Source organism: Bemisia tabaci, chromosome 5 (genome assembly GCF_918797505.1).
Source record: "Bemisia tabaci chromosome 5, PGI_BMITA_v3".
In the NCBI taxonomy this organism is placed as follows: domain Eukaryota; kingdom Metazoa; phylum Arthropoda; class Insecta; order Hemiptera; family Aleyrodidae; genus Bemisia; species Bemisia tabaci.
The window spans coordinates 25144769-25216736 of NC_092797.1; the positions used below are offsets into that span (position 1 = coordinate 25144769).

At 40.6% G+C, this 71968-nt stretch overlaps 3 protein-coding genes and 1 long non-coding RNA gene across 10 annotated transcripts; 2 read left to right on the forward strand and 2 right to left on the reverse strand.

Annotated features, from left to right (window-relative positions):
- Window positions 1-415: 415 nt before the first annotated feature.
- LOC109031985 (uncharacterized) lies at window positions 416-5954 on the reverse strand. Its single transcript, XM_072300459.1, has 2 exons — window positions 5364-5954; window positions 416-727 (listed from the first exon to the last, which is right to left on the reverse strand). Exons 1-2 carry the CDS (start codon window positions 5952-5954, stop codon window positions 416-418), a joined length of 903 nt encoding a protein of 300 aa, XP_072156560.1.
- On the forward strand, window positions 727-18231 carry LOC109031984 (uncharacterized). Its single transcript, XR_011899888.1, has 3 exons — window positions 727-2235; window positions 2278-7099; window positions 9956-18231. It is a non-coding gene; the product is annotated as an uncharacterized lncRNA (long non-coding RNA).
- Window positions 18232-18499: 268 nt separating this feature from the next.
- Window positions 18500-23797, reverse strand: LOC140224605 (uncharacterized). Of its 4 annotated transcripts, XM_072300462.1 has the most exons (4): window positions 23044-23797; window positions 21241-21384; window positions 20529-20656; window positions 18500-20163 (listed from the first exon to the last, which is right to left on the reverse strand). In XM_072300462.1, exons 1-4 carry the CDS (start codon window positions 23066-23068, stop codon window positions 20134-20136), a joined length of 327 nt encoding a protein of 108 aa, XP_072156563.1. In that variant the 5' UTR covers window positions 23069-23797; the 3' UTR covers window positions 18500-20133. The 4 variants fall into 4 exon arrangements, 3 of the variants coding, with proteins under 3 accessions (XP_072156563.1, XP_072156562.1, XP_072156561.1); XM_072300461.1 differs by having other exon boundaries at window positions 18500-20656; window positions 23258-23797; XM_072300460.1 differs by having other exon boundaries at window positions 18500-20656.
- A 138-nt stretch (window positions 23798-23935) lies between these two features.
- Window positions 23936-29569, forward strand: LOC140224606 (uncharacterized). 4 transcript variants are annotated; one of them, XR_011899890.1, is made up of 4 exons: window positions 23936-24213; window positions 24913-25070; window positions 25641-27159; window positions 28455-29568. XR_011899890.1 is itself a non-coding variant. In XM_072300464.1 (4 exons), exons 1-3 carry the CDS (start codon window positions 24203-24205, stop codon window positions 25856-25858), a joined length of 369 nt encoding a protein of 122 aa, XP_072156565.1. In that variant the 5' UTR covers window positions 23937-24202; the 3' UTR covers window positions 25859-27159; window positions 28455-29569. The 4 variants fall into 4 exon arrangements, 2 of the variants coding, with proteins under 2 accessions (XP_072156565.1, XP_072156566.1); XM_072300464.1 differs by having other exon boundaries at window positions 23937-24209; window positions 24913-25056; window positions 28455-29569; XR_011899889.1 differs by lacking the exon at window positions 23936-24213 and adding an exon at window positions 24229-24385.
- The last annotated feature ends 42399 nt before the right edge of the window (window positions 29570-71968 follow it).

Genomic DNA, 71968 nt, shown 5'->3' on the forward strand with positions numbered 1-71968 from the left:
ATTATATTATTCGACAATCCAAGTGTAATTTTTCCAAAACCATTAATCCGAGATCATAAACTTATCTTCTGCTCTCCAACGAACTCCGCTATTTCTAGAGCGCGTATTAAGGATCTTTTAGATGTTTCAGAGCCGGCGCACGCGACAGAATGATACCTCACATGACACTATGGGAACATTTTAAAATACGGAAATCCCATAGGGCTTATTATAGCCGCCAATTTGAATTTTATGAATTTTGTGGGGTAAATCGGGGTCGGACCGTGGTAATCTTTTTGTATGTTGTTCAGGAAGACCTACTGATGACATTTAAATAGGAAAAAATTGTTATGCAATTTTTCAGAGCACACCGTGTTTCTGCCTGACTACATGCTTTTTGACCTCTCTCGTGATGTTTTCACACATTGTCTGTGAACTAACAAGAGTGAAGAGGACGATGACGGTAAATAAATTTTAAAGAAGGGAAAAAGTGAACACTAATTTTATTCCTGAACATAAAGACATTAATACTTGTAGAAAAAATAGATTGCTTCCGCTGATTGATCAGGTGAAGGCCACCCTTGTTAAAGTCGTCTCTCTTAAGTCCAGATGTTTGGATCACCGCAATTCTCTTTTCATCTTCCTTCGATCTCGTTAACTTTTTGTGAATTCGTTTATTAACGGCCCGAACGTGTGCGTTAAATTTTGCATCCTTGTCATGGCGATGGAACAGCTCTAACCACACCACCTGGCCGCGCCAAGTCGAGAAATACGCTTGCAAATGGCGGTCCGCCTCAGCCGCCATGCGAACAAATGGACTGATAACAGGTAAACGGGGAATCAACGGGGAACAGGTAGGTAGAATGGATAGTACACGGAAGAGATCGAAATACGTCACGCAAGCGTAAACAAAACATGGCGCAGACACCGAATGCCTATCGCCAGGTCTTACATCAGCAGAACAGGAAGAGCGGGAAATTTGAAATGTATAGTGATAGAATGGGGAAGTGACGACACGAGGGACCACTGGCCCTTTAAATGGGGGACAGAAACCATAAAAAATGAGAGCGGAGAGGAGAGAAGGCTTCATATCAACGAGAGAGCGAGCTGAAGAGCGAAAACTGGAACATGAAACAGATGAACATGAAAAATCCTGAATTTGGCTAGGATACCTGTGCATGGCATGGTGAGCATTGAAAATAGAAGGCACGTCGGACAATCTTTTTGCCACAGGAGGAGACAAGAAGGTCCCAGGCACAATCCGCTACAGCACATAAATCCAAATGAATACCAGTTCTCTCCGCAATTTGCATGTTGAATTCGTGAAAAGCTCTCCGAATGAAAAAAAAGAAAGGGAAGGGGGACCTTTGACTGCGAGAAACTATGCAATCAAATTACTTGTAGCTAACTCCGTAGAGGAGGGCTACGTTGGATGACTTTCTTATCAAGGGGAAAATGAGGAAGGGACCGAAGGGGGAAAAAAATCGGGGGGAGACCGAAGGGGGGAGGGGGCCCTGCTCCCAAACGCGACGCGAACCGGACAGAAGCTTACACGGGAGACAAAAAAAAAAAAAAAAACACAACAAAAGTTGAACTTCTACTACACTCCGGATAATACAAGACAATAAAAAGAAGCAACCCTCCGAAGAGGAAATCCAAACAAAAAAGAACATGGGTGCGATGAGTAGTCGGCGATACCCCGTCTAGAGGCCCATGACCGAGGAAGGTTTGACCCAAATTTACTTGACACTGGTGACCCAGTCAGCTGGGTTTGCGATGCCGTTGTTGCATCTCTGAAAACCTTCGTATTGCACGTTAGGGCAATCTCGCAAGGAAAAGAAAAATAGGTCACAATCATAGGCAGGGCCGCCGACGACTCATCGGAAACAATTATGAGCATAACTCCATCAGTCATAACGATAAAGAAAAAGAAGTTGAGGTTGATGCGATTCTCAGAAAAACATGACTGACTTCCGGATAAAATGTCGCAAAAGGCGACTCGACAGTACTGCGGAACAAACTAAGCTCGCATCAACTCCGGGTATTTGCTTGGCGGCAATATTGCCACAGACAGAAGCAAGACAAGCTACTGCGAGTACTACGAGCAGCAATACGAGATCGTAGGAAAATCGGCTATACACCACCCGACGGATAAATACGGGTCAAAATTCAGCGGACAATTTTTAGCGTTAAATGATTAATAATCAACACTCGACATCCTCCTGCAATTCGGTAATACGGATGGTGGTACGACAAGCTAACCGGTGCTCTAACTGCCTCGGACGCCATAAGAGACAGGCTAACCGGTGCTCGAACTGCCTTGGACACCATGAGAGACAAGGCTAGAAACACCAGGATTCCATGTAAACTCGGGACACATTAAATTAAAAAGACAAACAATTCAGAGATGAAGGCAACACGCTCTTGCACTAAGAGCTCTCGGGAGAAGGAACGTGCACATCGGCGCCTTCAAAGGCACGGGTAGGCAACAGGTTATACATCACACAGGTCAAATTCAAGCGGAGTGACACAACGAACACATTATCAAAGGTGTGTAGAGAGCACTGAAACGGGAAACTCAAAAATTGCGCACGACAGCGCACGATGCCAGGGCTCATGCAAAGGTTGGCGGAGGCGAAGAATGCACAGACCGGGAGGGCGGATAATCTAGACACCATGGCGCACATCATTGAGACAACGATTAACTTAAACAATTGATTCTGAATTGGGCTAAGAAAATCACATAAACGCTTGGCGAAACTATAACACTCACGGGTCACAACATATCGAGAGAGAGTTTCGGGATAGGTCGTTCGCCCGGGGAAACGCCTTCAAAAGCCTGGGTAGGCCACAATTCGGGCGACCCAAGCGTACACATCAACCGTAATTTCTCTGAAAACTACTCTTCTAAGGGGATTTAAAAGAAAGGATACGTTGAAACAGATGACGAGTGCTCAGAGACCCTTTCCAACTAACTAGACTTTGTATTTCAAGTCAACTCCGGGAAAATATCGGGGGGCCATTCTTATAACGACTTACCTCCAATCGGATAAAAGACACAAGCACGGCTTAAGAGTAGATGCACTTATTCATTACAAGATAGGTCACACATCGAGATAACATGATTCACAGAAGCCGTACAGGCTTAAACTACCGCTCGACTTGGAGTGGCTCTGACAGGCCAATCTTAAGCGTTAAAACAAGAAAATTGGTGTGAATGTGAATTCGGGGGTAACAGCGTAAGGCAACTCTTGAATCGATATCTGGCAACACGGAAAAATAAGTAGAGAAAAACATGACACGGCTCGTACTGACTGAAGGTAAATGAAGTTCTCTGCTTCATAGTTGAAACTTTAGATTCAAATTGATCGACCGACACTTCACATTCAGGGAATACACTTTATATGATGCACTATTGATGATTCACTAAGACGGTGCGCTTTTCTCGAACCTGGAAACTGGATTCTGTATCGCTGACAAGAGAAAAAAATGCAGAAAACGAACAAAGACAAACATAGGCAATGGCAATATGAATCGGTTAGAGGATAGTAATTCGTACATTTCCGCTGGTAGTACATCTTTGGGGTTCAAATTTCGAATTTCATTCTCTTGTGGATAGGCACTCACTCGAGTGGCTCATGCAGCGTGCCGCAGTTGAAAATTACCTGAAAATCCTATAATCAAAAATCTCATTTCTTTCTGCATGCAACCAGATGATCCAACGACGACCAATAGAGACTTTGTCATTGATCATCTCAACACTGTTCGGATTAAAGCTCTTAGGAATTACTCAAGCTCAATGCTCATCGATAGCCGTTACTCAAAATAGCACTTTTGGTTTCATCGGCTGGGTACCGGGCCCACCGACTCTTATTCGGTGGCTTAGAAATTTAGCGTTGATCATCCTGTTGAATTACTTGGCCTCAAAAGGCCATTAAGGTGAGAGTACCATGAGAGAACAGGAAAATAAGGGGGAAATGATAGCGAACGGGGGGTGCCGTGACGCCTTCATGTGAAACGAGACTCGTCTGACGGGCTCGCTTTTGACCAGGGTGACTTAAGGAGGGATTGAGGACCTTAGGGGCACCTCACTAAGAACAAGAGCACCTTATTGAAATTGGAAAGGTAAATCACAAGGTGATTTAGGCTGAAGGCCAATTAGGTGGTTTTAGGCCACCATGTGCTCTCTCAGGGAAAATCTAGTAAATCGACACTTTTCCAGCATTCTCTCAGGGTACTCGAGCCACCGACATCATTAATGGACATCAAAGGAACATGGTTAACACCTGCAAAGAACTTGGTCTTCGGAACGGTCTCCGCACCTGACACGAGGAGGCACATAGGGGGGGGGGGGGGGGGGGAGCGCTCAGCCTAACATTTCCTAACACATTATGGGGAGGAAGTTTGGAACGAACTCACCAAATTGGTTGAGTGAAAACCCTCTCTGGTTGATTCGGAAGCGATTGCGACGGGACATCTCTGGAAACTCCTGCGACGACGGCGGCCCGAAGAGGAACAGCTCAGCTCATGGTGGTGGATTCCGGCATCTCAGAGAAGAAGTCCATCTCGACGGGTTGAATCAAATTGTCTTTCGAAATACGGTTTTCCGAAATGATATTCGACGATCGCATAAAAGGGATCGCGAAAAAGTTCGACGCGAATCACCGAAATTAGTTCGGATGACGATGGATAAATTCCTTCACCGTGAAGGATGCTGGCACGTTGTCGCGAATCTAAGTTCGACCGAAAATCGCGGATTTCGAACGGAAAACCGGGTAATTTTCGATGCCGGTCTTCAAACGGAGGTTCGCGGAGAAAACAGAATGAAAATCGGAACGGATCACTCAGAAAAACCGAGGAAAGTTGAGGAAATTCGGAGGTCTTACCGGAGAACGCGTAAAGCTAACACGGAGTTCACACAGAAGAATGCAAAGAGGAATAAGTTAGAGAACCAGAAAAGGAAGACCGAGGGAGCTAGAGAGGGACAACAAGAGAGAAGAGGGGGTTCCTAGAATCCGCGCCAAAAAGCTCCAGTGACGTGACTATTACGTCAGGTGACCTGATCAATTACGTGGGCGGATAGGGTTAAATTTTGAATAATGCCTCGTTGGCGCGCCGCTTGGGGCGCTGACTCATGGGCCGGCTTGGTTGAATCACTGGCGGCGACGTCTGACTTACTCTAGGTGAATCTAATCTACGTCACCGGGGTTTAATGTCGGAGATTCTCTCCGTTTTGCGTCATCGCGGGTGACGAACAAAGAGTCGATTGATCGAACGGAGTACTGAACGGTTAGTAGAGAGTGACGTCACTGTTTTCAACGCTGCTCAACAAAAGTGTCAAACAAGAAAAGATAAGGAACGCCAGTTATTGGCGTGAACACCACCAGACCGCCGTTCTGTCTCTCAGATAGTCGCCTCACTCGCTCCAAGTTCATTTCTCCAATAATTTCCGTTGGCTCTTTTGTCACGGTGACATCGTTGCCTCCGGCGATGATTACAGTCACGGCTTCCTTTCGAGGTCGAATATTCTCTGTGACCTCATTGAATTTCCCTGAAGGGTAGCATTCAACTTTTAAGTCTGTCCCAGCGCCTCTTTCTCTCAGGAGCCTTCCGAGATCTCGCCCATGGGAGCTTGCATATATCTCCATCTGTATCTGCAACAAATGAGAGAGTCGCCTTACTCGCTCCAAGTCCATTTCTCTGACAATTTCCGTCGGCTCTTTTGTCATGGCGACATCTACTTTTAAGTCTGTCCCAGCGCCTCTTTCTTTCAGGAGCCTTCCGAGATCTCGCCCATGGGAGCGTGCATATATCTCCATCTGTATCTGCAACAAATCATATAGCATTCTTACTTTTTTTACTGTCTCCTTTCCTAGTATATCTTTGGTGTGCCATTCCCAACACCATCCACTTACCATAGCTTCCTCTGTTCTCTTTTGGGCTCTTCTTTGGCGTGCCGAGCCCCACATCTCCATTATAGTCACTCTTCCCTCTTCTGCATGTACCTTCCCTACACAACAACCTCTCGACTTCCTGCAGAGTTGTTCGCCCACGTCTCTTAGTCATCCTATATCCGTACTATCTTTCAGGATGTCAATCCCAACACCTCTGGTACTGTATAATTACCTATTATAGTACTGTGGCACTATTAATATAGTGTGGTCTAGGAGGAGGGTCTCCTCCACCGCTGGACACTGGCCTCGAAAGTCAATGAAAAGGCCTGCAAAGGCTTCCTTCCCTAGATTGACCACTATGTCGTGACTAATATTCATAATGGTGTACTTGAATGCAGATACTTATTTCGATAATTAACAATTCTGATGATTGAATTTTTACATCGTAAATTTTTAAAAGGAAACAGATAACTCAAATTAATAGTTGGTGCTTGTAATCTCCTTGAATTTAAAATCAAGTGTTGAAAATACTCCAATGTTCAGGGAGAATAATAATGAAGTGGACTGTAGATTTCTCCCCCAGCCGTCCGACACCAATATGGGAAGGAATGGGAAGAGCTGATAAGGACTGATAAGCTGGCCTACCATTGACGCATGGGGAAGCCCTCAGATCACATGCTGAGAAAGAACCTCACTCCGGGCTCAAATATTGGACATACTGCATGGCTAAGCTCCGGCGGTCGGCGGAGTAGTCACTCATCGGCGTGGAATAAGAAAGAATAGAAAATATAAAACTAACTCAGGGAGAGCTACTTCGATAAGTGTGATGACACAACGCAAACTCTCATGGCACCGGTATAACTAGCAAAAAGATGGAAAAGGGATCTCACCAAAGCTGAGCTGTCGAGAAGCGGCATTACGGCGAACGGCTGATGCAAATCTTACCAGATTGCTGAAGAAAAGCAGGAAAAGAAAACTCGAGGTGAAAGCGTGGACGAAGGCAACGAAGCACGGTAGCTAGGGATAACCTCCTGGTACTAGCACAGAAGTAATGAAGCGGTAGAAGGGTCGGCTGTCGGCTGTACGTAGCTCGGGCGGCGGTACCGCGGGGGAATTTTGGAAGCGGACCGGCTCGGGTCCGGGGCTGGAGCGTGCTACCATCTATCGGTACGGTGGCATTAGATAGACGGCGCGGCGGGAGATCCGACACCTCTGTCCAGCCACGGGTACGTAGTACTCAACAAGTGTGGATTACTTATATTATTGCCGAATAGAGTGTAACTCCAAAAACTGTGTTGCTGCGATATGATTTTTAGTTGAATTAATAATTTTAATTGAGATGAATTGATGCCCCTGGTAAAAATAAGCCATAAAGGCGATAGAGAAATCTTATGGCCGGCTGTAGGATTTTCTATAGCTTTTATAGCTAGCGATAGGATTTTCTTATCGTACTTATGGCCGGCGATAAAAAGCTCTATCGTCCTGAGTGGCCGGCGATAGAACGCTCAATCGCCGGCTATAGCCACGAATGACCGGAGATAGAACGTTCAATCGCCGGCTTTAGCCACGAATGGCCGGCGATAGAACGTTCAATCGCCGGCTATAACCACGAATGGCCGGCAATAGAACGTTCTACAGCCGGCGATAGCCATGAATAGCCAGCGATAGGACGCTCAATAGCTGGCCATTAGTGGCTATCACTAGATAGTGGTGATAGGATAACGGCAATAACCATCCGCTGCCAAGACAGCCATCTGTAGTCGGCAACAGAATGTTCAGTATCCGGCGATTGGAAACACGCGTGTGCACGAGGGGCAATTAAAAAAGTAATTTTTTTTCGAAAATCATCATAAGCGCCAGTGAATCTATCCTGGAAATTTGTTTTCTAAACATATTTTTCTTCAATTTTCTCTCAATAATTCTTACTTTTCCATAATTTGATTTGTTTTTTGATTTTTTGATTTGAATCGGCCGTATACACTGTTAAAGCTGCCGGGCGAGCCTATATGGTATGGCGCGGGCGAAGTGCAACCACCAAGGCGTTGCCACGTTGCGAGCCGCATTCCGGTTCAAGCCGGTGTTGAAACCTCCATGAATTCCATTGGGGGAAGGTCACGATTATGTCCCCCGGGGTCTGAAGAACCGGGGTTACCCGTATGCCCGCATCCCGCAGGGCGTGAGGGGCGGGAAAGCAGCGCTTGTGCATGAGGTATCCGCTGCGGCAATTCCCCCATTCCTCCGCATAATTCACCGCTACGAAGTTCATAAAGTTTGGTACATCCTCGTGGTGCACCGCGTACCATACTTTGGGCGCACCCCCATGTGGATATTAATGGAGAGGAGGTTGGAGTCCTCCAAATGATACGCGAAGACCGTGCCTTCCTTCCCGTAGTACAGGTACTGGGACCCGACCCCGGCTATCGTGCCGGCTTTGGTGCCGTCCAATAGAGACGGGATCCTGTCAAGCTCCAGGACCGCGGCAGGAGGGCCTCCAAAGCGGGCTTCGGAGGGGGTCAGGTCGGCAGCATAAGTCCGTTTGGAGAAGGGAGGCAGGGCCATTCCTCTCCAGAACTCCTCCTCGTATTGGAGTAGGGTTCGTCCGCTCTCTGGTGAACCCTCCTGTAGGTACTCTTTAAGGGTCGTGCTATCTGGAACCTTTCGGCCAGTGACGGTGAAACACCGTCCGTCCCCGGTGATCTCCTGCTCGATCACCGGGAGCGGAGGCTGCTGACTCTCATCGGCTCGTATACATCGGATGGTTGTATCATATTGGTCCTTAATTTTGGCCTTCACGGCATTCGGGGCTCTGATCACTATTAGGGCTTTATCCGGGAGCATGCCTGTGGGAGGAATCCCGATTCCGTCCGACAGAAAATCCGGAGGGAGAGTGTATAGGGGAGTGAGATTCAGCGCATAGGTGCTGAGATGTGTCGCATGAGTGCGCAAAGCACTCCGCACCGGAGCTTCAGTTGGGCCCTAAGTCACGCGCACCTCTCTCTCTCGCACTAGCGCTATAAACTGTCTCTTCTTCCCTTTAGACCTATCACTCCCATAATGAAAATGAAAAATTTAAAGAGTAAAAAATAAATAAAATAATAGAATAGTGGAAATAATAGAATAGTAGAAATAATCGAATTACAGAGACAACAGAAGAGAAATAGAATTCAGTAAATTAAATATATGATAAAATGAAGTCACTAAATTGAAGTAAAAAATTAGAGGGAGCAAGGAGATGAGGTAAAAAAATGAGGTGACGAAAAAAATAAAGTATAAGGGAAAAAACTAAATGAGGTTAAAGAATAGAATGAATCTAAAAAGTAAACATGATGAAGTATTAAAATAAATTACAGTAAAAAATAAAACAAAGTAAAGGAATAAGAAGTAAATAATTAAAGAAAAAAATGAAGTACTTGAAAAAATAAAATAGAGTGAAGAAGAAAATAGAGTCAGCAAGGAAATAAAACAAGTAAAACGATAAAAAATCAAAATAAATTCACGGACAAATCCAGGCAGATTGAAAATATCCTAGTTGCCCGTTCAAATCGACATTAAATACCGGCATTGCGTCAGAAAAATGCATTTCTCTGTGATAGCTCAGTCGGTAGGGTCTTCGGTTAGTATTAGGTAGGTCCCGGGTTCAACCCCCAAGGTGGGTAGGACAATTCTAATCTCAAAACCGACTAAGGTACGTCCCAGTAGTTTTATTATTTTTATTTTTCATGGTTTCAAAATTTATTTCCACAATTAACCCTTTTCCACCATCCCCTAACTGTGAACCCCTAAATTTTCTATAGCCGGCGATTGAGAATTCCTACAGCCAGCCATAGGAATTCTCAATTGCCGGCTATGGAAAATTCCTATCGCCAAAAGGCCATGTTTCAATTTACCATAGGATTTTTCCTATGGCCGGGCTATAGGTAATTTGTATGGCTTATTTTTACCAGTATGACCTTAATTTTTCTGCAACATCTTCCTTGCAGTTTTCTTTCCTGCAAAATAATTCAGAACATGAATAAACTTAGCTTTACGTTAGAAAAATAAAGTCAACTGTTGCTAATCTTTCTTTAATTTTTAAATTGTAGATTTCATAATGGACACATCTCTTCAAATTGACGAATAGCCTACTTGGAAACCCTCTCGTTAAAAAAGAATTTTTCTGGAGTTCGCACGAGAAGCATCGGAAGATGACGGCGCTTCAGAATGTACATAGCTGCTTGAGGAGGGGAGATCTCATCTTCCGGGTCTCTCATATTAACTACGTAAAAATTAGCCTCTCTAAATACTCAAACTTGCTCCTCGATCAACGAGACGAGAGGAGAAATTAAAATAGCGCAAGAATTTTTGCACAGGGGAGCTGCCAGGAGAGTTAGTGTTTTTCCTCCACGCTGTAGGAGCGAGGAAAAGAACATTCTTTACGGGATTGTCCAATAAAAAATTCACAACCTCTCCTTCTGATCCTCGCGTAATTGCTTCTGTACGAGGTATTGCAAGTCTTCTAACGTCCTACTGTTACCGTAGAAAAAACAGACAAATTATGGAAAAATTGGAAATCAAAAAATACTAAGAATCACTGTTTCGCACAAGAGGGTTGAGATTCTCCATCACGGATGTTTGTTCAGTGATAATCTATCGAATGAGCGCAAAAGGGAATAAGCAAATATATATTAATCGATCGATACTTACTTCTTCTTCTCGACGTTCTCGTCACCGCAGCTGTAACGAAGATGCCGTCACTGTCGGAAGTGGAGTTGCTCCGCGAGCTTCTCGGGGAGGCAACTTCAGAGTAGGACTTCGGACGGATCTCTTCCCCTTCAGAGGCAGGCTTAGAAGGACCCTGTTTGGGCGGAGAAGGTTTCCAAGGTTTCCCAGCAGGGAACCCCCCGAACTGTCTTGAAAACGGATCCATTCACAACAAACTTCTCATCTTTTCTTCTCTTTACATTCTGGAATGTCTTGAATTTACAGTTAATATTCAGTGCCAAAAATAATTATCAAAGAATAAAATTAATGCATAATTTTTTTTTTAAAAAAAAAGAGAAAAAACAATTTAACTGTTGGAAAAATGAAATACATTATGCGTAGCTACTCCATCACCGCATCACTTGGCCAGAAACACACGAAAAAACTTTACTTTATTGACTGAAAAATGATGAATTTTAAAGCATTTGTAAATATCATGGAGGTGCCACAGTTTAATCTCTTCTCGATATAAAGAAAACCCCACATACATCATTCCAAAAAATTCTAAAGAACTGCTCCTCAGTCCATAATAATAAATAAAAAATACACTAAAACAAGTCAAAGTTTTGAAGAGTGAGGCGTTAGTTTCCCTTCTTAATCTATTTAATCTGATACTGTCACATGTACAAAATATACCACACATCATTGTGAAAATTATTATTAATCATTAAAATAAGAATTTTTTGACCGCCCTCTAATGCTTCACTGCTTGGCAAACTAAACATAGTTACGAAGCCACAGGCAAGTAATTTTCAGTGAAGTACGAACCTATTCAGACACTAAGTAATTGCCTAATGGAAGTTGCCAATAGCCTCATTCCCCAGCCATTTAGATGTACAACATCCTTGCTCACATGCTGAGGATCCTGCACCACTTTCATCCCGTTATTTCTGGCGATGAAGGCAATCCATTTGTGGCCTTGACTGGTTTCCTCACCCAGAAAAGGTTGTTTTGGGGATAGGAGGCAGGGTAACACGAATTATATTCTTGAAGCGTGATGCCACAGCATTTCTTGCCAGATCGTGATAGTGAGAGTGATCGAATTAGCCATTCTTCAGGAAATCGTTTGTTTGCAGAAGGAGACCAGGTTCGTTGATTCTAATAATGTTGTCTTGTTACAGAAATTACTGAACCTCTCAAGTCATTTTCCCCTAGTGCTCCCTGAGACTGCTAAATCAACTACCGGTAGATGAACATTTTTTTTTTGAAGAACTGAGTTCTCTGCATTCTCCTTAAAATGCTATCTCCCAGCAAGAGAACTTTCTTCTGAAAGAAGACAAACAGTATAAGCTAGACATAAAATGGTGATTCTTTCATTTTTTCATGACGATCAATATTTGTATTTGCATAATTGACCTTAAGTTTTTTCAAGGTCGTTCTTCTCCGGAAATCATCTCTACCTCACTGTGTTAAGGTGGAGTATTTTTTTAAAACATGCCCCAGACGAAGACAAAAATGTAAATTAAATTTATAAAAAATAAGAATTAGAGGTGTCTTCACTTAAAATGGCAGTTGATTAATCCTGGACCAAAACAGCCCCTTCCAAACAGAAAGTAGACAATAGCGAATTCATTACCATTTCTTCTTTGTGTGAAGTGAAATTTTCTTCTTCTTCTTCTTTCTTTCTCGAAGCAACCCTTAAATTTTAAAATTTGACGCAAAAAACATGAAAATTTGCAGTTTTAGTTAGACATTTAATGTCTGGCCTCTCTCATTGACTCGATCCACTGTGCGCCGCAGCGTGCTGCAGCTGCCAGCACGAAAAGCGCACTAACGCCATCAAACCTAAGGGGCTACTTCACGCATTGCGCAATGCTTGAAGTATCCCTTTAGGTTTGTAGGCGTCAGTGTGCATTTCGAGCTGGCAGCGGCAGCACGCCGCGGCGCCCCCCAAAATTGCAAGAACATCATTTCGAGCGGCATATTTTTAATGATTATTCTTGAACGCTTGAACGCACGAATGGATGAAACCACCATGTAGCCAAAGAGAAAGAGCATAACACACACCATGATCGCCGGGCTATATAGGATTGAGAGGAGAGAGTGATTATTTTACAGCGCTCTTCGGTGAACACTAGAGCATGCCAGCACTTGCTCTGAGTTAGTCTCTCGATAGCACCAAAATAATCCTGAAGAATTCGATACTTTCTTGGGTGCACCGTTCTTGCTTCCTGAACACGGTCAGAATTAAACCCCACTCGAACTAATTACTTGATTGGTACAAGACGGAAACGTCTGGTGTCCGTGGCTACGGGCTTGCCGAATCTATAGAAGGCAAGCAAGACTTTTCGTCGGAATACGGCGTGTTTCCGAGGGAGCATGCAACGCCGTGGGTGAACGGGCGAGATACAGTGTGACCGCAAAATAAACAAAAAACTTCCGTGGTGAATGACTAGGGTTTCATTCTTCATCGCTCGAAGACCGAAAAAAGTGGGGCACAGTGTGGTCTCGATTTAATTCTATCGAATCAGAGCCGTGTTCATAGTCGCCCCTTCCGTGGCGTGGCGTGAATTGCGATGTATCGATTGTTATGCCACTCAAACCCATGGTAAAGAATCGATTATTAAGGTGTTCCTGGCGAACACCCTGTTCATCGATCTTTTTCCATAGGTTCGAATGACAGATCAATCGGTGTATCGCAAAGCACACCACGCCACTGGTATGCATAGTATTGCATAGTCGCCCATTGAACAACACTTATCCTCGAGTAAGCTCTAATAGAAAGGAGTTGGAGGTTTCTAACGCAGAAAATGGATAATTTTATTTTAAGCGTCGAGTGAATTCCAAAAATATTGCTCAGATGAGTTCTTTTGGTGATAAATTGCGATGTTGAAGGATACCCCTCGGTACTTTTTAAATTGTCAAATTACTAGAATCTTCGCATTGTTATTTTATAAATGCTGAGGCAGCGATTCATTTCAATCTAATTTAATGTATCCTACATTAATTTTTCACGAAGTTCGTCGAAATTTTCCTTTTCTTGTTGAGGGCAGGCGTCTTTGAATTTACTCTTTGACCCCTAAATACAATAAGTCTTCCTACGAGGAAACCCCGCCCAAAATACAACTTGAGGCCGGTCTACATGTTTGGTTTTGAGCTACTATGATACAGAAGTTTCTTGTTTTTCCTTCATCAAAACCAAAAATTGCTCTAAGGCTGACGAAGATCTTGGGAGCCGCGCAGGATCTCATGATAAATGAGTACGGAAAGTATATCTTGGTTTGCGGCGTTGCAGACCTCCTATACCATACTCCATTGAATTTTAATGGAAAACTATGCTAAATGGTCACTTGGAAACTTACGTGGCCCGATGCCCGAAAAAGGAGCAAGCCGATTCAACTTGAAAGGAGACTTGTAAACTTTTACAGCATCTGAACAATAGTCAGTTGTTGCCTATCGTAGTTATTAGTATATTAGTATGATTAAAATGTCCGATGAACGAATAATCTTTAAATTAGAAAAAAAGGGGAAGAATTGGAAGAAAAATACATTGGACCCTATACTAGGTTTGTTAATAGAAAAATAGCTTCGTTAATATACTGAAAAAAAAATTATCGCAATCCCTACTATATTCCTGGTTGATTTTGGCGCCAGATACAGGTAGTTTCACTGGACAGAGGTATGGTTGATCCAATCACACTATTCGCCGACTCACCTGTACCTCTGACCCGTGCAACTGCTCTTACGTCTGGTGCCAGAATCAGTCAGGTTTATAGTTGGAATTGTGTTACTTTTTTTCAGTGTATACAAAAATAAAAGATTTAGTTTCTCGACGAAATAACTTTGCACGGGACACTGTTTACAGTAACACTGTGCACCAGAAAATGGACTTACCGGCATTTATTTGATTCTTTAGTACAAAGGCGTCACTTGCAGCGGCATACCTCCGTCTTTATTTCAAATAATCCCCCTGGAGGCAGGAATCTCCAAGAAGGAATTCACTTTATACAGTGTTTTAGCATTATTTCCAGGTATCCTAACCTTTTGACATATTGAATGTAAATGACAGCCATAACTTTAGGATTCGCTCAAAGAAACGAGCTTACCAACTTAAATCCTAATCGAACTGAACGTGAAACCTCGTTTACCACTGAAGACGACGTCAACCGAGACAAATTTGCAGGAAACCTATATGCAGCTCACTGCGACTGGAGGGATATGAAATGGTCGGGGACATCAGTGACAGAGCCCTCCATTACCCTGATGCTATCGGTTATGTCACGACAGTTGCCTCGGTTATGCTCCGTCCGTCATGTATGATGTAAAAAGTATTTAAAGTATTGAAACACATCGGTGCCGGATAAAAAGCTATGGGACCGGTTTCATAAATGTTTACATTTGACTGGAGTGGTACCCCGGCTGGGGTTTAGTTGAACACTTGCAGGAGCAGATGTCAATCATAAGTATTTCCTCCAGCAAGTGATGAAATGAAGCCAACACATAGCCAGCTTGGTTCTTTAAATAAACTTCCAAATATCTAATCCTTTTTCTATTCGCCTAGGATAATGAAAACTCTCTAACCGAAATTGTATAATCTAACACACCACGGAAAATAAGCTTAAAGACAAGCCGATGAGGCATGTATACAAATATTTTAAGCAGTTAAACTAACAAAGCAAATGAACTTACAGAGCAAAGAACAAACAAAGATACCCAATAAATTTTTACAGTGGTCGAAGGTAAAACAAATTTGATCGGGTGCCGAAATGATTAATGACAGTAAGATACCAACGATTATTATTTTGTTTTGGGCTTTTCATCAATTCTGCCGTGCCAAGCGAGATCGTTGTATGTAACATTCGAGAATTGCCAAATTTCACCGGATAAAACATTTATTCTTGTGGAAAGTTTTGTATATTTTTCCTTGAAATTGTCAGATATTTTAGATTGAATTGTGAATAAATTTTCTAAATATTTTGGGGGAAAAATATTCACAATTTGCCGTGCAAACTTGTTTTCTATTGAAATAGATATGGCAATGTCTGAAGGGTTTTACGGCGTTCTTCCTCAGTATGTCAGAATTGTCTTAGTTAATTTTTAAACCCTTAAAATTTTATTGGCTGCATGTACGAATTGCATCTACGCACAAGCGAGACTTCTATGATCCCTAAAGGTACTGAAGTATTATTCACTCTCCTGTTAATAGATATTGGAAAAAAAATCACATTGGATCTAGAGTCCAGACTTTTAAAAACGTCGACAAGAAAAAGTACTCTTGATTCAATCGGAATCTAGCTTAAATCAAGAATCAAGCCTCTTAATAAAAGCGGATTTCGTTTTGATTCAAGCAAAAATCCGATTGAATCAAGAGTAGTTTTTCTTGTCAATGTTTTGAAGAGTCTGGACTCTAGATCCAATGTGTTTTTTTCCCAGTGTACAGTATTTTAAGCTAAAAATTGTTCCTATTTTTCAACAATTTAGACAAACATACCAGTAGGTGGTACGTCGTATGTGTGACTCCGTGGTTGGTTGTTCCCACCGTGAGCTGTGTTATGGCTGAGCTTGATGACTCTGATTCGGTGGATCATAACTGGTGGTATGAATTTGGGCGGGATTTCGACTTTTTTAAAACATTCCAAGGGGTCCCTAACCAGCACATACCCCTCGAAAGAGGTGTTCCCTTTCGTAGCCCGATGTCGTTCCAAGATCTTCGCATATGACGACATGTCGGTGTTATTTATGTCTATCTTCCTAAGGAACCAGCCCTCTGTATCCTGTTGTACAGAACTCTGGCTGTTTGGAGATAGGACCAGGTTCTTTAGGTTGAAGTTTTGTTTTTCCTGCGTCATTCATTATCGACTCATCCTCCAATTTATCTTCCCATTCCTTATCATCCGATTTTGGGGACATTTTTTCGGTCTCTTCCATCTGAATATCTGGTTCTTCGTCATATATTGGCATGAAGGGCGTCATCATATCCAGGATATTCTCCTCGAATACGATGGACGCTGACTGAAATTTCGTCTTAAACTTTTGTGAGGGCTGCCAAACCGAGGGTTCATATAACTGAATTTGAGCCAAATCCAGTGAGAAAATAAATGCGATCAAAAAGGTAATAGTTGATAATCCGTACTACTTTACAACGCCCATTTAGATTGAGCGTCACGCCAGTGAACCTTTAAAAGCACAATTTGACAGGCGGGCCCGCGTTTACTTTTGACGAAGCGAGTTGTCCAATAAAATGTGCGTACATTAGGGCAGTTGAAGACGGCCGATGAAACTTATCGGCGTTTATACGCGCGGTGCAGCGTGGCGCTAATTCCCAAGTTGCGTCACAGTGAAGATGCTGTAACGCTGACGCCACAGTCACCGTTAGACCTCCGATGATAACGTTCCATGTCCACAGGCAACGCCGCGCCGGGACTATTCAACCATTCTATAACAGGATTGGTACAGGTATTGCTTCGCAGTTTCGTCCTGTCTTTTACAAGTTTGTAGCATAGACAGTTGTCTAACTATGATCTATGTCTAATAATGATCGAAGTATTCACTATCAGAAAACTGGAATAAATTAACTGTTGGAAAATCATGGTTAGTTTCGTTCTTTGGATGGGTTTTTCTTCACAGGGCGAGGAATAGAGAATCTGTTTACCTTAACAGGATTTGGACCATTTCGCACCATTCCATAATAGGATTGGTACAGGCATTGCTTCGTAGTTTCGTCCTGTCTATTTTAAATTTGTAGAATAGACAGTTGTCTAACTATGATCTATGTCTAATAATGATCTAAGTATTCATTATCAGACAACTGAATATTAACTCTGTTCGAAAATATTGGTTAGTTTCGCTCTCTTGAAGGTTTTTCTTCACAGGGCGAGGAATAGAAGATCTGTTTATCTTAATTGGATTTAGGCTATTTTCAACCTTTGATTAGGCCACGAAGGAATCACAAGACACACGTAAGTGACTCTGGAATTCGCCTGCTTCTGCAGCCGTCTCGCCAAAATTGTTTGTCTTGTTGGACGATTCCAATTTATTTTCATATTAATTTTGATAGCAGGTTTGGTTCCTCCTCCCTTAAATGATGCGTCAAACGGTCAACAGAGCTTGCGAGTCTTTGGCATATCTATTGTTCCAAGATACCTTGACGAAATTATTAAAGTCTAATTGATGAAGAACCCTCGGTAATATATTTGCAGAAAGTAACGGAATAAGAAAATCCTGCGTAATATGGCTTACACCGTTGACGTAAGACTTTCAAATTGTATTTACCGACAGCGTGTTGGAATACAAATCAATATTTGCCGCTCACTCAAACACTCTAGCTGATGTGCTGATTCGAAGAATCCAGTCTCACCCGAAGTAAATTTAAGGACGGTTGTCGACTTCTCCTCGTCGGTTTATCGAAGCTTCTAAACTCTTGAAGCTTGAGTGCAAATATCTGCCTCATATTTTTTAATACGATGTCAGCTGACATACGAATTACTCATTCACGTTCACGAAATCGAGACGTAATCCGCCTATTGCGCGTCATGCAAGTCGCGTCATTGCGCGATTTATATAAACTATTAATTTATTAATTAACTTACAATAATTATAATCATAAAAACAACAGAAAAAAGCTAGTACTAATGAAATAGAAACTATTTTAGACGTAATAAAAATTGTAACGAACAATTTTATCTCTTACTATCGCCAGGACAATTCTCCGCGTTTGATTATCATTTGCAATATTTTTAAGCGGAATTTTAAATAATTTATAAGCGGAGTTAATAGCACCTCATTTTCGGTGTAAAATTCGTTTTCCAGAAGAATCTCAAAAGAGTCTACCACAGCTTCTTCCGGAACCAAAGCAAGTCTTCCAAGCATTTGAAGGTTGAGGGCAAAATCGGGGTCTTCGCTGTATTGAGATTGTACACTGAAAAAAAAGGAGCTTGGATCAAGCATCATAATTCTTGAGTTTGCCGCCAAGAATTTTCTTTATCTTTCTTTAAGCTGACTTTTTCTTGAATCAAGAAAAATAATGCTTGGGTTAAGCAAAAAAGTAGCTTATATTAACCAGCAAAATTCTTGATTTAAGAAGAAATACTTCCTGGCGGCAAATTTAGGATTCTTTTTTTTCCAGTGTAGTCCGGATGATTGTATATGACGCCAATTACACTGGGAGAAGTGAAAGTAGCAACCTCTGATTTCACATTCTGGAAAAACTCTTGAGAATGCGTTCGCAACAGCTTTTTCGAAGTCGATCATCATGGTATCGGGTTTCAGGGACGGTAATTTTCACCGTACCTATGAATCCGAGTGTTGTTGAACAGCAGTGTGAGGGTATAAATTGACATCATTACCTATGAAACAGCAGTTTGTCCGCAATGTATCCTCAAAAATGGAGCTCAATTGATAACATTGTAAAACGCACTTTGATCTCCATTCAACTGCCCTGCTAAAAATTTTTCATGGAATTCCATGGTATTCCGTGCTGTTTCTCATGGAATCCCATGGTGAAGACACGGAACTCCATGGAGACTCCATGAAGACTCCATGGAGGAGGCACGGAACTCCATGGTGACTCTTTGGGTTTCCGTGGAGACTGCATGGGATTCCATGGTGGCAGCAGGAGATTCCGTGGTGGCTACATGGAATTTCAAGGGAGCGTAACGGAATAGCAGAGAACATGCATTGGAACACCGCGAAACACTAGAGACCACCACAAGAATAAACATGGTAATCTGTAAGCCTTTGATCATTGACAATCAGCAACTATTTGCTGTTTCGTTATGGATCATAGAATTAAGTTGAATTACTCACCGAAGTTCACAAGTGAGGGCCACTAAAATGTTTCATGTCATCAGTTATCACAGAATAAGTCTTCATTAGTGCACTGAAATTTCTACAACCATGGCATTCCCAAGACAATGCCCACTATTTAACGATAATTTAATAATTGTACCAGTAGGTAGCAACTACTTTCTGTACGGAGAATGTTTTCATTTAAAATATGATGAACTCAGAGATTTGCTATGGTTGACAGAGATGTAATAATAATTTGCTGCTTATACTCTGTTTAAGACAACTGAAATAACCGCAATAGTTTGTCAAAAAACAGAAAACACGCAGCTTCTTCGAACCTGTAGGTACAGCTTTAAAGTCTGTCAATTAGAGACCAAACGTCTGTGTTTTGAAAGATTAGTTTAGACACTAACTATTCAATAGGATCGCCTTTACTGAGGCTCAACCGTCATACTTCCAAATCTCCTGTGTGAAACCAACATTGAATTGTAGAAAGAACCGAATAGCGGTATCCCTAGAGAAAATATTACCTCGCAGCGAGCTCGCAGACAGCTCGCAGCATATTTTGGACCTCGCGGTTAGGAAACTCCTCGCAGTTAGGTGATGACCTTGCCAAGACCTCGCAGTGAGGAAGTCGGTTAGGCATGGACCTCGCCGCGAGGTGCTGACAGCTCACGGCGAGGACCTCGCCTCGCCGATAGGTTAGGAGACCTCGCCGATAGGTGAGAGGACCTCGCAGATAGGTGAGAGGACCTCGCAGTTAGGTTGGCTCCTATCCACTGGGTGAGAGTCCTCACAGTAGGTATATTAGCCAGCAGGTAACCTGACCACAGAGGTAAACACAGGTTCAGAGCCTCATTAAAAATTAAGGATCAATTGCAGCATCTAATATATACTGATAAAAATGTTAAAAAAGTTTTTGAATTTGAAAGAAAAATTGTATTTAATTCAAAAGCACATTCCTTGGCTCAAAACAATGTGGGTCAGTGAACTGAAATTGTTCTGTATACCAAAAAAGTGCCTTAAAATTAAACACAATTTTTTATTTATTTATTTTTTTTTTTTTTTTTAGAAAAAAAAACAAAAAAAACCTACCAATCAAAACTTTTTTAACCTTTTTTTTCCGTGAATCCTCTCACAAATGTTCTTATCTATTTTAGCATGCCAAAAAATAAGAATAATCTGTACCTTCTTTGCACATGGTCTTCCAAAATATTCCACACTATGAGGCATTCTTCGCTCCTTGCAAGAATAGACAAATTCCAAGAATTCAAGGATCAGGTAGTGATTTTTAGAAAAATTGCATCGTCGCTGGCCTATAAAATTAAAAAAATAATCATCATTCACCAAGGTCACACTCAAAATGAATTGTAAAAATTTCTGAATTTTGATAGTTATAAGTGAATATTTCAAGTTAAACTGACCGATTCTTTTCATTAATTTTAAGCGAGAGCTTTTCCTTCAGCATATCAATCACACATAATGTGCTGTTCCTTCTCCTTCAAGCAGGAAAATACTCATTGGAGGGAGGAATTTCCTTCAAATTTACAATGTCTAATCACTCTAGAACTGTACTCTTTGCATCAACTTTATAGTGAAGGTAAGTGGGCATTTTAAAAGCCCAAATTTAGCATGTCAGCCCTTGCAGTTAAGTCAGTAAGTATACGCATTTTCCTTACTGCTTCTTGATTATGGTCTGATGTTGCAGAACTTTTCAAAGTACTATCCATGAAAATTCAGAGGACAACCAGTTGGTGACCACATACTTTTTCATTTGTTTACATTTTTTCATTTATATTCTTATTTAAATTCAGTGGATAAAATTAAAACATAAATTACAACTGGAAACCAAGAGGTATGTAAAAAAAATTAAAAATGTTAATCACCTTACAAGACTTACTCTGTCCCTTTCTTTTCATGTTGACTCCTATTCTTTTCATGCAACTTTGGCAGGGAACAGTAGGACAGGGTCGCATATTTGGCCTGATCATTGCTAGAGCTTCGGATGGTCCTAACAAATCCTTCAACTTCTGCAGTTCAGTGTCTGGAATCAACATATCAGAGTGAACAAGTGATCCTTTAGATAAATGAAAAGTTTCCTATTTTTTCCATATTTTAACACACATATCAATTGCATATTCATTCAAGTGAATGTGAGGAAAAACAGCTGAAAATTTTCATACCCCAGACTGAAAAGACGCAGCCACTTACTTTCTACGAGCAGGTCTATGCTGAGAGAAATTTCACGAAATTGCCACATTGGTATGCAGTTAAATCTAGTTTTGCCATGAAATTTATCCTCACATGCAGAGACTATTTACAGTAGGTAATTATTCTCACACATACAGAGACAACCATCAGCTCGACATGGCCATCATTGCCCTGATAACTCAAGAGACCGTAGATGCATACTCAATTAAAATTCATAAGTGCACACAATCCCTCCATGAGAAAGGAGATAGTAGGTACCTAGAAACAGCAGTGTGAGCTATCCTTACTTCTCCTGGAGCAAAATCCTCCCTACTTATTTTGAAATTGTCATGCCTCAAGGAGAAAAATTCTATTACTTACAGTGCACACTTGTTGTTAGTCCGAAAATGATTCCTCCTCCGTCTCTTCACACATTCCAAAAGGACACATATTAAAGTCTAATTCCAAAGTAGATTTCCACAGGTTTTCATCCAATAATCACTGATAAACGAAGTCAGAGGAAAATAAAAAATGCTGCTGCATAACAACTTCCAACGTAGATTTTCACATGTTTTCACTGTTATCACTGTTTTCACTCACATATCATTAACATCATCTCAATTACTCAATTTTTCGAAGTGCAAAGCTTCATTGTTGATTGTAAACAAACTGCAGACCACCACACTGCATAGGTTATGTTATGGTACACGAGTGGAATTTTGATTGCCAGATGGTGAGTAAAATATATCAAAAAAATATCTGGTTGCCCGCTATTACGCAGTCTGCTTTCTATTATTCTTAAGGAATTTGTCGGTGAGGCAACGCCGCTGCGTGGGACTTTTGCGCCTCTCTCAGCTGATTAAATGCACTGATGCCGATTTCACTCGCTTAATATGGATTTGAGTCTATAATGCAGTTTGCAGTTATTCTAGGTGGCGGTAGCCACCCCGGCCCAATCCTAAAAAATTCCCCTAAAAATTTGACGACCTAAAGAAAGAAAAAAAAAAAAAAAAAAAAAAAAGACGGGTGGCTGCTGCCTAACTAGTTTTACACGAAACAACGCGACCGGGCTTTTCTGCACGGTTTGCGGTCCATTAAGCTCTCCTACTAATTAAGTCGTAGAGTAAACCCCAAAAACCCTATAATATTTGGGTAGTACTAGGTAACGGCAATGGCTGATCATTAAAAACACCTATCTGCCCAGGGAAACCAATAGCTCAGTTGTTCTTTCTGTTAGATCAACCAGTAATAGTGGTTCCCGTATTGCTCTAATTTATTCAAGTAAATTGATGCGAAAGTTTATATTTGAATATAGTGCCAGAATTTCAATGCAATTCAAAAACGAAGTGCAAGGGTGTTTTTTTTTTTTTTTTTTTTTTTTTTTTTTTTTTTTTTTTAAATTTGTTTTTAAATTTATTGGAATCACTGCTCAATTACATTATGAGAGAAACGCGATAAATTTTGGAGTCTTTATGACATCAATCAGAAAATCGATGCATCACATAATACCTACCCGAAGGAATGCGTTCGCTCGTCATGAGGGTTTTTCCTGGGCAGCCCCAGCCCGCAACGGGGCTAAACGAATCTCCCAGGCTCCAAGTCCGTCTGGCGCTAATGTGCCTCTTTCTATGTAACTGCTGTATTTGGACATCCCTCCATCACATAACTCCTCATGAAAGGATGAAAGGTGTGAATAATTTTTCCCGGGTTTTCAGAATATCACTCACCTAACTTTCCGGTGCTCATAACAAAGCGCTACAAAAAAAGAAAAGTGAAGAAACTATTTTCTCTGCGGCAACTTCATTGACCCACTGACCGACCGGTCACTATAGAAGTAGAGTGACCGACTGACCGCCTTACCGATATCAGTTAGAAGTTATCAGCGTAATAGATCATTGGCAGATAGTGCCCTCCGAAAATTATTGTTTTGTTTTTTTCCCTTTCTATGGAGTAGTGGCCCGGCCCAGGGTGGCATGAAACGGAAGAAGGAAATGGAAAATTGGAAATTTCAGGGATACATTTCATGAAATTTCACGAGGCTGTGAAATATTTCATAATTTTCAGGGGCTGGAGTATGCAACCCGCACTCAAACAAACAAAAATAGAAGAAATTTACAATTTCTACATTTTACTAAACATGGAAAGGAACCGGCATTTTTCAATATCTTTCATAAATTTCTGGATTTTCATGAAATATTTCACGTGAAATTTCTAGCTTTTATTTTCCATGAAATTTTTCATGTGAAGGGATGAGCGGCTAAAATGAGACCAGCTGTCGGAACCTCTCACCCCCCCCCCCCCTTATCGGCAGAGCTTGCACAATTATTCAGCTAACTTGACAATGACGCAAAACGTTGAGCGGAGAAAGAACATCTGACTCTCAATCAGCGCAGCGTTGCCTATGTTGAACACGTTAACCGCATAGGTGCAGACGTGCAGATATCAATAATTTAATCGAATTTCTTGGGCAAAATGTGGCAACTTACCCGACCAAATGTAAACTTCACTTCACCTAACCTAGTTTGTGTGCCGCGCCGGTTTGTTTACATCGAGGTTCTTTCGTCCAAGTTATTGGGATTTCTTACGGATAAAAAGGATAAAATTGATGGATTTGTGATCCTTGAAATTGGAATATAATCTGGGTTCATTTCAAATGTGTGATACGGCGAAGCATGTATTGTAAGTAAGTAGTTACGCAGCAGCATTTTTTATTTTCCTCTGACTTCGTTTATCAGTGATTATTGGATGAAAACTTGTGGAAATCTACTTTGGAATTAGACTTTAATATGTGTCCTTTTGGAATGTGTGAAGAGACGGAGGAGGAATCATTTTCGGACTAACAACAAGTGTGCACTGTAAGTAATAGAATTTTTCTCCTTGAGGCATGACAATTTCAAAATAAGTAGGGAGGATTTTGCTCCAGGAGAAGTAAGGATAGCTCACACTGCTGTTTCTAGGTACCTACTATCTCCTTTCTCATGGAGGGATTGTGTGCACTTATGAATTTTAATTGAGTATGCATCTACGGTCTCTTGAGTTATCAGGGCAATGATGGCCATGTCGAGCTGATGGTTGTCTCTGTATGTGTGAGAATAATTACCTACTGCAAATAGTCTCTGCATGTGAGGATAAATTTCATGGCAAAACTAGATTTAACTGCATACCAATGTGGCAATTTCGTGAAATTTCTCTCAGCATAGACCTGCTCGTAGAAAGTAAGTGGCTGCGTCTTTTCAGTCTGGGGTATGAAAATTTTCAGCTGTTTTTCCTCACATTCACTTGAATGAATATGCAATTGATATGTGTGTTAAAATATGGAAAAAATAGGAAACTTTTCATTTATCTAAAGGATCACTTGTTCACTCTGATATGTTGATTCCAGACACTGAACTGCAGAAGTTGAAGGATTTGTTAGGACCATCCGAAGCTCTAGCAATGATCAGGCCAAATATGCGACCCTGTCCTACTGTTCCCTGCCAAAGTTGCATGAAAAGAATAGGAGTCAACATGAAAAGAAAGGGACAGAGTAAGTCTTGTAAGGTGATTAACATTTTTAATTTTTTTTACATACCTCTTGGTTTCCAGTTGTAATTTATGTTTTAATTTTATCCACTGAATTTAAATAAGAATATAAATGAAAAAATGTAAACAAATGAAAAAGTATGTGGTCACCAACTGGTTGTCCTCTGAATTTTCATGGATAGTACTTTGAAAAGTTCTGCAACATCAGACCATAATCAAGAAGCAGTAAGGAAAATGCGTATACTTACTGACTTAACTGCAAGGGCTGACATGCTAAATTTGGGCTTTTAAAATGCCCACTTACCTTCACTATAAAGTTGATGCAAAGAGTACAGTTCTAGAGTGATTAGACATTGTAAATTTGAAGGAAATTCCTCCCTCCAATGAGTATTTTCCTGCTTGAAGGAGAAGGAACAGCACATTATGTGTGATTGATATGCTGAAGGAAAAGCTCTCGCTTAAAATTAATGAAAAGAATCGGTCAGTTTAACTTGAAATATTCACTTATAACTATCAAAATTCAGAAATTTTTACAATTCATTTTGAGTGTGACCTTGGTGAATGATGATTATTTTTTTAATTTTATAGGCCAGCGACGATGCAATTTTTCTAAAAATCACTACCTGATCCTTGAATTCTTGGAATTTGTCTATTCTTGCAAGGAGCGAAGAATGCCTCATAGTGTGGAATATTTTGGAAGACCATGTGCAAAGAAGGTACAGATTATTCTTATTTTTTGGCATGCTAAAATAGATAAGAACATTTGTGAGAGGATTCACGGAAAAAAAAGGTTAAAAAAGTTTTGATTGGTAGGTTTTTTTTGTTTTTTTTTTCTAAAAAAAAAAAAAAAATAAATAAATAAAAAATTGTGTTTAATTTTAAGGCACTTTTTTGGTATACAGAACAATTTCAGTTCACTGACCCACATTGTTTTGAGCCAAGGAATGTGCTTTTGAATTAAATACAATTTTTCTTTCAAATTCAAAAACTTTTTTAACATTTTTATCAGTATATATTAGATGCTGCAATTGATCCTTAATTTTTAATGAGGCTCTGAACCTGTGTTTACCTCTGTGGTCAGGTTACCTGCTGGCTAATATACCTACTGTGAGGACTCTCACCCAGTGGATAGGAGCCAACCTAACTGCGAGGTCCTCTCACCTATCTGCGAGGTCCTCTCACCTATCGGCGAGGTCTCCTAACCTATCGGCGAGGCGAGGTCCTCGCCGTGAGCTGTCAGCACCTCGCGGCGAGGTCCATGCCTAACCGACTTCCTCACTGCGAGGTCTTGGCAAGGTCATCACCTAACTGCGAGGAGTTTCCTAACCGCGAGGTCCAAAATATGCTGCGAGCTGTCTGCGAGCTCGCTGCGAGGTAATATTTTCTCTAGGGTAATAGCAAAACCAATGAGAATTGAGTTGTATCTATCAGAATTTTTTCATTCTATTTCTACGCATGGTCAAAATAAAAATTTGAAGATCGATTACCAAGAGTCCATCGCGATACACTGCTGGCTTACTTTCAGGTTAATCAAAATTCACCAACTTCGAGGTAACATTACTTTCGTAACGAAGAAGACTCGAATTCGAGCTGATACTAATTAAATCACATAAAAAAATTAAAATTTGCATTACTGGCAGTGATAACCAACAACTCATCTTGTGTTTACAAAGTTATTAGTTCCGACTCCAAAACAAAACCTGCGTTGCAATCCTGCCGGCCTGCCCTGTTTCATGAGTTTCATGTTGAAATTGTATAAAAATAAAAATAAAAGCAAGAATAGAACGCAAATGTTAAAGCGTGTGAAGTATGAAACATTATCGGCGTTACGCATTTCAGTAATAAATGAGCGAATGAGTTTTTCTAGATCATGCAGATTTAAATAAAAAATCCTCAATTCAATTCGGCAAGTCAGGAGATGTGCCGCCCCGCCCTGCCCTGTCGGTATTTTGAGGTTAGGTTATCAACGAGGCGTGAATCGTCAGGCTCAATGAAGCTCTCGCAAACCATACAGTAATTCTCAGAAATTTATATATTTCTTGACTTCCTGCTTTCGCTACATCACGCCAAATCCGAGTTGAATGCAAGGGCCTTGAACTGAATCTAGGTAAGTCATGAATAACAATGATTAGCAATTCCTATTACTGAATGTAGGGATAGGCACCAATAGTGAACTATCAGCCACTGATCTGTAACCTCTCCATAGAATCATAGCATTACAGTTATTTCTGTATTTTGATAAACTATTCTAACATTCTTTGTTGAATAGTAGATTCGTATGTGCTCATCATTTTCTCTATCTTCTCCTTGGTCACTCCTCCGAGTCTGCACCCCAAACATGAACCGTGATCGATTATTGGTTACAGTCTCCCTTATCGTGTTTTCAGCACACGGTCAACATTCTAACTGCATTCCATTCCTAGCTGCTCATCAGCTCATGTCATTGTCCTCCTCAGGGATAATATCAGATATCTGTCAGATCATATGAGATCGCCATTTCCTATCGTTTGCCGAAACCCATATAGACTGTGAATAAAATTCACAGGTGAGAACTACTTAGGACTGAAAAAGAAACCTTAAATACAGGCCCTTCTAGATTTTTTTGCTGTGTGATGGAAACTAAAGCCCACCTCAGACAGTCTAGCTTTCCTCCACTTATACCGAGTGAAAAGTTGGATCGTTTGATACAGACATGAGAACATAGAGCTCGCTCATCGCATGTTGAAACAAATGTTTCTCTCCGATTAGCTCTGAATTCGCACCACTCAACAGGTAAATTCATGTAGTCAGGTGGCACCACTGGTGAATGGTGACTTAAACAATACTTTTGACGATTGTCTCAACGTATGATGCGTGAGCTCTGACATTTGTTTGAGAAGTTGAACGGAAACCTTGGTGTGACCTGACTTTCAAATTTTTGTTCAACCTCTCAAATGATCGTTGTGTTCTCGTGTTGTATTACACGATCCAACTTTTCATTTGACATGAGTGAAGGAAAAGTGACGTCTGAATTGAGCCTTAGCTATTACTTGGTATTTTTATTCAGAAATGTAAGTAGTGTGAGAGATATATCTGAAGTTACAGATGAGGCCTTAAACTTTTAACTCTAGAGGGCTAAAACATCACATCCTTATCAACGATGTTTCAGTGAATTATCAGATGTCCAATAATTTACTTCCTATTTTTATGGCTACCAATGCAATAATTGCTTTTACACACAATTTTACCAATGCTTTTTCACAAGTATTTTGTCCTATTACTAAAAATTATTTGGCTATCCTCAGAACTTATTTTAACTTCTCAAGAAATGTTGGTTGGCTTCACCTTGAGATTGTTTTAATTTAGTGCTGATCATTGGTTGTACTCATGGTTTTGATGCGCTGTACATTATTCATTTTTCAGAGCTTTCATAAAAACACACCGAGACATTTACCTGCCTTGTTCAGCTGCAGCAATCGCCATTTGTTTCCTATCATCTGGCAGTTCCTTTGATCTTATCGAACAGCCATTCGCAGGGAATTAGTGGCAACCTTTAAACCATCAAGATGCAATTAAGCTTCCCAGACAGAAACCAAAATCTACAGTTCATATTTCACTCTCTTGGCCTCTAATTTGGATAGTGTTGTGATAATTTTTGGTGCTGTTTTCCGTGCTTATTGTGAAATAATTTGAATATGTTTTCACATTGTCAACTGAATGAAATCTTATTTGAAACGTTGAGCGTGCAGTATGTGACGCGAAGGTACAGTGCGGTAGTTTCTCAATTGTTAAAAGAATTATTACATCTCTGTCAAGTATAGTTGGTACTATGTGTCTTCAAGTTGGTGAGTGTATCATTTTCATTTATTTTGATTACAAGGAAAACTTGTAAATCATCTAATTAAATACTAAAAAAACCAGCAACATTGAGTAGAACAGTTCTATGATGACTTAAAGAAACAACACCATGGTAACTTGATGGTGGAAACCTGCATGAGACACAGTGAGTGCTGTGGCAGGTTTCCACGGTGAGAATTTGCCGTGGAGAAATTTTCCATGGAGAAATTTTCCATGGTGACATTTTCCGTGGTGCTTTCCGTGGAGAAATTTTCCATGGAAAAATTTTCCGTGCCCAATTTTACGTGGAGAAATTTTCCATGGAAAACCAGCATGGAATTCCATGAAAAATTTTTAGCAGGGTGGTGAAACCGCACGGCAAAAAATCGGTATACAGTAATGATAGCTTATTTCGTGAAAATTTTTTTAAAAAAAAAGATAAGTGGGAAAAATTGCGTACTCTCTTGACAGTGATAATGACTGTTCAACTTAACAAAACTTCGAGATCTGACAGCGGAGAGCAGCGGAAAAAGTCCGCTTTTAAAGTGTCGTCCAACGAAATCCGAGTATTTTCTGACTCTCCTCTTGGCTGCAGCCTTTTTTGCAGGCGTCAGACGCCGCGGTAAAATTCTCCCAAAATATTGTATCCTAGAAATACCACGATATACCACACAAGAGATCGCCAAGACGGGAAATGCCGGAACAACTTCAACGACTTTAACGCTCCGCAGAAAAGTAGGCGAACTGACACATGCGAGTTTCTTGACTCATGGAAACTTTATTGACTGGAAAAACGCATCTCGCGTGCTGTTATGATAAATATGAAAAAGTATACCGAAACACGCACATGCGTGTTTCGGTATACTTTTTCATCTTTTTCATCTTAAACTTTATTATCTAAAAATTTGCTCATACCAAACCGCACCAGAATTTTAAATATTTAGTAGCACACATATCGATGGTGACACTGCAAAAGTTCGCATCTAGGTTGCGGTGTTTTGACATCTCCGTTTTTAATGTTATTTTCCAGAAGGAGACCTCACCAACAACATGGCTCAAAGTTCTCGCAGAACATTCTTTATAAAGACAAGAAAAATCATTGAAATTTTTAAAAAATAACGTTGACCCGTTTCCTGTGTAGAAAATAAAGTACACCAGGAAATCTGCAACGCCGCAAACCGAGATACGCGTCTTCGCAGTTCCACCATCGATATGTGCTTTTGATCAGGATCACGGCATCTTAGACGAGGATTTTTGTTTATCTTTTACGCTGTACCCACTCTCATCGCAAAAGCGAAATGATTCCAAAATATGTGGACGAAGTGTCGGTCATGCGCATGATTGGGCGGTCATCATAAGTATACCGCGAACACGATTCCACACTTAATAATTAAAGTGTAAATTCTTGTTCTTCTTGATACGAGTGGCGATCTACGGAGGGAGGGGGGGGGGAGAACGCCAAGGGAGAAAGTACGTGCGCGCGTTGCCCGTGAATGCAGTCAGCTTACGCAAGGTGCGCGCCGATGTGACGCAGGCTGGCATCTCAGCCGGGGTCGGCGTCGCGACGCGTCCAAAGGCGTCGGGAACACACACTCTCACCGTCACCATCAGCGTCGTGCTCCATTCAAATCCGGATCCGTGTCCGATGAGAGCATCATGTCAGTCGTGCAGAAATGCATTCCGGGCTAAATGCATACGGCCGCGGCTTGCAAACAAGTTCAGATTACAGGATAACGCAGGGTCAATTTGAGGAACTGCCGCCTCTAAGCAAGCACATACAGTATGCAACCGTGCTGAGAGAGAACGCCGTATGCGCCTTCAGACCTTGTCGTGTTTCCTACAATAGAGATGTCGCATGTGTGAGGGATTTGCACGATGGTGCCACTGGTTTTCTCTGAAATCATCTCCCAAACTCACAAACAGCGCTCAAAGTGAGGCCAAAATGGAGGGGATATCCCACCTTACCCTGAGAGTGTACCTCTACATCAAAACAAACTCTCCATGCAAAGATGACATTGACAGGTCTGCCACTTTATTTGGGGACTTTAAAACTGATAACTTTGCATCCCTGCTAATGTATTTGCTCCCTATCTTTGCATGGAGAGTTTGTTTTGATGTAGAGGTGGACTCTCAGGGTAGGGTGGGATATCCCCTCCATTTTAGCCTCACTGCGAGAGCTTTTTTTGAGCTTAAGAGATGATTTCAGAAAAAATCAGTGGCACCATCGTGTTTCTCGCGAACTTTCACATAAGAATCAATGGTCAAATCGCAAATCCCTCACACAAGCAACATCTCCATTTGACGAACTGCCTCTTCAAAGCGAGCGTATACAGTATACACCCGTGTTGCTGTGTTGAGGGAGAACGCCGTATGCGCCTTCAGATGCGCCGCTGCGCATTCAACAACGCAGTCCATCTTACCGCCAACTCCGGTACCGCTAGCTTTCGTGTTTTGTTTGCTTCGCTTAAACCAGTGTTCTCGTTTCAACCTCATTAACAGCTAGGGTCGACAAGAATCAATCTCGTTCATCATATCTACTTGCACAAGTCAGTACAGAGAGAAAATGAAACCGGGGTCAAGTGAGAATTGCTGCTCTCTTCTCATTTTGCCTTGACGTCGATGTAAAATTGTAAACTCACCGTTGAGTTCGAATTGACCTTGAAATTTAGAGCATCCACCGTTGGAGGATTTACAACAGGTGTTCGGCTGGCGAACGATTTCTAAGCTGCCGTTTCAATTCGAGCCGTGTCCACGATACTGCCGTGTTATTAAGGAGGAGAGCCGTATGAGCCTTCAGACGTTGCCAAGTTTCCTTCGATGAAAACCGATTTTACTAGAAAAATTGTGAATATTTTCCCACCAAATTTTTCAGACAATTTTGCACGCAATTTGATCTAAAATATCTGAAAATTTCATAGATAAATTTGCATGAATGCAGTCAAAATACATGTTTTATTAAGGGAAATTTGGCAACTCTCGAATGTTCATACAGACTTCTTCCTTAGCACGGCAGGATATGTCTTCTCCGATCACTTTGCTTGCGTCCATACTGGCTCTTACTAGTACGCCAGTACGGAGATGCCACCTCTGCCGTATTTGAGTTTTTTCTTCGAAATAGCAAAGACTTTTAGCTGTTCATACACTGATAAAAATATTTGTGTTTTTGTGTTACTTTTCGTTATAATATAGGAACTGAAACACAAACCAACACCAATTTTTGTCAACATTGAGACAGTTTGCGGTGAATTTAGCGCAGAAAAGGAAAACAATGCAAAGACCGGGAAAACGGGTTCCTTTGATTGCGATGTTGTATCAACCACTCGTTTTCTATTAAATGCCTTCAAGAAAACAAATCATTTGCATTTGCAATTGCATCTTGAAAGTTTTTGCTCTTGAAAGTTTCAACCGAAAACTAGGGTTATTTTGTGTTTTACTTCATGTATTAACCCAACTTGTGTGTTGAAATTTCTCTCGGCGTAGAGGAGATAAGAAGCGAGCAGCGAGCGTGTTTGAGTATGTTTGCGCTCAAACGTCAACATCTCTAGTCCAGCCTCCTTGTCCAACGTCCATAATTGCTCCTCTTTTATGACCTAGAACTCAAGTACCCAACTAGTAGAGTTTGGCAACCCTTCCTTTCTCTGTCGAAAAAGGTTAAACTTACTCATGAGTTGAGCCGCGTATTACGTGGTTTTCATAACATTGGGATCAAATTTTAGGGATACAACCAGACCACGTTAGTCATAGCATGCATTTTGACACGTTTCTACGAAATTTGTCGCTTGTTGTACATCATACGTGTGCTGAAGATGGATTATGTATCCGAAATGCATCCACGCATCTTGTAAATAAACATCAACTGAAGAACTCCGAGGTATGCTATATCCATTAAAATTTATTCCTAAACTTACTTGACAATCACGCCTGCTGCCCGCTCTGAAAATTCTACATATCGTCTTTTTGAATTTCACAATTTTCTTTGATTAATTTCAGTCTACGTTCGACAGGATAGAAATCTAGTACCATGGTTGATATGTTTAATTACTTGACCTTTTGGAGTGGAGCAACAAGATTATAACTTAAAAAGTAAGGTCAAATGGTGTATGTCGCGTGTTACGGAATACATATATTCTTCTAAATACTCCCTGAGACAGTTTTTCGTCTATCTTTCACTCCCCCATTTCTCCTGTCTCCTTCTAAGTTTCTTTTTGTCAAGCATTTGAGGCCTTCAGCCGATGTTTTTACTTTATCAGACGCATCTCATTTATTTAATGTTTGTTCTATCTGATCACCGGATGAGTGATGCAACAAGTTGCTTTTCTGGGCTTACGTGTCCTGTGCTGTTCGTCAAGAAACGGGACTATATGCGTTGACCATCGCAACTATGACCATGTGTCGTTTCCTCAGCTCTTGCAAGTCATTCAAAGTTATATTTCACCAAGTGCAATATTTCCATCGTTCTGTAATCCGGTATTGTGAATGAGTATGTTGTGTTCTCTCAACAGAATTCAAGTGTCATCCTTTTAAATCCGCTCCTCCAAAAATTAAAAATAATAATTTATTTGCAAAATGTCCATTTCACGTACAACGAACATGCCAGAGTTAAGAGAAGATATTATGTTACATCTACTCTCACACTGCAGTGATGTGTATTCAGCAAGCCGAAGTGGTAAAGCTACAAAAGAAAAGTTGAGGAGACTGACAAAGTAGTCCCACGACAGACAAACTTATGGGGGAAAAATATATACTAAAAAATCCTGGGGAAGAGAATAAAATTTCAACTAATCATGATTAAACGACGGATCAGCTAATCGGTTACTTACTAGTCCAATAGGTCAGTATGGCAGTTTAGTTTTGAAGACTTAATGAGCGATCAAAACCTGAGCTCGATGAGTTTGGGAGGGAGGGAAAGAGATACTTAATGGAGGAGGCAGGAACAAGGAGATGCAAAGTTTGGCTGCGGAAGCAAGGCGAGGGATTTCGAAGATGCAGATTGCAGAGTGACCTCCTGAGATCTCTTAGACCAGTCCTCAATGCCACTCAATGCATCCATAAGGTGGTCAATCTTTGACGCCTGTTTCTTACAAGTTCCTGTTAGTTCGGAAACAGTTCTTCGAAGATTTTCTATGGTTACTCAATTTCTTTTTTTCCATTCAGAAGTTTCAATTTTAGTGACATAAGGAATGGGTGTAGCCTGCGGAGTCGGAAGTAGGTTATCTTGATTATATGAGATTAGATTGTGTCGATGTGCACGAGGCGCCCAATTGCACCGCGCCAGTGACGCAAGCGACAGATCTTATCAGTTAATTGGGTAGTTGAATTTTTCTTAACATTTAGCGAAGGGAATTTTTTACTAAAAATCTCTCACTGGACTTTACAGTCCTTATGACCGGGTGCAACCCCTCGCAAAGAGCGTAGATTAGAGGGGATGGCGGCCAGTAAGCACCGGTTCTGCCTCTGTAGGAGATTTAACTAGGCAATCAGATTTTTTTTCACGTTATTCTCTAGGAATTGCAAAAGAGGAGGACGAAGTATAGTAAGCCTGTCAGTGCAAGCCTTATTGGCTAACCAACGTGTTTCACACCAGGCGATCAGTTTTAGTTGTGGCTCTTCCATTTCTTCCTGGAGGAATCTGAATTCCTCAGATTTTTGTGGACTTTTTCTAAGACAACTGTAAAGTTTTTTCATAAACCTTTTCAACTTTGATAGTCCAGTACCACATGTGCAGTTTCGTGGGTAAACCCTCGATCCATCTCAGGCCGGGGAGGGGGGGGGAGGGCTTCAAATACAAAATGGCGGCCATAATTGTATACAGAAAAGGAAAGAGCCAATAATGGAGCCTTGTGGTACCCCGGACGTGATCGGAAAGGAGTAAGCATCATAGGTGATCGTGTGATCAGAGAGATAACTTTTTATTAAGTTGACTACGTAAACAGGGGCGTTCTTTTTTTCCAGGGATGATACGATGTCTCACCATGATAGCGAGTTGAACGCACTTTTAACGTTTAGTGTTAAAATGGCAAGAGCTTTTTTACCCTTGATGTCATATTTTCCAGCAACAATATCGCGTAGTTGGTTAATCGCATCCAGAGTTGAGCGACCGGCCCTAAAGCCAAATTGTCTCTCTGAGAGGGGGTCAGTTAGTGAGGAAAGTCTACAGAGAATTAGATGTTCGAAAATCTTTCCAAGGCCGTTGAGAAGGCAGATGGGCCTATATTTTTTGGAGCCAGCCTTTTTTTGGTTTAGGTATGAGAAAAAGAATTGTCTGTTTCCATTCAATGGGAAAAATTCCAGAAAGTAAGTAGTTGTTGAACATATGAGTACAAGGGGAAATATTAGAATTAACGAAGGATTTAATAATTTCAGGAGGGATTCTATCCGGACCAGGAGCTTTCTTGGGTCTAAGGCGTGAGCACGCGCGTTTGACTTCTTCTTGCGAGAAGAGGATTATTTCTTCTTTAACAAAGGCCCTCTGCCAGGAGATGATGGGGTGTAAAGGAAAAAGTTCAGAAACAACCCTTTTGAGTTCGAATTCCGTTAATGACTCATTATCATGGGATTCAGGCGCCTTAAGCTTATTGCGCATGATTTTATAGGCCTTTCCCCAGCAATCAAGTTCCAGTTCCCCGATTAAATTGTCCCAACATTGATTTTTAGATTTGAAAATCGCGTCATTTAAGAGTTAACGAGAATTAGAAAACTCTAGATAAGCTTGATCATTTTCGGGAGATGGTTTTTTTTTATTATTTATTTTATTTTATATGAACAACGGAACTACAATGTATTAACCGTCTTAATTCTATTACTATATTAGGAGAGATGAGAATATGAACTGGTGAGTTTGACTAAGACTCTAACTAATTGTAGGCTTATAAATAGGATCTGTTTACAAACATTATTCTAATTATTGAGGAGATGGTTTGCCTTTCATTTTGTAGAGGTGTCTGCGTGATTGGAGGCATGATTTACGGAGGGACGCTATTTCGGGTGTCCACCAATAGGAAGATTTTTTCTTCGCCGACGGAAATTCATGGTAGGAATTAAACGGAACAATTTATTATATATATATTTTTTTTTTTAAATAATCAATCATTTATTAAATTTATCTACAGGGTGGAAGTGATACTTTACAGGGTATCACCCGAAGGCCTAATATACATACTAGGATAGAAAGTTCCTATAAAATACATGTTGTTTGTTATGGATTCCCCCCTGTCCCGTGATAGCTTAATTTCTAATTTAACAAAAGTTGCTTCTTGAGATCCTCAGTCTCTTAATTATTGATGTATTTGATTGACCTCGGCATCACCGTATGGTTTTTCTTCGAGGGAGGATTTATGTGGTTGGCTTGAGTTTAATAGAAGTTGCTTCCTCTTGAGGGTTTCGCGGATGAAGTGGTGGACTTTTCTCCAATTTTCTTTTGTTGAAGTCATTATTTCCATAATGTTTTGGATAGAGATGATTTGTTCTGTTTCCTTTTCCAATTTGATTCTAAGATCCTTGTTATATTCGCATGCAAAAAACGTGTGATATGGTGTGTCTTCTTCTTTTTTGTTACAATTATTACATATATTGACGCTATGTGGTAAGAACACTTTATCAAGGAACCAAAGGGTTTTGTTTCTTATGGATAAGAACACTTTCCACCATTTTAATTTACCCGTGTTCGCCAAAGAGCCAGTGATGTCAGCCCCCGACAAAGCGTGGAAGTCCGGCAGAGCGGAGGCCTTTAAAGGGCCAAGACCTTTATAAATCGGGATCAGGTCGATAAATTTCTTCATCCCTTGCCCTAGAAAAATTCCCAACTGCGGCGAAAGGACAGGCACACGTCTTAAAGCTAGCATCATAACATCCGTATCTGGTGAAAAGATATGTGTTATGTCGGTTCCATTTTGGCGCGTATACGTAGTATACCGCCTTTGCGATCGTTTCGAACCCTGCTCGATACAATAACCGAGTCCCTTAGTTCCTTACCGAAAAGTGACTACCGCGAACTTCTGAGATTTTCCAAAGCGTGTAAAAAGTTTATTTATCCATCAATAATTATGATTTAAAGTTGTTTCTCATTCTGGGGCTCATTAGTTTATGTGCAGTGAATACCAAGAGTCTACGTTACTTGGTTTTTTCAAAAAAAGCCTAAGAATGCGACGCGCTGATTTAAATTATGCATATATAAGCAGAATCAAGCGAATTGATTCGAGGATGGCTGAGCAGGTCGGCACTCTCGAAATGAGAATTTAACTCCTCCGTTTTGTTCAAAACGTTGCTTTGACAGATCTGTAACCTCGGTTATAATTTCCAAAAGTTGGTACCCGTGCTCTGATAGTGCAATCTGTGTAAGTGCAATCTGTGATGAGCCTCGAGACTCAATAGACCATTAGCTAAACGTGGCTCATACAGGAATCCACTTACCCCTCTCTTTCCCACGCTCCTGCTCACTGCGTCGGCGTCTCGACGAACAATAGCTAATGACGGTTGCCAAGCGATGCCGGGATCCTCAGCCCCTCGCAAAATTACTTACGCTTCATTAACCATTTCACCGTCACGCTAGGATTCGTCCAATTTTCAAAAAAAATTGTTTCGCGAGTTTTTAGCAATTTTTTCCTTACTCTCCGTTAAAACACGAATTAAAAGAGGTCTCATTCATAAAAATCGGCCAAATAGAAGAGAAGTTACAGTATTCGAAATCCGAAGAAATCAACAAAACTTCTCCAAACAAAAAATAAAATGAAGGGGGGAGGGGAAATGTATAAATTACAATTTAATATGATTGACCTCAGAATGTGACAAGCAATTCAATTATAAAAAGGAGAAAAAATTGAGTGAAATTACAAAAAATTAGCCTCTTGCAAGGGGCTTCCTTGTATGAGTTTTGACCTGAAGACAAGTAAATCCCGTTATATTATTAAAACGAAATTGACTCCATAGTTTAATGCCTTAGTTTCTTGAATACGATTATTTTAAGCACTCGATTTATATCAGCAATTTTACCCATGAGGTGATTTCCTGAGAGCTGATAATATCACGAATTTCTCATAGAGCCCTTCAAAAATGGCTTGCTTTTTGGGCAGCCGATTCGGCCATCAAACCGGGGTTTAAATGGAAGCTGATAATAACACAAAGCTCTGAGAACAATTTTAAGATGAGTATAGGAACGGTTTGTACATTACGAGGAGAGGCGGGCATTCTGTTCAGCATATCGATACATAAGTATTTTCACACGTAGAATTCAATTTTCACGTCAGGGAGTCGACATATTTTGATTTTTTCGATTTTATACGGAAAATTTATGGTTTTTCGGGATTGAAATTACTTACAATTGTTTCATGAAAAATGAATGCACCCAAAATGACTATAGCATTTTGACTTTCACATACCTACGTGCACTCACTAAATTGATTGGTAAATTCAAAGAGTGGGTACATCGACCTGGTATATCAAGTTTCTGCGATTTTTTACGGCAAATCGGTAGATTTTCGGGATGTGGATTGCTTACTTTCAATTCATGAATGAATAAAGCATGGACATGGTTGAGCTTCTTTGCATGAAAAGACGTTTAAAATAACAAAATCAAGACATATTTAATACAATTGCATTTATATCGAGTCAATTTCTTTTCAATAATATAACGGGATTTATAATACCGGTGATTTGGGTATTTTAACCCCAAAATACCTTTAAATCGACTTTATCTTCTAGGAATTCGACAGAATTTTTCCTTTCTTCGCTTAAATTTTTCCGTAGCACTTTTCCTCAAGAATCTGATAAGATTTTGCTTGAGGCGGATCAAAAAACTTAAATTTGTTCGAATAGCTTTCTAGATTCACAATACACGGTCTCGTTTTTTTTAGGTATGCACCATGAAGAATTATTTTAGTGTCTGCCTCCTCCTAGGTTGTACATAGATCGGGCACTTCCATCATGGTGTTGGAACTTTTAGCTTTGTCTCGCCAGCTTACGATGAATTTTATGTTCCCTTTCGACGCTGTTTCTAGAATTTACAGATACATTTTTTCACTTACAATGGAAGTGACGATTGACATTAAAGACAAGAATTATCGGGACTGTAAAAAACAAAGATTAGCAAAGGTTGAGATGAAGAAAAAGTACAGAAGGTTATTTAATTCAACTCTGATTGAAAATGTGCCATATCGGAATCCGCCTTTTGGCATTCATCGGCAAAAAATACTCAAGTAAATAAGAAAAGGGTAAAAAGTGGTGAGAGGTGATGTAAGTTTTCAGTCTAGAACAAATGTGTTTAATGTTTCTTCACATTTAATTATCACGTTATTTCGTCATGGACCGCCAAAGAAAAATTGCAGCAGCTGGGTTTATTTTTACGGGGGCTGCTTATGTGCAGCGAAAGTAGCCAAGAAAGAGGAGATGGTGGATGCTCACGTTAAACCAGACCAGAGCAAGGTATGTGCTGTTCACAACATATTAGAACTGGATGTTTAGAAATTTGTCTCATGAACTCTGTTTTAGTATTCTAATAAGTCATTCCGGACAAAATATTATAGTCAAATAGGTATCCCAGGCAAAAATTCCGAAGAAACCTGATAGGGGCGCATCCAAGCCTTCATTATAATGTATTAAAAACCTTTCCAATTTTTATGAGGGACACTCGAATCAATCGTGCATATTCTTCTTGTACTTTATCGATGAGGATGATTATTAGTGCTGGGGACAAAACAGAACACCGGTTCTCTTTAAAAGAAAAACAGTTGTGTTCGGATTCAAATTTTCCACCCAGAAAAGCTGACATCCTTGGAAAGGCAAACCAAGTAGGCTGGTATACATCGGCACGACCCGTCCCGGTCCTCTTGCTACTTTTCACTTTTAAAGCTAAACTTCTATAAGTAGCCATGAGTGAATATTTTTTCTTCTTCAATTTAGGAATAGAGACTCCAGTCTCGGTCTCTTTACTTTTCCTTGCACCGTGGATATTGTTTCTTATTTTATGACCGAAGTCTGATGTATCCCAGATACAACTTTCGGCCTCACATGCGTCGAGAAATTTGAATACCATTTCATTGGTCTTTTTTATACTACAAAGTTATTAGGTGTTGAAAATAATATTGGAGCGGGAGCAGAGCACAATGGCCCTCCCGCCGTCAATCCCAGACATCAACTGCGTAGTGGATACCTAAAGCGAACATTTGGCGAGTGAGGACGAGTAGTCTGGATGGCGCTGGACTCTTTCCCTTGTTATGAAAGGGTTAATTGTAAAAGCTACGGAACCTTAGGCGCGTCTGGACGCGGCGTACTGGACGCCGGCGTAAAATGCTGCTACCGAGTCGAGGGCGAGAAGACGCTCACATTTTGGAGCACGGCACCTTAGGAGCGGAATCCGTGGATTTTTTCCGCTCTGTCCGCCGTCAATTTCTCGAAGTTTCGTTGATCGGACAGTATGCTTGGAGCCGCGAAAATGGCTGGACGCGCGTTTTTTATCTTTGCAATGTTTGACGAGATTGAACAAGAAGAATTTCTACAATGCCCACTGATGAGCAGTATTTTTGGGAATCGCCCAGCTAATCGGGGTTTTTCTCTTGCGGCAGAGAGAGGGCGCATTCACAAATCTAATCACACGTCATCTTATGGATGATGACACACTTTTTAAGGAGTACTTTAGGGTAACGCCCGCGGAGTTCCAGTTCATTCATAGTGCAGTGGAACAAATATTGGAAGTGCAGGCATATAATCGGCACGTGACACCAATATCCAGCAAGGAGAGGTTGTGTATAACACTCAGGTAAGTGAAAAAGAAATGATTTATTAGTTATGTGGAAACAATACATTGGTACATAAATGGAAAATAACAATGTAGTTTACAAATTAGTAAAGAATGTGTTATCATTAGCAGTTTCATCGCTTGAGGAAGGGAATACACAGCTGACACCGCAGAGTTGGAGGCGGCGAGTATATTGCTGAGTTTAAATTATACTGTGAAGTCCCCAAAGAATTTGAGGTGGACATAGCGTGCACGGGCGCGGCAATTTGCTCTTGTAATGCTCTATACTCTAAATTAACGACAATGTTTGATATTTCGCGTTTTGCTTCAAGTTGAAGGAGAGGAGGTAAATTTATTACAGCTGAAGCAATGCCCTTGAAGTAGTCCCGAATTGGGTGAGATGGAGTTTATGTCGGCATCGGCGGTACCTGCCGATTTCTTTCTGTTTCAAGGAAGCTTTTCATTAAGTCTAATCTTTCCTTAGATTGCTTTTGGAACTCCGAGAACGCCCTATCCCGAACTTAAGCTCTTTTCTTAAAAGGACTTTTTTTCAGTGAAGCTTGACGTTTTGGTGTAGCTGAGTTCGTAGGTGTGGATTGCAATGCGCCCGGTGCTACTGTTTGGGATTCAGAAGTTGAGGCCTCCAAAACTGGGGAAATGACCGTTTCAGATGCCTACTTTTCAACCATTTAGACGAACATACCAGTAGGTGGTACGTCGTATGTGACTCCGTTGTTGGTTATTGGACTCTAGATCCAATGTGTTTTTTTTTCCAGTGTCCCATGTTGAAAAATATCATTAGAATCAATGACATTCAATCTTTAGCTCCTTTTTTTCAAGCTTGCGGATATATTTTTTCTAGATGGCAACAAAGCAATGTTAAATCATTGCCAAATCGTATCAGTCGTTGACATTAATTGGAGCGAACCTCATAATTTATTACCAGTGTTTGACATCTTAAGCGCTCACGAAAGTCGCCACGATATTTGTGCTTCTGTGAGAGAAACACCTCAAGAACAAAAATACCTACCTAAATGCCACTGAATGACATTTTTTAACGTCTACAAGTAACCCGCTGGATCCAGCGGAAGACGCCGCGCCGGGCCAGAATGCGATGTCTGTTGCGCAAGTGGGACTTCAGTCAGCTTGGCAATCGCACGAATAAATTGGAGGAGCGGGATATGTAAATGATAAGGGAAACCGGGATTGCGGGTTGTTGAAGGGAGCACGGAGGGGATCGAACGGGATCAATGTTTACATTTCGCGGATCTTTACCGTGGCACGTCCACGACAGCGATGCCAGAGTTTTGAATTCGTCGTTCTTTTCGGGCAAAGAATCTTTGTCAGTCGTTTGCTCATGTACACTGGAAAAAAAACACATTGGATCTAGAGTCCAGACTCTTGAAAACATCGGAAAGAAAAAATACTCTTGGTTCAATCAGATTTAAGCTTAAATCAAGAGCCAAGCCTCTTAATTTGAGCGGATTTCCTTTTGATTTAAGCTTAAATCTGATTGAATTAAGAGCCTTTTTCTTGTCAAGTTTTTCAAGAGTCTGGACTCTAGATCCAATGTGTTTTTTTCCCAGTGTATCCATTGGCGGATCCAGCAAATTGGCAACATTATTTTTCTTCATCTGAACCTATGAAAATATATCGATTCTTGAAGGGGCCAGGTGCTCCGACAAGAATCGATTATCTAACATAGGGTTAAATATTGGGAATCCAGTTTTGCCGAATTGCTAGATCCGTCTCTGCTTGTATCGTCCGTATTAAGAATGGGTCGGTTGTTTTTTAATGGAAGATGCAACCTTATATTAGTTAGATTTATAGAAATCGGCTCAAACACCCATTTTTCGTTGCAAATAGATGAAGAGAGCACAGATTATGGAAAACACCGTTTATGACGGTCATTCATCTGTTTCTGTATTATTGAGGCTCCTGACAATTTTGTACAGCTTGATCTCATACAAAATGCGCACGGGGTGTAGTTTGAGTAGTGCAAATATTACGCAAATTTTCGCGAGTGAATTTGGTTGACTTTTTCGACCAGATCGGCAGGGTTGTAAGCCAAAGGGGAAAGACGTTCTGATGCAGTTAAGAACTGAACTCAGCTGCTTGATGAATTTTGGCCAACTTTTATATCCATCCACTTTTCAACTTACCTCCGGAGGTGGGTAGGGTGTCCCTTATTTTTGATATTTTAGAAAAGTTAAGCTCCCCAGGTCTCAAAACGTGCTATGAGGTGTTGTACAAATACGGAATGTTTTTTGGAAAAAATTTTAAAAACATTTTTAGGACTCTCTCAAGCGCCCTAAAGGGCGTCAGTCGAAAATGTTCATTTCTGGTAGAGTGGATAGTCAATTCTAGGTGAAATTGACGAATTAATGTTTGTAAGGCAAAAATTTGGTCCGTTTGGTCGTATCTTTGATCGTTCAGCCGGAAAACCGACTTAAATGGGCGGGAAGTCGAGCCGCGGCCGCGCGCCGTGCGCGGCTGACCGAGACAAGCTTTGCATCGCGCGGCGACGGCGACGCGTGTGGGTTGTGAGTGAGGAACATGTACTCATACACAGCTAAACGTAGTGCAGGAAGCAACGATGGGGAGGCTGCAAAAAAAGACGGAAAAAAAGAAACGGGGCGTTTCGTAATATTAACTTCGCATGCTCAACTGGAAACAAAGAAAAATAAAATGTAAATAAATGAATTAATAAATAAATAAATGAAAATAAAAGGCTAAACACGAGTTGTTGATTCGCTGTTATTGCAAGACGGAGACTCAATGTTGTTCTTCAGAGGGAGGACAATTAAAATTCTGATAAGGCTCTTTAAAATTAATATAAATTGTTCAATGTTTAAAAACGTCTTCGGCATGAAATTAGTTAAGCGTATCATCGTCCAACTTGCGTAGTAACATATTTTTGGCAACAATAGCAATATTAGGTAGTTTAACAAAAGTCAAAGCTTATCAAAATTTTTCGATGTCATTAGCTAGAATTGTTTTGGATATTTTATGAACATTGTTTGTGAAGTGAGACGATACGTGTAGTAAAGCTTGAAATCTTGCTCACTTTCAACTTTCTTATTAAATTTTTGCATCAATTGGACGGCCCTTTCAGTATGGTCCTTCACAACTTCATTTAATAAGGCTCGTTGATGTTCCACGTCAAAACTAATGGGTCAGGAGGTTTAAAGGTACATATCGTTACGAAAAGTGTGTGTTAAGGATCCACGTTTTGCAGAGTTGAAAGCTATCCGTAACCAGAACAGTGATTGGTCCCAGCACGCTTAGTTGCTGTGGTGAAAAGCTATCAGAGCAGACTTAAGATTCTTATTGATTCGTTCTGCTAAGAAAAGTTCCGGTTGGAAAGCTATATGGCAAGTACTGCATCAATATACCTGAGCTGCTAAGGTTTCATAATAAATTACTAATTTAAATTTGGAATGAAGGGGAAAACACTGTTTAAATACTGATGTAAATATTAATTGTTGAGAGAAAAAACTTAAATTACGTCAAAAGACCATATTGAAAACAGAAATAATTACACTGCTTATGTGGGTTTGTTTCTGACAACATGTTGGACCAAAGCCTGGAAATCATTGACCATCATGGTTGAAGTTTCAACCATTTTGCTGCTCCCCTCTTTGTAAACAGTAATCAATTCTTTAAAGTTTTTGTTACTTTCTTCTTGCCCTTTTTCTACTCTGTTTATCAATCTGTTTTGGGACACAAATTTTCCATTGTGATACTTTGGACTTGGTATTCTTTGCGAGAGCTTTTGCCCAATGCGCTATAAATTGATGGTAACAATTTTTTAGTCTATTAGATGCTGGGTTATAAAATTAAATGGCCATATCTTTAGGATGAACAACAAGTAAAACTTAATGATCACTTGTTGCTCCTTAATTACACCCCCTAATAAATAGACTGCAAAGTTACGAAAAATTTAAATAAAAGTAGAAGAAAATCTGTAGATATCAAATGCTGCCTCATGAGGACCCTGAGTAAAGTATACTAATAAGTAGAAAGCTTAACATAAAGACTACGCAAATAATTATGGTAAATTATTAAACAGTTGCACTTGAATGTACCAACAAAAATTTAGTGGAGATCACATGGGACGGTGGAAGGTTCTCTCAATGAGGTAATACAAATAATTATAGAAAACGTTCGCTATTGTTATTCATTTCACTAAGCACTCGATTCTTACGGCCTGAGGCATTGCCTGCCTTCATAGAATAAGCTAGTTCTAAAATTGCAGAGGGTAAATTCACGCCCAGCGTGATTTTCTCGTTCAACACGATCTCGATTTTTGAACTATAAAAATTCACATGCACAGGCGTGTAGCCCGTGCATAGGAAAATTTCCCTACTCATCGATGAATCACGGGGGCAAGCGGGCCCCGAGCATTGATGACTTTTTTACAAAATTAAAAAAATACTACAACGGGAACAGAAATTCTAGCAAATTGCAAAACTTACAAGCTGAAATTCATCTATAGATGATCGGTAGAGACTGATACACAATCAAATACAAAATCAGTTGAAGTTGAATCGGTTAAAATTCATAGAGAACTGGAATTTCGAGCCGCAGGTGGCTTCGCGGTAGATTGGTCATCTTCGAAAACTTGGTCGCTTTGAGGGGAAGCGGAACGAGATGATTTCGGTGAAGTCGCTTCTGAGTACGACTTCCTACCTTCCCGTTGATCTGCTGTTGGCACTGTAGGTGCAGGCTCTTCTGCTGGTGCGGTGAGGGGCTATGAGGGTAAGTCAGGACGGAAGAACAGCCATCGCTATCATGATTGGTGGAACTACAAAGGATGTTTTCGTTGGAGATGAGGCCATTACATTTGTAAATTAACAGTTTCAGTGTTTGGTTAACATGAGGTAATAGAGGCTCAATTTTATTGCTAATGATGAAAGTCTGCAACGTAATACTTTGCTTTTGGCAAGGGGCAATTGAATTTCCTATCTTTTTATCCTTCAGAATAGGCTCCTCTTCAATTGGAGGGGTCAAACAATTCAAGATCAGAAAGAAAACTGTCATTGAGATTATCAGCGGCACTTTCAGCATGAGAACCGTTACTTTGTGAATATGCTTACCTACATAGCGCATGTACATCATCACAAAGATTGTGACATGGAGATATGTTACACTTTACTAAACAAGCACAATATAACACATTGTTAACACAGTTTTCAGCTAATGTTTGTGCCGTGTAGATAACACCTTCAGATGATTGGGATTTTACTGTAAAACGTCCTTCAAAGTCTTCTTCTTCAAAGACATCCTCATCGAGAATTCTCAAGCCTTTTATATGGTGGCTATTCTTCACATCTTTTTCGTCCTCCGGCATCTCGCTGGTGAGTCGTTTGTAGGTTAAAGCTCGGTGTAAATCATTATTGATTCTTAATAAAACATATATTAAGTCACCTACTCTTTTGTTGAATTTTGTATTGAGGTACCACGTTCTCAATTTATTATGAAAAGACTAACAGTAGGTACATGTTTGTGTCTGTTGCGGCATGCGGAAAATTGCGGTAGCACATAACCCACAACTTTGGTCTTTCGGTGTATTATGTTTTGAAGTACTCATACAAGCCAGGACAGGAATCTTTGTACTTGGTCAAGAAAGTTTCAAGCATCGTATTAAAATTATACACATCTCTTTCTTCCATAATTAAATCTAAACATTTGGACTTTTCCTTAACCAATTGATTAGCTTTTAATTTTTGATTTGCTTTTTCAGTTTTAGTGTCATCGCAAGGCTGTTTAGCTGGCACTTCAGTGTTATGGTCATTAGACTGCTGGACAATTTCTGCAGTTGAATGGATGTCAGCTGGTTCAGCGGATTGTTTTTCTTGTTTTTTTCAGTGACTCGTCATTTTCAGGCTTGTCAGTGAGTACATCTGATTGCGATTTGCCATCTGATTGCGATTTGCTGTTAAGGTTGGTGGCCCAGGCTCGTTTGATGTGCCTTTTACAGAATAAAGGTGCGTTTACAGTTGAGGCTAGAAAAACAAAAATGAATCTTCCTACAATCATCATAGGAGTATTAGGTCGGCTACCATGCCGACCCTCGAAAATACTCCAACGCTCAGGGAGAATAATAATGACTGTGAATGGTTGGATAGTGGACTGTAGATTTCCCCCCAGCCGTCCGACACCAGTATGGGAAGGAAAAGGAAAGAACTGATAAGCTGGCCTACCTTTGACGCATGGGGAGGACCGCAGATCACATGCTGAGAAAGAACCTCACTCCGGGCTCAAATATTGAACTTACTCCATGACTAAGCTCCGGTGGTCCGCGGACTGGAGTGCTTAATTGCGCCTTTCCGCACAGAAACAGTTCTGGGCGACCCCTACTAGCAGGTTCTGGTAATGCAAGGAAGGGCGCTTCTTATGCGACTATCGGGCGGCGGGTGACGTGCACAACTCGGAAGTCTTCTAAGACTTCGCGGCGGGGCATGTCCTCTGGCAGGACTGGAGGCTGGGGCGATGGCGATGGCTGCCTGTATAGCTGGGAGGGCAGTAGTCTTGGCTATGTTCTCTCGCGTCCTCGAATTGGGCTGGGCCGGCATTCTTCCCTGCCCCTGGTGAGCTCTGAAGGGCGGCTGCAGACTGTGCTCAGCAGGCGAAACCGGGTGCTCGTTGCTGCATTCGTTGAATCAATTTTTTTCATTCAACATCCTACAGAAAAAATGAAGAAACTTCATTTTCGTTTAGAAACTCGCTTAAGTCCTAGAAGTCCAGCTTCCAAGTCATAATATATGACCATTGGTCCGTTTCCAAAAAAGGGCACTTATTCAGCGGAAAATTTCAAAAATTCCTCCCACAACAGGAAAAGAAGTGTTAGTTTTAATGACAATTACCAATGATCGTTATTCATTTTAGGGGTGTACTTTGATTTTAGGTGTCCAAGTTCCGATGTAATTCACCGCAGTGGCCATACAAAGTAATATATGAAAACTTCAAATGCATTTTTCTCACAACGCGATTTTTTCAAATCAGTATATGCCCTTTTTCCGAAAAGCTCCTCAATTAATATACCTCCTGAAAAAAAGTACAGTAATTATCGAAAATTCCTTACGATCTTTTAAATCACGAGATATTTTGCAAATAGCTAGCCAGTAGCTCCGTAATTTTTCCGCCTTCGGAATTCTGAAATAACGAAGATTTTCATAAATATTTCTTCTTGAATCATTATTGCAGCCTTGGACGGCGCACTTCACCATTTTAATAATAGTTTATAAAATAAAAATTCACATGTCACATGTCACATGTCTCTTCTTAACTCTCAAGTACTGGGTACAGGGCGGAAACGGAAATGCAAGGAACAAAGGAAAACAATACGTTGTTCAAAACTGCCGCGCCGGCGAAATCGTTGGCACACGAGGTGGGGGAAGTTACAGGTACCTAAACCTAAAACATTACCGGTGTAGAAATGCAACTAGAAATGATTTTTTATTACTCATATTAAATTATACAAAAGCATTGATCGTATATGCAAAACCTCAATTTAACAGGTTGTAAAGAAAATAAAGAATAAAGTACTTACTTTCTGAGAAAACAAATCAGCAAAATCGTTCACGTAAGTTGAGTGTACCAGGAAATTCGAATTTCGCGGCAACTCTCGTACCGACCTCCGTCATCACGAAATCCAAGATGCCCGAAATGCAAAACCTCCTTTTTTTCTCTATGTTATCAGGGCGGCTCTGCTTCGGGCTTTAAAGGCCGATCGCGATCGTCTTAGAACGTCTTTAGATTAAAGTAACCCATAGAATAGAGTATTGCGAGCCGTCGTATGCTTACGGTCAAATTTTAATTTCTTACTCTTAGCTTTATTGTTCAAATAAGGATGGAATAGACCGAAAATATTCTGACCGTGCTTCTTTTCTAAGGCTTAAACCCAACTTTTTTGTGTGTATTTCTCTTGTATTGCATCGTTGAACCGGTTACTTATTGCGTCGTGTGTCTCTTAACACTAAGCACTACAAATGTATGTGCACACTGCACATGCCGCCTCTTAGCACTCCCTGGTGTTTTACGAAATATAGCCAACCCCCACACTGTTCTCTATCGAACCTCAAGTTATTCCTGAATTGAGCCACAAACTGTAGTTCCTAATTACAAAATATAGTTCAAATTGACTACATTTTTAAATTAGGAACTATAAATTCCGGCCCGGTTTAAAAACAACGTATGTGCCATTGAGTTTCCCTATGCTCATAAGTGTTTTTCTCCAATGAGCCAGTATTTATAGGTCCAAATTGCAAAATGCAGTCCAAATATGTTGTCTCGTCACTATACTCCGGTGCTAAGGAAAAACGCCGTATGGTTATTCGAGAGTTGCCAGATTCCTCCTGACACATAATTTATTTTTGCGGAAAGTTATGCTTATTTTTCCTCACAAGTCTTAGATATTAAAGATCAAATTGATCTTTTGCCATCAGAGAACTAAGAAAACATGCCAATAAGTAGGGAGTGCAGTTACTAGCTCTGAATATTCTAAAAAAAAATTAGAAATTGAATTTTTCATTTTCAGCAAAATTATCATCATCAACTCCTCAAAATTTTAGTCGTGTTTATCTCCTTACTGGATCTCTTTCATAATAAAATCTATCAAAGTTGATGACATCATGTAGATGATTCATCATCTTACCTTGAGAGTTCACCTCTAAAACCAGTCAAGCTCCCCATCCGCAAATAGATACATCAGCAGTGTTACCCCATTGTTCAACCTACATTTAAAGAACCTTTAAGTTACCGAACTACTTTGTTAGGTCCAACTGAGTCAGTCATCGATAATTTCCACCTAACCCTTACTTCTGAACATAAAATCAATTGCCCGCTTGATTTGAAATTTGGAGGACATTTTTTTTGTGAAACGAAGCCAATTTCCAGCAATGACGTCTATAAAATTTCATCGTAAAATTTTGGTTTTACAGGATCACGTATGACTTTGTTCCCTTCTGCTTAATACTGCCAAATTCTCTCCATAATTCAGACCTGCCCAGAGTGGTTTCTTCTTTTTTCAAATTTTCTTCCTGAAATTTTAAAGTTGACTGTTCAAAAAAAACTTACAGAATCCACTTTGTTTTTTTCTTTTTGACAATTCACTGGTGATTTTTCTTTTCGACAAGTCACTGGCGAGCGTTTTGAGTTTCTGATTTTTTGAACACCATCAGTTTCTAATTTTTTATGCTGATTCTGAAAAGAAGGAAAAAAATGCAGAGGTTAAATTTTTTCATCTTCGATCTAAAAGACGGCAGCACCTGCAGCTTACAAGCTTTAGACGGAAAGAGAGCGAACCTTCTTGACTCTGTCTTTTGACTGCTAGAACAGCGATTCAATCATAGTGATGGACCAGAAGACAGAGTCCCAATATATTTCACCATTGTATGGATTTCATTTCGCAAAAAGGAACCATGAGAATTGCAATGTTGCTAAGATTGTGCAACTTAATCTTTTGCAATAAAAGTACTGAAATCATGCAAAAATATGAAGTTTACATGCTAATTTTTGTTACAGTTTTTACGGTGTAAAACAACAATTGTTTATAGATAAGCAGATTTTTCTCTTGTCTTGTCTTGACTATTAGAAAAGCGATTTAGTCATAGTAATGGACCAGAAGCAAAGGTCCCAATTTATTTCACTGTTATTTGGATTACATTTTATAATGAAAAGGAACCAGGATCACTGCAATGTTTCTAAGATTGTGCAACTCTATCCTTTTCAGAAAATACAAAATCACAATTTATTTCACAATAATTTTTTATGAAGGGTTTGGAGAACTGAAGCACTTGTGCAGTTTTTGAAAAAAGTCACATACTTATGAATGATTTCAACTTAAACTAGCTTAAAATAAGTTCTGTTAAAATGCATTACCAAATTCCAATTTTTTACCGTCCAAAAGTGAGTTCGAACTCTAATTCAACCATGAGGCTCGGTGAATTTTTAAAAAAACTTTGATACAATATTTCTTGAAAAAGCAAATACTGCACATAGCAGCCTTGTCTGCCTACCCCTTTATATGTTTACTTTCTCCAAACAAACAAAACAAAACTACTTGACTTGACTCTCACACTCCTTAGGCATTACTGTAATATTCTCTGCCCTATGAAAACAAGGGAACATTTTGCAAGGAAATTTGGCGGACCTTGCACTTGCTTTCATTTCTTGATTCTTAGTGTCCCCTGATAATCTCCAGACTTCAAAGCTGCAGAGAGCTTGTCCCTTACTTTCTTCTCTTTTCAAATTTGCTTCTCATAAAACAGCAAATTGGAAAGAAAATAAGGAAAGTAAAAATGAAAAATCTTCAGGTTTGTTACCTGTTTAACGAGCACGAAGTCAATGATAGATCTTAAGCCGCGGGTAGGTTGGACCCAAGTATATTTGTGAATATCCTTGTGTTGGTAGAACCCGTTCAATACTTTTAATTCCCTCTGCTCGCAAACGTCGATAATGCGGCTTCCGTTGTCGTTCACCGTAACTTCACCAAACGGGCCGACGATTTTACTGTTAACCCGGGTTCCCGTTCTTCCATTTAGATCTCCCAACACAAGGACTTCTCTCCCAGGTCCTACCTTCACTACCTCCTCGTCCAGTTCTTCAAAAAACTGATCCTTAAGTGCGATGGTAGCATCATCATTGACCCCGTATACCCCCAAAACAGTGACTCTGTGACCGTGCATAGTTAGTTTCATCTTAATCATGCGAGCGTTGATGGCTTCCCAGTTCTTAATATTTTTTCGAAATTTTTTGCGGATCAGAATTGCGACACCCTGCTGTGCACGCTGATGTTTCGGCACTCCACTGTAGAATAAATCATAGTCCCCAAGGCTCTCTGATCCGTGGCCTTTTTTCTTCGTTTCCGTTATTACCGCCACGTCGATCCCGTTGTTCTTTATCTCCGATACCACTTCCGTCAGTTTCTTGGAAATGCCTTGGAAATGACGGACGAAGGGTGGGAGGAGGGTTCGCGGGGGGCTGAAAACTACGGGAGTGGGAGGAGCAAGGAGGACGATAACGAGGGGGCGCGGCGGGGGTGGAAGACTGAGATACGACGGGGGGGGGCGACGGAGAACTGAGAGACGGAGGGGGGGCACACGGAGAACTGAGAGATGGAGGGGGGACACACGGAGGACTGAGAGCTGGAGGGGGGGCACACGGAGGACTGAGAGCTGGAGGGGGGGCACACGGAGGACTGAGAGACGGGGGGGGGGCACACGGTGCAGTAAGGCTATGTGGCATCATAGCCTTACTCAATAGGGTGTGTGCCCGACCTGGCAACGGGGCACCCACAGACAGACAGGCCACTAGCCAGAGCCAGGCCCTTCCTGATTGAGAACGTGCCCCATGTAATTAATAGATGTCTTTTTAAATTGAAATTTAGATTTATTAAACTTAATATTCAGTTCTTCTGCTCTTCGCATTTTCTGCAAAAGCTCTGTCATGCTCTTCTTCAGTTTCACCACATACCAACCCACATCACACGGAGGACTGAGAGACGGAGGGGGGGCACACGGAGGACTGAGCAACTGACGTGGGGATCACAGAGGGTTGGGCGGCGTTTGAAGCAAAAGGGGCCAAGGAAGGGACGGCAACCGAAGGCATCACTATCCGACTCGCCGACGGGACCGCCGGGGAGGCGAGCGGGGGGCCCCGGTGTACCCGCCAGTCCCCCTCGCCGTCCGGAACGAGGAAAATTGGAATGAACCGCACGGACGACGGGGGGGGGGGCTGGAGGGACTCCTGAGACGAGGGGGCTGAGGGGCGAAAACCGGGGGCGGAGGCGAAAGGGGCAAATCCGGGCGGGGGGCGAGAGAAATCCGGGGTTAAACCTAAGTCAGGGGGAGATACGGGGGAGCGGGGCGGAGCGGGACAGACGGAAGACCTGGGGGAGGAGATAACGGGCGAGAGCCAGAGGCGCGTGAAGAATGAGAATCCATTTATTTTGGAACAAACCTGAAATAAACAATCAAACGGAATCAGAACTTTGCCTGGAACTACTTCTTCGGAAAAATCATCATTCCCCTCGGAGAAATGATGAGCGATCAAGATACAGAACAGACTTAGACAAATAAAGACACGCGAGGGGAACAAAAAGGGGGGGGGAAAGTAGAAAGCAAATAAAAAAGCACTTGAGAACGCGGACGTGAGCCAAGCACGATCTTGAAGTTTACATTTACACAGATGCGAAGATTACAGAAAAAAAAAATAGGAAAGAATCCAAGGAGCTCAGAATCCGCGTTACGGCTTACGGACGTGACGGCAAAATTCACGAACTTCAAACATAATGGACACGGAATCAAAAATACAGTACGGACAGAGATACGTTAAACATGAGAAAAGAAAACCTGGAAAGCGGTAAACACAGACATCCGAACAACTACCTAACGGAAAATACGCAACTAAACATCGGAAAAGTACACGAAGGAAGAAAGAAAAAAAAGGGGGGTCGTTTTGAAACGAGGGGGGGGGGGGGACACGACGGAAAACTCAAAGTTGATGCGCTTATTCCTGCTCGGGGAGCGGGAATAATTTGTGGACGGGTCGTTTCAGAACAGAGCCGTCGGCAGTTCTTACTTCAGCGCAACGCACCACCCCGTCCTGACCCGGGAAAACTGCAACGGCTCGGCCCATTTTCCAGACTTGGGGGGGGGGGGGGGCATCCGGATCGTTGATGATTACGATCTTTCCGACGACAAGGTTAGGATGGTCTTTGAACCATTTTTTCCTGGAGTGAAGTGAAATCAGATATTCTTCCCTCCAACGTTTCCAAAATTCTTGAGTCATAAGTTCCACCAACGACCAATGTTGGACACGGTTGAACTCTCTGGGGTCTATGGCCGGCTGAGCGATGCAACGCAAGGGTCGCCCAGTCAAAAAATGCCCTGGGGTTAACGGATTCAAATCATTCGGATCGGATGAGCGGGGTGACAGGGGGCGCGAATTGAGAATCGCTTCAACTCGGCAACAGAGGGTCTCCTGCGGTAGTGACCACTATTTCCTCAGAGCGGATGTAGCCTTTCCCGCTCGGGTGTCGCAGAACGATCGAGGCGACAATCAACAACCGGAGCGACAACGCGTACATCAAGTTCAGTACAACATCGATAGCCTAAAGCACCCGAGTGTCAAGGCTCTGTACGCAAAGCGCCTGGATGAAAAGTTAGGAGATGCGTGCGATGGCAGTACGGAAGAGCGGTATGAGTTTATCAAGAATTGCGTTCACTCGGCGGCAGCGGAGGCCCTGGGGGTTTCTGATCAAAAAAATGATAACAGAAAACCGTACTGGTGGGATGCGGAGGTAGAGGAGGAAATAAATGTGAAAAGAAATAGGTATCATCAGTTTCTCTCTTCCCAAAAGTTGGATGATAAAATTATGTACAGACAGGCTCAAGCAAGAGTCCGTCGGGTAATCACTCGGAAGAAGAATGAGGCTTGGGAAGAGAGCTGTATGAAGATAAATACCTACCTTGGAGGTCGGAAAAGTACGGAAGGCTGGAAAGTGATCAAAGGGTTGCGGCGGAATAAAATGCGCGACATCATATCTCCGATACCAATTGACAAGATGGAAGACTATTTTAAAGATTTATTAACGGAGAGGCGACCCGAGTTTCAAGGCGGAGTCATAGGCACTAAAGAAGATTCCAACGTGAAGATCCAGCTCCAAGATGTAGTGAAGGCTGTGAGGGAGTTGAAAACTCGCAGAGCTCCTGGACCTGGGGGTATACCGGCAGAGTTGATAAAATGTGGCACCGGTAAACTATTTGAACATCTTCGGAAACTTATGCAAGACTGTTTGCATGGTTCCGAAATACCAAAGGATTGGAAGGAATCTTGGATTACTCCCAGTCATAAGAAAGGTAGTAAACAAGATTGCGATAATTACAGAGGTATATCGGTCACAGGAACCTTGAGCAAGGTCTATGGTAAAATTCTCAAGGCAAAGGTCGAAGAGGTTTGGAGCGGCCAGGAAGCCGAAGAACAGGCTGGTTTTAGAGCCGGTAGGTCTCCCGTCGATCATTTGTTCACCATTACCCAGGTCATCGAGAAGAAAAGGGCGGTCAGCCAGGAGCTGCACTTGGTGTTTGTGGATCTTCAGAAAGCTTATGACAGCGTGCCGTTAGTGAAACTTTGGGAAGCCTTGGAAAAAAGGGGTTTTAGCAAAGGACTTGTGGGGGCAATTAAATCATTTTATAACGGGACTATAGCAAGAATTAAATGTCGTGGAGAGTTGTCCGGAGGTTTCTTCGTCACAAAAGGGCTAAAACAAGGCTGTTGTTTGTCACCAACACTATTTAAGGTATACCTAGAGCACGTGTTAGAGGAATGGAAAAAGAAGGTTGCAGGAATGGGCGTTCCACTCCTTGATGGGCAGACCCTTTATACTCTATGCTTTGCCGATGACCAGATCGTTGTAGCTCAAGATGAGGAAGATGCAGATTACATGACGCGGAAGTTGGTCGAAGAATATCGGAAATGGGGCATCGACGTTAGTGTGTCCATAGACAGAGAAGCTGGTCGTGGGAGCAGCGCATCAACGGCAAAGCATAGAGCTTGAGGATGGACGGCGCATCGAAGAGTGTGATGAGTACAAGTATCTCGGTGTCTGGCTTGATCAGGATGGAAGGATGGATAGAGCAATTAAGGACAGGATCATCCAGGGCAGGAGAGCCATCGCGATGCTGAACGGGGTGCTCTGGGATCAGAGCATCTCAAAGGCAAACAAGCACCGGATATATGACTCCATCGTTAAAAGTATCGTGCTCTATGGTAGTGAAGTGTGGCCTTTGACGAAAAGAACGCAAGAAATGTTGAGGGCAACTGAAATGGATTTTTGGCGGCGATCTGCCGGCATTTCGAGACGGGACCGTGTCCGCAATGAGAGAATTCGCCAGGTGATGAAGGTTGAGAAAGATATCGTGCACGACGTCATGTCCAGGCAGTTATGCTGGTATGGGCATGTGCAAAGAATGTCGGAGGAGAGGTTGCCCAAACAAGTTTTGGATTGGGTTCCACCTGGGAAGAGGCGACGGGGACGTCCCGTAAAGGGTTGGCGGCAGGGCGTTGACGAAGAGATGTTGCGGTGTCAGTTGCCCGATAACCTCTGGGAAGACAGGCATATGTGGCGTTTGGGTGTCGTAGAACGCTAGAGTGCGTATATATATATAGAAAAATTTTTATAGAAAATTTATGGTACAAAAGTAAAAAAAACTTACAGTTCAAGCGAGATGGTCGCCAATTACTTTTGCCGCCTCTGCGACCGACAAATTTTCTTCTGTGACATAGAGAAAGAGAAAAATATTAGCAATGTTTTCAGCAGTTATTCTCTGCACTATGAAAAAAAGTCAACACTTTGCAGGGAAATTTGGCAGACCTTGCACATGCTTTCGTTTCTTTATGCTTAATATCCTCTAATGATCTCCACTCTTCAAAGCTGCAGAGAGCTTGTCCCCTACTTTCTTCTCTTTTCAAATTTACTCTTTATAAAACAGCGAATTGGAGAGAAAATAAGGAAAGAAAAAATCACAAATTTTTATAGACAATTCAAAGTAGAAGAATGTTGAGTCAGTAAATCCAAAAAAAAAAAAACTCTTCAACTCCATACATAGCCAAGGCTACTAAGTAAAGTTAGAAGTCAGCCTCAGAGAGCCGCCCACAAAAGGTGCACAATGTCATACCCAGAAAATAAACACTTTGCGCAAACCTCTTCAATTTTCAAAAAAAGTTGCAACTGCATGCGGATCCTTCACATACCACTTCACCCAAATTACTTGATTCGTGGTAGTTCTTACTGTGAAAGATTACCTACATAAAAAATTAGAAGTAAGTGAATGATTACGTTAAATTTTTCCAAAATAGATTGGAAAATTTCTTTGGAAAACTTGAATGATAAACTTTAGGCTCAAGGCAATTAAATTGAATAAAAAATGCAAACTTTTGAATTGTCAAGAAAATTTTCCAAGTTTTATCTGGATCCATTATGAAACAGTAAATGATAAACCGAACAGAAGATAAGTTGTATAAACCGAACAAGAACAGAAGATAAGTTGTAATAAAAGTAAAAAACAAATCTGCGGATCACTCTTACCAAGAAGCAAGCTGGCACTACATAGAGCAACTTTGATTCCTTTATTTTTCATCACCTCCGCCTGGAGGCGTTTCACTCGCACGTCTTTCCTCAACGCCTTCTCCATTTTCTGTAAAAAATAATGAGAAAATTAATATGAGATGCTATTAATCACCCATGAAATAAAGGGGAGCTTAAGATTTGATGTTTTTCTAAAAATACTGCTTCAAATTTGGGGCCAGAACTAGCAGAACTGAGCATCTTTGCAGAGGACAACAGAATTAAACGTTCACGCATGTTCAAACCCATTCGTGTAATTTCTTATTCCAAAAAAACAAAAGTATGATTTTTATACAAAATTTCGGCCCAACCCTAGTAGCAGATTTATAGAATTTTTTTTTAAAGAAAGTATAAATTTTAACTAACCTAAAAATGAGATGCATAATTAGTAAGCATTGTTTATACTCCCGAGGTATTAACGGCTACATATATGGAAACCCTCGCTGTATAACAGTTATGCATTGCGTAGTGGCAGATTTATATAAAAAAAATTGAAGAAATTATAAATTTTAACTAACCTAAAAATGAGATGCATAATTAGTACGCATTGCTTATACTCCCAAGGTATTAACGGCTACATATATGGAAACCTTCGCTGTACAACAGTTATGCATTTTGTAGTGGCAGATTTATAAAAAAGATGTTATAAAGGAAGTATAAATTTTAGGTAACCGAAAAGTGAGATGCATAATTAGTAAGCGTTGTTTATACTCCCGAGGTATTAACGGCTAAATATATGGAAACCCTCGGTGTATAACAGTTATGCATTATATTGAGCCAGTTTTATATAAGGCTTAAGTGAAAGTTTCCTTTTTATCAACTGGTTAATATATTTTTCATATAAACTATGTTTGTTGCTCATAAATCAAAAAATATTTTGTTATAGAAAATTGTTGGTTTTCTTTAGCTTTCTTTAGTGAGTTTCAATCAACCGTTTTATGTAAATATTATAAAATGGAGGTTGCTTTCCTTAAAAAATTCGTTATTACGTTTCTATGGTCAAGCTTGCTTTAATGAAGTTATTCTTAAATGTCCTCTTAAATTCCTATTGAGGACAATTGGAATGAGTTCATCGGAAAGAAACCAACCCAAAATTATGACGTTTACTTTCTACATTGAGTCTTATGTACCAATAAAACTTCAGACCTCTTTTTCTCAGTTTCAAAATGCAGGTTGGTTCCTTTCTGATGAACTCGGCCCAATTCTACTCAATCGGATGACAAAGAACAATCATCAAAATATTAGTGCTTTCACTGGTTAAAACTGGGAAATAATACATGAAGGTATACTTGAAATTTAGAAAACTTGTATTTGCCTCAAAATACAAAGAATAGAAGAAATAGAAATAATAAGAATCAAATAATAGAATCAAAGAAGAATAATACGGTCAAATAATAGAATCAAAGAAGAATAATACGGTCAAATAATAGAATCAAATAGAAATGACATTAGAGATTTAATTTTTAATCCTTCAGCCTATTCAGGGGCAACTGGGCTCGCTGCATCATCGTGAGTTGAGGAATTCTCTCTGGAAAAAAAAAAAAAAAAAAAAAACCGATGTTATGTTGTGCATTTTGTTGATCATTCCACTAAAACGCAGTAAAAACTGCTCCACAATATTTGAAATATGTCCAAATTGGCTAATTGGAATTTTTAACTCTGAACGGGTCGCTCCTATGATCCTGGGATCCTTTTCAATACTGGTGTAGCCAATGCAAATTTCGAGAAAAACACAATTTCTGACGCGGATGACTATCTCTCGTGATGTAGTGTCTTCAATGAAGACACTGTTTAATTCGAACAACTAATCTAATCCAAACAACACTCACCGACATTTTCCTTGATGTATCTTATTACTTCCTATGAAAAATTTTAACTGAACAATCTTACCTGCAAAATGAATAAAGGAAGGTAATTAGAAATTACACTTAGGTAAGTGGTAACTTATAGGAGAACCACAAGAACCAAGCTTACAGTATGATTCCAAGATTAGATTTAGATCCCAAAAAATTATTGAGGCAGATGAAGAAAGTAATATTCAGGTAAAGGGAAGTCTGACATAGAGGGTACTAGATGAAATTCAAGCACTACCCCAAAAACACAACAAAAATTCAAAATTTAAAAGGGTGCTTGATTTCCAAAACAGTGCCATGGCCAATCGCGATCTAGAATTGAGGAAAACGTTAGGGCTGCTGTGCGCAGAGGACGTTAATTAGTACAACTGCGCATGCAAACCAGAAGTAGAGAAGTGACAACTTAGCTGAAGATCGCTGTAACTAAAGACATAAAGATGGAGCACTAGAAGAAAAAAAATTGGGCACAATTCATGCAAACTCTCCAATTGGCTAGAGGATTGGCAGCGAAATCGGTACTTACGAGTTTGAAATTCAAATACAGGACAGGAACTGAATAAAATTGCAAAAACAAAGTATCCTATGTTGATTTTTAATCCAATTCACTTATCCACATATTTCTTTTGAAAACTTGAGGTTATTTTTTGGTCATTCATCGACCAAATTATTCTCATTCGAGAATAACGGCCTTGTTCGAGCCAGCTGGGCCATAATGAGCAGAGCAAAACTATCTTTATCTGAGATCCTTGGCTTGTTACCAAGCCAAAATAGGTCCATTTATACCTAATCTCTGTCCACAACTTTACTTGTTCGTTCATGATAGTGATTTAAAACGAGATTAGTAACAAGAAATGTGCAAAAATCAGGGTAAAAGTTTAAATCAAACTGCCGTTTGCCACCATGGATTCCTGCACTTAAATACTCTCTCGTACAGACGCAGAATGCCAGGGCTGCATCACTTCTCCCCCTCCCCCCTCCCCCCCCCCTCGTACCCCATAATAATAGATACAAGTGCTCCGTCTAATGTCTGTGGTTCAAACACTTGTGATCATGAATTGCTGGAAAAAGAAGTTCCAGGACTAGAGTACCTGTATAGCAAGAGTATAGACAGATGTGAACACTCCGAGGAATTCATCAGGACCTTCACCGATGCCTCCGCGAATAAAGTTAGGGCCCAGAAATGCAGCCAACCTATGATTTTCAAATTTCCAGAGCGATTTACAAATACAATTGTTACGAACCGTCGTTCATAAAGCATGTGATTGGCTTACTTTTTGCATAATTTTACTCATTTTTGCGAAAGAACGCTCATTTATGTACATTCTTGGCCATCTTGGTTAGAATTGAAATCTGTAGGCTGGCAGTAAAATTTTGTGTGTTAGAAGTTGCTCAGAAGGGTGGCTTGTACTTTTGGGCCCTAAGCTCTCCATCAAGCGATCTGTCCATACTCTCGCTATATAGGTACTCTATCCGGGACGATAAGATAAAACACCCAGGAGGTACAGTGGCTATGGGGGGACCCTCAAAAGGGCTGCACTGATAAGAGAATCATATTTTCATTGACGCAGATGATGAAATAAGAAAAATTACTAAGATCCATCCGAACCCCAAGTTTCAATAAAAATAACAAGATTTCTCACCCTCTGAAAAGATCGGCATCATCCACCGCAAATGTGCAAACGGTTGTTTCTTCAACCTCGGCCTCATCAATCGGCCATGAACATATTTGCACTAACTGCTCCCTTCACTGACAAGCCAAAGGTGGAAGAAACAAAGATTATCACTTCAGCGGTAGATGACATCCTTCTTCCAAGGGACGATACCTACACTGTCGTTAAAAATAGAAACTGGGCATTCGGACTGATCCAGCTGCCTAAGGCGGGTCTGTCATCTCGACAATGAAAATGCAATTCTGTGACAAGCGCAGCTGACCTGATACAGCCTGACCAGCAGAATGGAAACCACTTTGCTTCTGCTGAGGAGCAAATACACACCAGAGACATTACGTTTACTGACAGGAAAAATCTCTTGATAATTCCAGGAAAACTGTGATCAAGTTCAGAGCTTCAGAGGAGAAAATGAAATGTAGTCGGTGGGTCTGCAGGTATCACGTGAGATAATTGCAAGGTACACTCTGCTACAGGTATGGACAAACGGAGTGACGTATGAAGTCGTACCCTCCATTTGCCGCGCAGGTTTTCGCAGTCGTACTCTCGATGCTGTCAAATCTACGCGTTTTGACGACTTTCTAAAATTCCATTTGTCCATACCTGTAGTAGAGTGTACCTTGAGGTAATTGAGACAATGTGATCGGCACGTGTTTGGAATAGGCCACAGGTACGAAAGGAAAATACAGGAATACTTACAGTGCATGAGAAGAGGTTCCTGCGGGTACCAAACTTCCGTGGCTATAGAGGTGCTTTCGTGAATTTCACTTTCACTTTCACTGTAACTTCCGAGTTCGTCGGGAATGCAGGAACACTTGGAGACACTTTCACTAGCAGAAAGCAATAATGGCGGACGGGCACGAAATGTATCGAAGTCGAAGTAGAAGAACTGCGCTGGTGTTGGCATCGCCGAGGCCGAGAACACGACGCGAGCACATGTACTACGTGAGCCAAATGAGTAACTTTTTTCTGCAGTATTATTTAGATTACAAAAAACTTAATAAAGAAATTTAATGGTTACATCACAGACAACTATTTTGTAAAATAAATAAGTTTCAAACGATAAATTAAGATGAATTACTTATTTACTTATATAATTACGAATGAGGCGTGAAGATACTTCTTTGACTAATCGCAACTGAGGCGGCCCGCTCTCTGATTGGTTCTCGTGACTCGGATCACATGTCACATGATCCTCGGAAGCTCAGACCTGGTCTGGTGTTGTTCGTTGTGCTTTTGAATTGAATTTGAAGTTAATCTAATTATCTTAATATGCAAGTATGATAATGTAATGCTCAAGCAAAGTTCGAGATTCATCTCGAGTCGGTGTTCAAGAAGTGTAGATTATTCTTACAATTAAAGTGCCTGCGTAAATCCTCCTCTGGTTTGTGTGAAATCTTTGTACATAGTTAATAGTTGGCTCCCCCGTGGTTAAGAATTCCATAAGGTAACTGATTCCTCCCGGCCTCTAACCTATTCTTTCTCATTCTATGCCGTCAAGGCTGAATTCTAAGAAATTCTCTGCTTTAATCAGTTTCTAGGCATATGACAATTAACAGGGGGTTCCTCCCCTCTTGTGAGTTGTAATGGTTGTAACCTCTCATTTCTTTCTGTGGGTATTTCATTCCTACACTCCATGACTAGGGTCTCCTTTTGCCGAATCTGAATACTTTTAGATTGTTCACAGTAGAGTCATCGTATCTTGAGACCAGAGTCAATCTCTGATCAGCACGACTTTTCAAGTCCATATATGACCACACTTTTAATGAGCGTTTGTGTGGACAAGATTTTACTTTTGTCTCGACATGCGATGACTCTGCTCTAGTCTTTTCTCAAGGTCAATAGACCTAGGTTGGTCTGTTATCAAGATGTTCTTTTGAATTTCCCGACCTGGTGATGGATCCCCCTGATTTGCTATCTTTCTCCAATCGTTTCCCTGATCTGCGTTTGCGCTGTGCCGCTGTATAGTGCCTCTCCCATGTGCATAAGACCAATTTAATCAGATCGGGGGAACAGCAGAGCGGGACAAGCAAATCGGGGGAATCTGTTCGCAAGGCAGACAGCCCTCATCCCTGATTTGCAGACGCACACACACACTCCAACTCACAAGCAGAGCGGGACAAGCAAATCGGGGGAATCTGTTCGCAAGGCAGACAGCCCTCATCCCTGATTTGCAGACGCACACACACACTCCAACTCACATTCAACTTTTCTAACAGACTGACCTAGGTCTGTCAACCTTGGTCTTTTCCTAATTTCTTTCAATGTGGGGTCATATATTGATTTTGCAATCTCATCATAGCTTTTCATTATGGCGATAAACTCGACTCGGTTCAAGAAAGCTGGAGGATATCTGCGTTGTCATGGCAATCTGTAAAACTGCAATAGATCGGATTCGATAGTAGTTCGATGTATCATTTGGTTCAAACTTCATTTGGTATTGCATGAGGTGCAGCAAGTAAGACTATGGAGAAAATACACCTTATCAAAGTGGCATCTTCTTCAATTTTATAGACAACTGTTCGTATAAGATTTTTAACAAAATCTGACCGATTAATAAAATTCCAAAGCAGGCAGACTTTGTTAAAATTCATTTCGCAGTTGTTGAGATCATCAATCTACTTCTCTCGTCATGGAAAATTTTAAAATTTGCAGGTAAAATTGATTGCTGTGCAAAGTTTCGTCAGGATATGCGATGCTAACTTCTGTATTTTTTAAATCTTCTTCTCCTTTACTTTTCTCTGTGTATCAATAATGATTAGACTTTTAAGTGCAATTTGCAAAAATTACAATTAAAATTTGAGAAGTCCTGCAACTTATAGAGCAGTGAAATGGTGGAAAATATCTGAAATCAATTTCTTCTTGTATATCCTGCAAATGGTTGTATTTTATCTAAGCTCAGATATCATTGAATCATATAAAGATGTAAAACATGCATTGCGCACCTTGGTTCCGAAGTTTGAGGGAAAGCCCATCCCACCCTCCACCGCCAAATATTTATAATTTTTCTGCACTGCGGTTAGATGGGAGTAACTTCTCCGATGGAACGGCGGAGTACTAAAGGTTGCACAGCGATTATAATTTAGATGTAAAACCGAAGTTTCTTTATGTAATATATTTATGATTCCCTCATACCACGATGACATGCCGTTCGCTGCTCAACCAATATGTCGGCGGAAAATGAAATATATAAATAGCATTTATTTGTCTTTTGTTTGTGCAAGGATTATAAGTTAGATGTATAACCAATGTGTTTGACAATCTCCGCCCATTCATTATGTTATGCTAATGCTTAAATTATACCGTCTCTCTATGTTCCATGATGAACCGATGCATTGAAAAATTAATTGCTTTGTCTTATACTCTGCAGTGCAGAAAACCTTCGTTTGAACATACTTATGTACAGTGCGCAAAGCTCAACAAGAAAACAGTCCCCGCTACAGTCGCTTAGGTATACTGCCATCACACGTCCGCTGCTTAACCAATGTGTCGGCGCACCATTAAAGTTATACATAATTTTTATTTGTCTTTTGTGCAGCGATTATATTTTATATGTATAACACAAGTGCTGAACGATCCCCAGTTTCTTTATTTAATATTTATAATACCCTTATACCGCGATAACACGTTCGCTGCTTAACCAATGTGTCGGCGGACTATGAAAAATATAAATAATATTTATTTGTCTTTTGTGCAAGGATTATAAGTTAGATGTATAACCGATGTGTCGGACAATCTCCCATTCGTTATGTTACACTTTTACTGCATTATACTGTCTTTCTATGTTCCATGTATAACCGCTGCATTGAAAAGTTAATTGCTTTGTTATATACTCCGTTAACCGCGGTTATACATGAGATAAGTGTATCTATCATCTCACATTAGTTATAAACTTTAAGTAACCATTAAGTAATCGTTATTTATTCTTTATGTAATGCCTGCACTTCCAAAGTTTTTATATATCCATTATGTAACCGTTACGCATCCTTTATTTCAAAACGCCATTTATATAACCATTAGTTCATCCCTTTAGAAACCCTGCTACTAGGGTATGCTTGGTACGTTGTTAATGCCTCTGTCTTCAAGTCTGCGTCTAATTTTTTGGACTTTTTTTCCATGGACATCTCCTTTGGATCCCTGGAAAGAAACATCAATTTTTCAGAATTAGACCTTCCCACTCTCGTACATCAAGTAGTGTTCTGAACACAGCTCTAACCAATAAAATCAATGAAGGGAACCACATGGATCGAACTAATATCCTCTCTCCTCCCGGTGCTACAATAACCAAAATGCTCATCATTGGCAATTCTCCGAAGTTGGCAATAATGCGTTTTACTCACTCAAAAAAATAATGTAGACAAATTATTTGATGATCAAATCAGCTATCACATTACTGATTGTTCAAAACGGGTTTGCATTAGGAAATTTTTTCTGTTATTAGCCAACTTGCGAGGATCACCACTGTCCCCAATTTAGCCAATACATCTTCAATTGAGAAAAGTCTTCTCTAGGTATTTCGAGGCGTTCATTAACTTATATCATCATAATAATCACTTACAGTCCACACAAAATAAGTTTAATGACCACTACCAGAGTGCAAAAGAGGATCTCCCTTACTTATTCGTGCTTTTATTTTCAATTTTTAGCAAATTTATTTTGTCTGTCATCATCGAAACATAAAGAATTGAACTAAGCTGACTTCCTATCCTATCCTTCAAATAATCTCCTACCTGTTAATCTACAGTATCATACAGGTCTACCCAATAACCTAAGTAAATCATCTCACCAGTGTGTCAATAGGATGCTTTTTTCTCTTCATCTACGCTGTCAATCACATGTATCCGAACAATCTTTAGCTCCTATGATGCATACCATCAAACTATCCATTCTTCGACACTCTTAGGTAAAATGGAAATCGTGTCAATCCCCTTGCTGTCAGAATGTACCTAATATTTGGACCGAGTTTAACAGAAAGGAACCAAGCCACATCAGCTGTTGCCACATTTAATCAGCAATTTAATTTTTTACACGAAAATGGTTGTCCAGATTTATGTGCGAATTTCAGTAAATTTTCTTCATGGCTTGAAGCAAATTCTTAAAAATTTTCCAACGAATCCACACTGAGGCACTCTTGAACAAAATTAAAATTAAATTGCCCAGTTAAATTCGGCGATAGCTGATGTGGCTTGGTTCCTTTCTGTTAAACGCTGTCCAGTAGGTCATAATTGTGTTTAAGACAGATGCTTATTTATATTTAAATTGCCCTATTTAAGAGTCTTCATCACCAGAGATGTCTTAGCCAATGTTGGTTAAAAATTCACAATAAAACTAAAACTCTCATCATGAAGGTAAAACGCTTACTCCAGCGCAATTTTCCCTCATCCAGATAAATGCTGTTCGGTGCAACACTAGATACGACCACTCAGCAGGGGAACTGCAGACGCGTTGTTAAATGATGAGAATTTCAGTTTAATTCTGAATATTTAACCCACGTTTACTAAATCATCAACACTGTCTAGAAATGACTCGTGCAACAATCCGTAATCTGTTGGTGTCACCAGAGATGTTTGGTACCTGTGTGAGACTTTACTCTTTACTTCCTGCAACTCTTTTAGGAACAGTACGTACAACAAACACAATTTGGGTCTTTTCAACAGCCATTGACCAGTCACTAACAATTAAGGTTAACTTGGTGCCTAGAGGTAGAATTGCCAATTCCATCAAAACAAGTCCGATGAGATAAAATTTTCTAAGCATACCCTCTACTAGGCAGATAATTGAAATTTTATGATCGTCAGACAGATGTGTAGATTACATAGGTGTAACAGTGGATTGATCACCTTTGTCATCTCTACGTCAAGTAGAACTGATGACAACCTAAAGACATCTTTCGAGTTCTTGACACCATTGTGTCATCAATTGGGCGTATTTCTATCAAACGGAACTATGTGCATTATGACGTGAACCGTGTTATGCACACATTCTGATGGGTCTCAGGGCTCATGTCTTAATGTACATAGTTCCGTTTGGCAGAAATACGTCCAATTCTATCCAAAATATAGGCCTGACAATGCAGCAATAAAACATAGCGGACCAATCACACTCCACCTATTCATTCACTCATGTCATATATGTCCAACGGACAAACACAACATTTCAATAATTGGCCTGCAGGATTGCTAACGCCTCTTTCGGCATTTCTTTTCTCATATATCAATGAGATTCTCCGGCCGGCAAACGTGCTTTAAGAATAGACTCCTCTGCTTTGCATTGCATGACATCATGGGAGGAATGCATATTACATACTTACCGGAGGGATGAGCCCATCAAATCTGTTCTTCCTTCTTTCTGCCATTTCCAATAATTAAAAAAATTCAAAATTTGCTTCACTGTTCAGTTCACTTTTAGGGCGCAACACGCGGAGTCTCGAACATAAAGGAGAGTTCTGAAATTCTGAATAGTTAGACCATGACGCGGCACGCGGATCCGATCCGTAAGGTTTAGGTTAGGTGCCAGCGAGCCCGCGCAGCGCACAAATACAAGTACCAACATAATTTTTTGCAATCAACGAAAGACATTAGCCCGAACCTATAATTCAACGTGTTCCTCTCCTCCTGATCATTGATCTGGCGTCATTTTTTTGCATAAAATCAGAATATTTACAATTATTATTTTTCATATAAACATCATTCTTCAGATAGCAACATATTTGTGAATTTTCCATTATCTGAAATTTAGGAAAAATATTCACAAATTTTTCTTTTAGTGAAGGATATAAATTGGGGTGGCTTCACTTTCAATGACGCAGCACCTCTTCAACCAATGGACATCATGTTTCTTATATACCTCCAGTTCTTCCGTGTGGAATCCATTCCTGATTGGCTCTTGGCTCCCCTCTTCAGACTTCCACGATCCACGACTTACCGGTGAGTCCGGATTATGGAACCAACGGCGGGACAAGGAACAGACAGAATAAAAGAGGGGAATGGATTATGGAATATGGAATAGACAAAAGTAGGAACCAAAACAAAACATTTTTGATTTTATGCCTTTCCCTTATCAAATCTAATTTCAAACTCTTTATTTTACGCCGGAAGGTGTGTAAAAAAAAGGTAAATTGTTGTTTTGACGAATTTTGAAACATAATTTCCGAATAAAATTTGCTCTATCATTAGTTATTTTTGTGCATTTCACACGGTATTCTTTGTTCACCTATACTACCATATCATCATAAATTTTTCATTCTAGTGAAATCTCAGTGCACTTTGTGTTACTGTACGTTTTTTTCAATTTTTACTCTTCAAGTTATCCATCATTTGTTGTGTTCATTTATTAGGTAAAATATCTTTGCTTTAATACACCTTTTATTTTTGCATGAGAGGAAAAGTACACGTTACGTTCTAAGTGCCTTTTCTAACGCTTTTCAAAGGAGAGTCGTCATTTCCATTTAGTGAGAAACATATTTTGCGCTTCATGAGTTAAGACTCATCTCTTTTTGCCAATTCATTCCCACAAGATTGCATAAGTTGAGATTTACCCTTTATGCAAATTATTTGTAGTCGCAGTTACGGAGAGAGGACTGGCAAAAGAAAAAAGAAACCAATGCTGGAAAGCAGCCGCAAACAGACCGAAGGCTGCTTTCATTTGCCTTTTTTCTAAGAAAGTTCAAGAAAACTTTCACTGTTAGTTCTTAAAATGGACAAAAAGAATTATCCATAAACTGCCTTGTCCAATGGTAGTCGGTGAGGATAGGAGCAACTATAAGGGGAGATGAGGAGGTTGCTTTATATTTTTTTTATGACACTGAAACTTACACGCATCAAAGTAGTGACTAAATAAAAAAGTCTGTAAAGTAGCTGCAAGATGAGAACTTATTACTTTTGCCAGACATCTTTCAATGATGCTTCTTTTTTACAAGGTCTCATAGCAAAGGTTACAAGAAAAAAAATTGTACCACAAATAAAAAACGGACAAAGGAAATCATCTGTATAAATCTTGTGTCCAAAATTGATTGGCGAGGATAGGAGCGACCATATGGGGAGATGAGGAGGTCGCTTTAAGAAATTCAATAAAACTGCAGGTAAAAAATGGTCTATTTCACCGAATACTTCGGTTTTGCTAGCTCTTCGTATAGCCAGACCTTTATCCACCCAAAAACGACCTGATATAAACTACAAAAACCCTCAAAAACATTTTTCGGGCAAAAAATCCGGTCGAGGAAATTGACGTGTCACTTCCTTTTAATTAAGTATAATATAGGCAAAAACCTTTGATGAATTCCCAAAGTCCACTAAGAATAATCTATCAATAATGTCCAAAAACTTACTCGAAAGGAAAAAAATAAAATGAAAAATAAATCCCTTGCCAAAAACACACAAAAAACCGATTTTGAGATAAATCCCTCGAATGAACTTGAAATCACAAAATCGGTCGAGGATGTCAACTGAAATTTTTTCCCCTTCAATTATGAGCTCCGCAACAAGCGTGACTCGCTTGAACCTTTTCATACACGAGCCGCACGAATTCAGCTCTTCTTCTCTCCTCTCCTTCCGTCCATGGATAGAGGTCCAACATTTTTCGGATTTACTGACGCGACCGGCTGCGTATGACCGGCTCGTGTATGAAAAGGTTCAAGCGAGTCACGCTTGTTGCGGAGCTCATAATTGAAGGGGAAAAAATTTCAGTTGACATCCTCGACCGATTTTGTGATTTCAAGTTCATTCGAGGGATTTATCTCAAAATCGGTTTTTTGTGTGTTTTTGGCAAGGGATTTATTTTTCATTTTATTTTTTTCCTTTCGAGTAAGTTTTTGGACATTATTGATAGATTATTCTTAGTGGACTTTGGGAATTCATCAAAGGTTTTTGCCTATATTATACTTAATTAAAAGGAAGTGACACGTCAATTTCCTCGACCGGATTTTTTGCCCGAAAAATGTTTTTGAGGGTTTTTGTAGTTTTACGGATGATCACCCTCTTTGCCGCCCATGGGCCGCCTGTATTTTGCCGTTCCTTCTCATTCGTTTTGAAACATCGATACAAACCATTAAGTGAGCGTGCCGGCGGAGGTGGGGTGCATCAGACGCGTTTACTCGTGTTGGGCACATTTTTTGTGAAAGCCCTGTCAACACTAGCAAAAGTTCACGGAACTTCCCGCGAAAATTAAGTTCCGTAAACCTATCTCTGTGTGGACGAGGCCTTTCATTTATAAAAAAAGAACGAAAAAATTATGAAAGAATAAACATGAATGTGGTTTAATGATTTTAATTTTCGCCACCGCGCCAACCGCACTGTTTAGCGCAATGCATGAAGTATCCCTACCCTTACAGTCTTGTAGGCGCTATACGATTCACGCTGACCGCACTACGTTTGACGCAATGCGTGGAGTATTCATGCAGTCTTGTAGGCCCTATGAGTTTCACGCCAACCGCTGCTGACCGCAATTCGTTTAACGCAATGCGTGAAGCATTCATTGAGTCTTGTAGGTGTTAATATGTGTTTCATGCTGACTGGCGCGCTGAGAGCTTCTCCTTTCCATCTCAAGTCCTCGTCATCATTGCTTTATGCGCCGCGCCGCGCCGCTCCAGGCCGAATTGCGTGTTCGGTTTTTCTCTCAACTAGACTAATAAAAGGAGCTGTCTCTTGTATCACCGAAAGACGAATAAATTAGAAACTAGTATACTTTAACTCTCAGGAAATGAGAGATTTTCTCGCCTTTTCTCGTTAGTAATTTTTTTTTGCTGAATCAGATCTTTTTCTTGATACCTACAGTTTAAAGAATGGACCACTAGATAAGGTACGAATTTCAGCATTCTGATACATGTTTCTTAACCAAAATTTTACGTAAAACACGATGCACACAACGAAAATTACCGAAATTAACTCCTTATGAAGATATTTAATGATTCTTAATGCGTGAATTCAAACCACCCGCTCATGAAAACACAATGCTCTACGTGATTCACATCGCGCGCTAAACGTTATCATGACAGTCTCGGCGATATAAAAATCTGGCAACCTTAATCTTGACGCTTTGGCTCAGTTATAGCAAATTGCTAATAGTTTGAACAACACATGATGGGAAATGAACGTTGCTCGATTGAGAAGTTTGCTGAAACCGTTGTAGTGGGCGATTTGACTCACATAGAGTTTTGAGTTTCTTGTGAGCGGGCAGTTCAAATTCCTCGTAACCAATGTGAAATAAAAACGTTAATATCTTCGTTAGGAGTTGGTTTCAGTAATTTTCGTTGTGTGAATCGTTTTCCACGTGAAATTCTGGTTAAGAAACATGTATCAGATCGCTTAAATTCGCACCTTGTCTAGTGGTCCATTACCACATTTGCCGCCCCATGAATGTGCCGCCATGGGCCGCGGCCCATGTGGCCACTCTCTTAATCCGGCCCTGTGGATGATAATGAAGAAACGAGACGGAGTGGTTAATTTCTTTACATTTGTTCATTTATTACCTTGCTTTGTACAATTCGGAATAAATTAATCTTATCTGGTACACAATAACTTACTTTACAAGAATAACATGAGGCTTCACGTTATCGGAACGCACCTACGATCCATCTTGACTGAGCGATGCCGCCTTTGATTTGAGATCAAAGAATAAAAAACCATTCGAAACGCTGCCGTATCTATTGGATACAATGCTTTTTGGTTCGTCAGAATTTCAGCCTTTCTCTATTGCAGTCTCACCAGCCGTGGGGCAGCTCCTGTAGTTTCTCTCTCCGAAGATATGGGGATCTTTCTTTTCGTACTGCTTCTTTGCTCACAATTCGTCACAAGCTGGTTCATCCTCGCATTCCGAATGCGTCTTAAATAGTTCGTGTACTTGGAATCTTGTGTAAGATGGGTTACACCATGACATCTAAGGCTTGTTGGATCGCGCGTACGTACGCAGAAAATCAAATGTGTCATCACAAAATCGGGTTTTCGTGCTTGATTCTTGTAGGAAAGCTAAAAATAATAAGATCCGTCCAAACCGCAACTTTCTACATTCAATATTAACCCAGCTATGGTGTTTTGAAAAATTCGGCTCCTGGCGTCATCCACGGCGGTAGTGACACCCTTGGTCCCTTCCACCTTGCTTTCTCGAGTTTTAAGGTTGAGCGATCAGTGCCAATTTGTGTCTCACTGATAGATGAAAGTTCGGTGGAAGGAACCAAGGGTGTCACTACCGTCGTGGATGACGTCACACACCAAATTTTTCAGAACTCTGTATCTCAGTCAATATTAATTGCACGTAGAAAGTTGCCGTTTGAATATATCGTGTTATTTTTAGCTGATCCACTAGAAGCATGCATCCAAACAAAATTCTGTGACCAGTGCAACTGATTCATTAGCACTTTTTTCTTTACGATTTCCGCGCGCATTGTTGCCCTCCAGACGTGTGAGTGTTAATTAATGCACGTGACCAGTAAAAAAACTGTTTCCATTAGAAATCAATTTTTCCACCTGTTTATTTACCAATGATTTAGACTGAGGGAGTGGCGGTTCAAAAGGCGGCCGCAATCTCTCACTCAATACTTGGATGTGATTGGCCAAGGGACGAGACGGATACGCTCCATGACGCGGCATACACTGGTCGCTAATATAAAAGAAAGCCGATACTAAAATCATGCGAGCGAGAAGAAAATACAGTTCACGAAACCTGAAAAATTAGTTCCATCTCAGAGCTTGCAGGTAACCCGCCCACCATTCAAGTTGCACCAATCA

Excerpts from the sequence above, each read along its gene's own strand:
- LOC109031985 (XM_072300459.1), bottom strand. The coding sequence starts at position 5,954 with ATGGAGATGTGGGGCTCGGCACGCCAAAGAAGAGCCCAAAAGAGAACA. Across the intron at positions 728-5,363 it reads AGAGACAGAACGGCGGTCTG|GTGGTGTGGTTAGAGCTGTT; the intron begins GTGGTGTTCACG and ends TGGCGCGGCCAG.
- LOC140224605 (XM_072300460.1), bottom strand. The coding sequence starts at position 23,068 with ATGACGAGCGAACGCATTCCTTCGG. Across the intron at positions 21,385-23,043 it reads GAGCGAACGCATTCCTTCGG|ACACTGAACTGCAGAAGTTG; the intron begins GTAGGTATTATG and ends TGTTGATTCCAG. Across the intron at positions 20,657-21,240 it reads CATGAAAAGAAAGGGACAGA|GCCAGCGACGATGCAATTTT; the intron begins GTAAGTCTTGTA and ends TTAATTTTATAG.
- LOC140224606 (XM_072300464.1), top strand. Across the intron at positions 25,057-25,640 it reads CATGAAAAGAAAGGGACAGA|GCCAGCGACGATGCAATTTT; the intron begins GTAAGTCTTGTA and ends TTAATTTTATAG.